Source organism: Glycine max, chromosome 17 (genome assembly GCF_000004515.6).
Source record: "Glycine max cultivar Williams 82 chromosome 17, Glycine_max_v4.0, whole genome shotgun sequence".
Lineage (NCBI taxonomy): Eukaryota > Viridiplantae > Streptophyta > Magnoliopsida > Fabales > Fabaceae > Glycine > Glycine max.
In genome coordinates, this window is record NC_038253.2 from 33,952,376 (window position 1) to 34,024,464 (window position 72,089).

A 72,089-nucleotide genomic window follows, 5' to 3' on the forward strand; every position below is an offset into this window, starting at 1 on the left:
CACCACCCTCTTAAGTTATTGAGGCCACTTGTCCAACACACACAACATCTCAATACACATGTATCTTACAATTCAACACATACTCAATTTATCACATACACCCAATCTCAATCACAATGTTATAATCCCAAAGCAACATGTTATCATACCTCATGAATCATATAAACATCACACAATATTAATATATACATGGCACAAACACAGACTTTACCAATGAACTATGCAATACACACAACTACTCAATTGTTTTCAAAATCATTTTAACTTGTCGCGTCTCAAAGTGATTCAACTCATCAAGTTTCCACAGTGGATCCCATCATAATACTCATCGCGCATTAACTCGTCGCCCTTAAAGGGTCTTATAATCGTGTGATTGTACATTTCATAGCTCACAACTCAATGTACAAACATCTCAATACATGGGTGATCTCACAATTTAACACATACTCAACTTGTCACTTATACATAGTTCATCACACTTCCATAATCCCAAGACAACACATTATCACGCCTCATGATAGGTGCTGAAAGACAAAGTACTCACTTCGAGGGTCAAAAAGCCTCCAATAAAAGGAAAATAAAAGATAAGATGAATGAAAATTGGCTTGTTTATTTCTTGCTGATTATTACATCATATATGTAGCAATTCATGCTAACGGAATTGCTTCATATTGTGATAGGAAAATACAAAAATCAGATTACGGTTAGCCTTGTCCCCTAGCATCCGTACACAGCAAGATTTTGCGCCAGCTCAACCACGATTTGCTCACCTACAGTTAATCCATCAGGTATGTGGGTTTTGTGATTCGTCTTTTCCCCCTGCTTTCTATCTGCACCTCCCTTGTGTCCCTGCTTGTCATTTGGTCTGTTTGGTTTGTTATCTGCACCCTTGTGTTCTTGCTTGGTATCTGGTTTATCATGCTTTGTGTTTTGCTATCACCCATCGCCCTTGCAGGACCACCTTGTCCTCAAGGTGGTAATCAGTACACAATGTTGACCAATCTTCCCATGATGTCTCATATGGGGAAATACCTTGCCATTGCACCAAAACTTCCCACCAAGAGTCCCCTGTGGTAGAAGTTTGTCGTTGATCAAGGATTGCTAGAGGAGTTATGATGGACTGGGCGTTGATGAAGTCAGGTGGTAACTGGGTTGTTTCCTCTAGTGGAAGTGGGCCTTTGAATGGCTTCAGCAGGGAACAATGGAAAACTGGGTGAATACGTGCCCCTTCCGGAAGAGATAAGCGATAAGCAACTGTTCCAACCTGGTCAAGGACCTGAAAAAGGTCCATAAAAACGTTTGGCAAGTTTTACGGCATGAGCCTGAGAGCCTCGGGCGGAGCTCTGTCTATGAGGTCGAAGTTTCAGCATAACCCAATCTCCTATCTGATAATAGGCCTCTCTATGCTTGGAGTCAGCCTGCTTTTTCATTGCCTCTTGAGCCTTAAGCAACTTCTTGCAAATGAAAGTGAATGTGAACTCTCTGTTAATTAATAGATCATTGGCGGCATCAATGGTAGAAGCTCCGGTAAGGTATTCTGGAAAATTGAAAGGCTTCCGGCCAAATGTTATTTCGTATGGGGTAGTCCCTGTTGCTGTATTCCAAGCTGAATTGTGGAACCACTCAACCCATGGAAGGAGTTTACCCCAAATCGTTGGTCGTTGATGAACAAAAACTCAAAGATATTGCTCCACTACCTTATTCAAGACTTCTGTTTGGCCATCACTTTGTGGGTGATAAGTCGAGCTCATTCGCAGCTGGGTACCACTTAGATGGAACAATTCTTGCCAAAAGTGACTAAGGAAAAGTGGGTCCCGGTTAGAAACTAAGCTCCGGGGTGGACCGTGTAACTTGGCGACGATATCCATGAACAACGAGGCAACCATATGGGCAGTGTGTGAGGAAGGAAGCATTCCCAGGAGGATGCCTTTGGAGAAGCGGTCCACCACAACCAGAATGATAGTGTGTCCACGGTACGGTGGCAGTCCGACAATAAAGTCCAATGAGAGGTCTTCCCACGGTCGATGAGGCACCGAAAGTGGGCATAATAATTCGGCAAGTCATTTTGTCTCATACTTGGTGTGCTGGCAATCAATGCAACTAGCAACGAACTGAGTGACATCAGTTCTCATTCCAGGCCAATGAAAATTCTTAGATAAACGAGCTATGGTCATCGCAACACCCATGTGACCCCTTGTCGGGGTGGAATGGTATTCGGTAAGCAGGGTTGGGATAATTGGAAATCCCTGAGGAAGCCAGATGCGTCCTTTGTGCAGAATGAGATTTGGAAGGAGTTTGAAGTTTTGATGGGAATCAGGATGATTCATTACTTCCTGATGTTGCTGGAGGTACTCTGGGTGGTCCACTAATTATCGTTGAAGCTCTTCCATGAAGGTCAAACAGGGAACCGACAATACCAGAAATGTAGAAGCATTGGATTCCGGTAATCGAGACAGAGCATCGGCAACCTTATTACTCGCACCGGAATGGTATTGTATTTGATAATCATAGCCCATCAGCCGCGCCAAGTACATATGCTATTCCGGCGTCTGAATCACCTAAGTTAGTAGTTCTTTAAGGCTTCAGTGATCGATGAGGATAGTGAACCGATGACCAAGCAAATAGTGGCGCCACTTCTTTACCGCCGCTGTTATGACGAATAATTCCCTAACATACGTCGATGCACGCAGGAGCTTTACGCTAAAAGGTTTCCTGAAGAAAGCTATAGGGTGACCGTTCTGAGACAACATCGTCCCTATCCCCACCCCCGAAGCATCGGTCTCCACCGTGAATGGGGCCTGGAAGTCCGGGAGGGCTAAGACCAGAGAGGTGACGAGGACTTGCTTGAGTTGGTCGAAGGCACCCTGTTCGTTGTCGGTCCACTGAAATGGCTCCTTGGTAGTGGCTTTGACGAGGGGAGCCGCGATGGTGGCATAGCCATGAATAAATCGGCGAGAAAAGCCGGTGAGGCCCAGGAAGCTTCGAAGGGACCTAGTGGATTGGGGTCTAAGCCATTGACTGATGGCGTTGACCTTGGCAGGAACTGGGGCGACTTGCCCGTGAGAGACAACATGGTCGAGATATTCTACCTGCAACTGAGCAAAGGAGCATTTGGATAGCTTAAGAACAAATTGGTTTTTAGAAAGTACCTGAAATGTCTTCTCCAAATGATGCAATTGATTTTCAAAGGAGTCATTGAAGATCAGTATATGGTCAAAGAAGACGATGATGAAGCGTCGGAGAAATGGCCAAAAAATCAAATTCATCGTGGCCTGGAACGATGAAGGCGCATTACATAACCCGAAGGGCATTACCTTGAATTCATAATGTTTGTAATGGGTTCGAAAAACTGTTTTGGCGATATTGGCGGAGTGCATCCTGATTTGATGATATCCCTGTAGAAGATCCAGCTTCGCGAACCACCAAGCGCCACCTAGCTCATCCAAAAGCTCATCTATGGTGGGAATCAGGAATCCGTCACTAACTGTGATGGCATTCAATGCACGATAATCCACACAGAACCTCCAAGAGCCATTGTGCTTCCTGACCAACAGCACCGGAGAAGAGAAGGGACTGGTGCTCGGTTGAATGAGTCCCTTCTGAAGCATGCTTTCGACCTAAAGTTCAATCTCGCGCTTCTGGTAATGCGGATATCTGTAGGGGCGCACGTTAACAGGGGCGGAGTGAGGAAGTAAATGGATGTGATGATCGGTGTCCCTTACAGGAGGTAGAGTGGAAGGAGGTTGAAACAGAGAGCTGAACTTGGCAATTAACTCGCGGACTTCAGGAAAATAGTCACCAGGATGATGGGCAATTGTATCCTTCGCGGTGATTGCAATATGAAAATAGAAGTTGGTGTCCTGTTTTTTGAATAATTTGTGAAATTGGGGTGGAGTCAACGAGCCCAGTGTAGACTTGTGGTCACCTTTAGCTCTACCAAATGCCCATTGTGGAAGAACTTCATGCAAAGGGAGTTATAATCAGTGAGGACAGGACCGAGGGATTTTAGCCATTGAACTCCCAAGACAATGTTCGCACCGGAGATAGGAAGCACGTAAAGGTCTACACTGAAGGTAGTGTTCTGTATCTCGAGAGGAAGTGCTTCACACCAACGTGTGCAGTGAATGTGTTCTGAATGAAGTTATGTGTGCTACCGCCATCCACGAGCACCACTACCTGGTGGCCGAAGAGAGAGCCAAGCAAGCGGAGTGTTTCCGGTGCCAGATGTCCTACCAAAGAATTAAAACTAATTTGGGCCTGGGGCAGGTCAACGGGTTCGAGCAGGTCAAGTCCTGGGTCAAAGCTGGCTATATTAGGAATTGGGGCTTCGTCTTCGTCCGCGACAAAGAGAAAAACCCTAGAGGCACAACGGTGGCCTCTATGGTATTTCTCGTCGCAACTAAAACAAAGGTCGCGTTCTCGGCGCGACGTGATCTCCTCCGGCGAAAGGCGTTTGAAGGATGGAGTTGGTGAGCGTGGTGGTGAAGGCAAAAGAGGCACCGAAGGTGAAGGTGCACGTAGAGGAGGAACCAGAGGTGGTAGCGAGGGTCGTGGCCACGGGGAAATCCTGGCGTCGAGGAACTTTTCCTCCTGCAGCTTGGCCAGGTCTGCTGCCTGCACCAGAGTCAGGGGTTGCAGGGCCTGAACCTCTCATATGATGTCGGGAGTGAGGCCCGAGACGAAACAACTGAGGAGAAAATGAGGAGGAAGATCGATGGTGCGGTTCGCCAAATCCTCGAATTCGAACAGGTATTGTGCCACTGAGCCTTTTCTGTGTAAGTTTAAACAAAGCCCTGGTAGGGTCCTCATATTGTGAGGGCGGGAACCAAGTTTGGAGTGCCTTGATGAACACTGGTCATGAAGTGAATTGACCATTACTGGTCATCCACTGAAACCAGGCGAGGGCCTTCCCTTCCATATAAAATGAAGCAATAGTGAGTCGTTCATGCTCTAGGGTAGCATGATACTCAAAAAATTGGTTGATCTTAAAGATCCAACCAAAAGGATCAGTACCATCAAATCTAAGAACGTCTAATTTCATTCGATGATTGGTTGCAGGTGGTGGTTGCAGAACCAGAGTGAGTGGTGGCAATGGAGAGTAGGCCGAGGGAACCTGTGGGAGGCGCTGGAGCAATGTATCGAATTTGAGGTTGAGGGACTGCACGGACTCCCCAAGTGAGAGCTAAAGATTGGTGAGACGGAGGATAGCCTCATCAAGCTTATCCAAAGCACCAATAGATTTTGAGTGCTCAGCCATGGTAGAAGAGCAACGAGAGCACCAATTGAATGGTGCTGAAAGACAAAGTACTGGCTTCGAGGGTCAGAAAGCCTCCAATAAAAGAAAAATAAAAGATAAGATGAGTGAAAATTGGCTTATTCATTTCTTGCTAATTATTACATCATATATATAGCAATTCATGCTAACGGAATTGCTTCATATTTGCTAGGAAAATGCAAAAATTAGATTACGGTTAGCCTTGTCCCCTAGCACCCCTACACAACAAGATTCTGGGCCAGCTCAGCCACGATTTGCTCACCTACACGTAATCCTTCAGGTATGTGGGTTTTGTGATTCTTCTTTTCCCCTTGCTTTCTATCTGTACCTCCCATTTGTCCTTGCTTGTCATTTGGTCTGTTTGGTTTGTTATCTGCACCCCTGTGTTCTTGCTTGGTATCTGGTTTATCATGCTTTGTGTTTTGCTATCACCTCAAGCATCATATACATGTCACATAGTAATAATATTAATATGTTATGTTCATATGATTAAACCCCTCAAACAATTTCACACAATCATATCAAAATCAAATGAATCAAAATCATAGGTAAAAAATACGAAAACACCAAGAGCACTCAATTTTATCAACCAATTTGCATCAGAGCATCAATTGGCCCATCAAACATAATAATCTCGTACTTATAATTGTAAAGGCATAATTATAATGCAGTGAACATCCTAAAATAAATCCCAAATTGATTCTCTAAGGATCCCTACACATGTTCATTCTAACCCCAATTGCAATAAAATCATCTCTTACCTCTAAGCAGGCTCACGTGTGTAGTCCGACAGTGATAGTGGCATCTCTAGTGGTTCACTAAGATTCCTCAAGCTTTTCTTCTAGTTGTTCTGCTAGGGTTTCCAAGCGTTAGAGAGAAGGAGAAGGGATTTGAGTCTCAATTTCACTATCTGTGTGAGGCGCATTTCTCTCTCTTTAGACATTATTTCGCAAATCTCAACAGTGGGATTGTTTGAAATTGATTTCCAAAGGGGGTGTCCAAATTTCACAATGATCCAATCGTTAACGAGTACGAGATCATAGTTTTACTAGGACAGATTTAGGTATATGCGGGAAAAAAAAGGATTTTGGGAGAGGAAGAACAGAAAACGAATTTGAGAGGAAGAGAGAGCGTAGAGATGTATTGTAAATGTAAAAATTAACATAATATGTCTCTATTTATATCTAGGATACTCCTAGCCTATTAATTACTCTATTTTTCTTTATTTTATTATTTTATAAAAAAAGAACTTTATTTTACTCTTTCATTGAATAAATAATCAATTAAAACATTCATTTATTTTCTAAAACATCATTTTACTCTATTTATTTTCTAATACTATGAAATCCTTATTTTAATTAACAAAACCTTTTTTGTCTCATTTATTTAATTTCTAAAAGCTTTATTAATTTTTAAATAAAACTCTTTTTATTTATTTTACGAAAAAACGTGGTGTTACAATTCTCCTTGTTGACTTTAGTGAGAGGTACCTCCGCCTAAGGTGGTGGTGGTTGTAGAGGTTAGCATGTCTGGCTTGGTTGCTTGTGTTATTCATATGGTTTTTGCACCTTGCAATCTCTAGTCAAATGACCATAATAGTCGCATGTAGCACATATGTGATGTAGACCTTCATATTTGACCTTGTACCAATGATCACGAAGCCAAACCCTTTCCACTATTGGTTTATTCAACTTAATATCAATGCAAACTCTAGCAAAGTGACCCCTTCTAACATCTGGGCTATTAGAGTCAACCTTCATTGGTCTTCCAATAGCAAAAGCTAGGGATAAGAGAATACTTTTATCATAAAAGAATAGATTCAAGCCAGGGAAATGAATTCATACAATTGTTTAGTCAATAATTGCTTTAGGGGATACAAGATCTGGTGACCAAGTTTGTATGGTTAAATAATGAAAATCATCGATGGGCCTTCCTCCATCACCTTCCTTATGTACTCATCTATATAAATCTTAACTATAAAATAATCATTGCCAAGATCCATCAAATCAAAGCCTGCTTTGAGATTCCACAACTTAGAAAGAATTTCCTTCATAATGATATAGCATATCCCCTTCCCAAGAAATTTTACCACCAATGCATCCTGCCACGATGCACATAGTCTCTCAAAGACAAAATCTACAACGAGGACGTGTTCTCATGTTCATAAACTATTTTGGTTGAATTACCTCTCAACAAATCAACCTTTTGTCTCATTGGAGGCTTTTCTTTGTTTTTCATCACCTTGTCTCGAAAAAATATATTAAACTATTCACTTTGAAGCCTAATGATTCTCATGCTCCAAGTCAACAAGTTACTCAAAACTAACATCAAAATCATAATAACATTTAAAACAACCATTAATACTATTATTATTTTTATATAAAATAATGATGTTAACTTTAAACTAATTAATGAATCATATTGATCCAACTTAAAATGATAAAGAATCAAATGAAACTTTTAATAGTTAAAGTACTAATAATGAATGTTACCAAAAAGAAATAAAAGTAAATAAAAAGGTATTTTAACATTAGTTTTTGAAAGAAATGAAAAATATTAATTATTAATAATTTGGCAATTTTTTTATTATAATTTTTTTTGGAAGTGGAGTAACAAACGACACGTCGTTCGCTGGTGGACGCAAAGAACGGAGTGCGGTGCAAAATAAGAAGCAGCACTTGTCCCTCTTCCTCAGCGATTGTTCGAGAAACTCTAACGAAAGAGCGAGAAAGCGAAGACAGCCATGGCGTCGTTTCTTCAATCGTTTCTGGATCCGAAGAAGAACTGGTTCGCCGCTCAGCACATGAAATCCCTCTCCAAACGCCTCCGCAAATATGGTTAGTTTCTCCTTTCTCTCTCTCTCTCTCTCTCTTCGTTCGAATTTCCAAAACCCTAGTTTTACTGATTCGTGAAAATCGTTATGGATTTTGTTAATTAGGGCTCCGATACGACGATTTGTACGATCCTTACTACGATCTGGATGTGAAGGAGGCGCTGAATCGGCTTCCGAAAGAGGTGGTGGACGCTCGCCACGCGCGTCTTAAACGCGCCATCGATCTTTCCATGAAGCACGAGTACCTCCCTGACAATCTGCAGGTTTTTATTTTTTTCCTTTTTTTCTTATTTTTTTTATGTCTATTTGATTGTTATTGTTGCTGGTATTGAGTTTTAGTTTACGAAGATGAGTGAAAGAAGGAAATACTTATGTGTTGGAATGCAAATATGTGACTGGGTCCAATTAATTAGGTTCTAAGAGATGATGGATGTGTGTGTGAATTTGTTGGTTACAACGAACTTGTTCTTGTTGCTTTTTACTGTGTTGTCAAGTTACAAGAAAGATGGATGAAAAAGAAAACCGTGTGTTAAAATGCTAAGATTCAGATGTGACTGGGTGCAATTAATGAGGGTTTAAGAGATATAACGGATGTTCATGAATATATTGCTTGCATCTTTGTCTTGGTTCTGGTTCATGCCCTTTGTCTTGGTTCTTTGTTCTCTGGTTCTGGTGTCGGGTTCTTTGTTCATGGGTATTGGTCTTGGTATTTTGTTCTTGCATCTTGTACTTGTTCCTGTCTCTGTTGTTGACTTTTTCGCTACAAGATGTTTGATAAAGAAAATCTTTCATGTTGACATTGTAAGATGTGACTGGGTACAAAGAATTAAGTTTTAAGGAATGATGGGCGTGTATGAATCAATTGATTTACAATGGTCTTGTTTTTAGTTTGGGTTCTTGGTTCTTTTTTTTTCTTGTTGCTTTTGTTGAGTTATAGTTACAAGCAAGATGAATGAAAAAGAAAATCTTTTTTGTTGAATTGCTATGATGTTATTGGGTCCAGTTTGTTAGGTTTAAGACATGATGGATGTGTATGAATCTATTACTTAATGCTTGCAATAGTCTGAATTTCAGAATATAGAAAAATCATACTTTTGTTTTAATATATCACTTGGGAATGGGAAATGCATTTGAGGGTTTGAAAAGTTTGGTCTTTGTAACACAACCATGATGTGAAACTAGTTCATAACATAGGACAATCCAATTTTTTGCAACCATGGTATCTCTGAATACATTCTAACTTGATATTTATGGTGTTTGTTTCTTAGAATGTATCCAAGAGGATTTGATGTCCATGTTTGGGGTATGTGCATGTATGAAGGGCATCACATCTTTGACTCTTTTGGGTATTATGCTAATTTTTTAATTCTCATATTTTCTGTTTTTGTCTTTATGACAGTCAATGCAAACACCATTCAGGGGCTACCTTCAGGATATGCTGACTCTTGTAAGTGCCAGTGACTAGTGATATATATATATATATATATATATATATATATATATATATATATATATATATATATAACTAAATGTGTGTGTTGGTGTGGGGGTGTTTCATTATAATGTTTGATGGGGGCTGATTTCTGTGTCTTTCCTCTGTAAAATCCCTGAAGACAAAACCTGACAATGTGAATAGTATTCTTACATACATTGCATGGATTGCTTGTGCTCTTGTTATGGACAGAACTCTATCATTTCAAGAAATGTATTAGCATATTTGATGATTCACTTGTATTCTATTTTTTAAGTAGGATAAATTTAAAACTTCCTGTGTTTTATATCATATCTGTAGGTCTTTTTGTGAGTGCCTATTTGCAGGAATAGATAGGGATTATGGATATTTTTTCATATTTGGGAATTTTTCTTTTGCTAAGAATAGTTTATCTCTCCATGCTTTGCAAACATTTTATTTGGTTTGTTTGGTTAAGGGTCCAAAAGTAAATTTTACTTTCAGAATTATATTTGGGTAAAAGTAATGCAAAAACTACTTTTACAACAAACTGTTTTCAGCACAATGGTAAAACATAGAAAAGAAGAAATGATAAGATTTTTTTTATAATTTTTTTGGAGGTGGGACACGGGGGGATATAAAGTTACATACGGCTCTTGATTTGTGATAGAGTTCGTTACTATTATGAAGCATGGATTTGTGAGCTGTATGCTTACTGGGTATGTACTGGTCATTTGGTGATTGCTATGTTGTGACTTATAAGCTACTTGTAGTGTATAACGTAAGAGTAATGCACAAAACAAGCTAGATTTTATTAAACGTATTATAAAATCAATCTATTACTAATCCAACTTACATGTTATGTTTTGATTGGATAATTATTACTATCAGAATACATTAGAATTTTCCTTTTAGTAAACACTTGTGATAATTTTATGTACATGTGAAGAAAGTGTTGATCCTTAAATTTAAACAATCACCAACCAAATAACTGTTAAGATTGTCACTAAATGCTTTGCTACCCATGATTTGCAGGTGAAGAGAGAGAGAGCAGAACGTGAAGCATTGGGAGGTTTGCCCCTATATCAACGATCCATTCCTTGAGTGCATCAAGTATTTCATGAAGGTATTTTGATTGAAGTGGGAGGTTTAAATTGTATTGATCTTGTGGTAGAATGTTTTCTTATAAGAAAAAAATATGGACAGCTTTGTTGGTATAAACTTATATGGAATGCATTTTTTAATGGTATAAACTTGCCTCGGGCATTTTCTAATAAATGGCAACAACAGACTTTTTTTGCCTTGAAATTTATAGCTTCCATGTTCTTTTACTTCTGTTCTTATCTTTGCTTCTATTGAAATCATTGCTGGTTTGTTGTATGTTTTCTTGAAGCTCATCTCTCTGTCTTGTCTACATCGGCTTTTGTTTCCAAGAGCAACAATATTTGCTTCAATTCAATATTTTGGTGAACTAATTGTTGCAAAAAACAAACACTACCATGGACAAATATTAGTGATATTAAAAAATAATGGTTTTTGGTAGAGAAACTCCTTGGAGTACGCCTATTGGGCTAGTGAGGGACCTGCAATTTTGCATGAGATCATAAATTTAAATTCCATCACTGAAAAAGGAAACTACTGAGTTGCACAGATTTCACATAACTATTGACTTGAATTGTTTTGATGAAAGGTTTACTCCAAATCGTGTACTCTATGAAAGAAATGTTTGTCAACTAAGTTTTATGGAAATAAACTGAATAATTTGGATTGCTTTTCATAAATACTAGTAATCAAAGAAAATAAGAAAAATAAAGTATTTCTGTTTCATAATTTTAAATTTTGTGTATAAATTAATTTGTAGAAATTTTTTCATTTTATTTTTTTTGGCTGAAATGCTTTCCATCCCTTTAAAATTGAGTAGTTTTTCGTTCTCGCAAAATTAAAATCTGTTATTGTTTTGGCTTGAAGTAAGGTTGGATAACCAAACTTACTTGTGTGTTGACTGTCCAATGCTGCACCCAAGAACCATCGTCACTGTTTGCCCCCAACTGCAAATGATCATCGATAACCATCACCATTAACCCGCTCACAACCACTGTGCTGCCATAGATCTGTGACCACTCATATCACTTCTCTCTCCCCTTTGCAAACTTTGCCCCATAAAAGAAACCCATTGAAGGAGCAACTTTCTTCAACTAGCAGCAATAACACTACCCATTATCCAAGCTTCAGGAAAAATGGAGTTTGTTATGTGGAGAACCCTTCTGACACTGTCACGGAAAAAGTGGAGCTTGTGCTGCTCAGTGGTGTCTGTGTGGGGGAGAGGAGATTCAAACGAGAGAAATGAAGGAGAACGAAATGGGCAAATGAAGAAATGACACTGTAAGCATCATGTTGTTAGGGTGCAAATGAAGAAATGACACTGTTAGCATCATGTTGTTAGGGTAGTCATCTAGGTAAGGTAGTCAATTGAGTTTTACTTTGAGCCAAAAAATAGTAGATTTTAATTTTGCGAGGTCGAATAAATTACTCATTTTTATCGGGACGAAAACCTTTTCATATTTATAGGGATAAAAAACATTTTATTCTAATTTTTAAGTTGATTTTTATTTATGTCTATGTCAATAATGTTCATGTCTAGTTTAGTTTATAATTTTTTTGACAGAATGATTCATAATTTTATTATTCAAAGAGATATCTAAAACCAAATGGAAGTACACTTAAAATACCCGAATAATTCACGAATCCTAATTTGCTTGTTCCATTCAAAATCTCTACACGATTGAAAAATTCTTTGACCCTTAAGAGACATAGGAGCTCCGATGATGATCTTAATGCAGTATTATCAGAGGTGGAGCTTGTGGGAAGAACCAATTTGGAGAAGGAAAGAGAACGTTGGGAGAATGGAAGGCAATTGTTTGCATGCGTGTTTAGATTGGAACCGATATAGAAGTTACCAATTGTAGCTGCATTTTTATTTCAGATTTGGCATAATTTTACAGAGATTCACACCTCAACGTGGTTTTCAATTTCTTGTTAGAGGAAGTTGGCAAGGAATTCGATGTAGCAAAAAGTGAAGTAGTTTTTTTTTGAGTTGGATGAAAAAAAAGATGATTTCCTGGTCTTGGAGAATCCAAATTTTGAGTACTGGTATATCGACGAGTTTTATGGTGGCTGTTAATGACCTAACACAACCATCCTCCGAATTGATAAGTCATGTAGCCTACCATAATATATGATATACTTTAATAAAAATCAGATTAAAACATTCATAATTTATGATATTCTCAATAAATAAAATATTTAAATAAATAACAGCACATCAACACATTTAAATAAATATAACAGACATAATTTAGTAATTTCCATAATAACAAATTTAACTCCAAAAAACACTTCTGCAGTGATATCAGCAGCTGTCCTTGTATACAGTTGATGGTTTCCAATCAATTTTATTTATTTTATTATGAATTTGTTTTTGAAAGATTAAGATTTGGGCCAATAATTTTTGGTTGCTTTTTTCCATCCTATTTATTTGAGTACAACTTATTAGCACCAGTTGATCCATTTTTCCCTCTTCTTTTCAGTTTTCAGTCCGTGGATGTCCCAAATTCAAAATTATTATTATTAGGATAAATTACTCATTTGGTTCAGTCCCTATAGTTTCATGATTCTTATATTTTTAGTTCTTATAGTTTGAAAGTGATTTTTTTAGTCCTTATAGTTTAAATTTTAATTTTTTTTAGTCCATGTAATTTGAAAGTGATTTTTTTAGTCTTTGTATTTTAATTTTTTTTTAGTCCCTATAGTTTAAAAGTGGTTTTTTTAGTCTCAATACTTTATATTTTAATTCCTTTTTAGTCTTTACCATCAAAATATGAGTAATATTATCAATTACAATTAACTACAAAAATATTAACAAATAATTTGTGACTAATTTATCGGAAGATAATTTATAATAAAAAATTGATAATTTATAACTAATTTGTAGTTAATTATTTTATAATTTTTTTTATAGTATAGACTAAAAGATAATTAAAATACAAATTATAGAAACTAAAAAAAATCACTTTCAAAGTATAGAGACTAAAAGAGAATTAGAGTACAAATGATACAAACTAAAAAAAATACTTTTAAACTATAGAGATTAGAAGAAAATTAAAATGTAAATTATAAGAACTAAAAAAATCACTTTCAAACTATAAGAACTGAAAAAATAAGAATCGAGAAACTATAGGAACCAAATAAATAATTTAATCTTCTTATTATTATTTATATTATTATTATTAAATAAAATGGGACAAAATTAAGCACATGACCTTTAAAATCTTTCAATGTAGTTCGGTCCCTCTTATCCCTGGAGTCATATCTAGAACATTATGTCATTATACATAAACTCGTGACCACGTGCAAATGTTGGTAGCTGCCTAGTTGGACCATAAACTAATGGAAAGAAGTTACTCCATTTATTTTGCCAATCCTTCTCACTAATTGGTTGGATCTATGAACATCCCATTTTCTCTAATGACCCAAACATTTATCTTGTTTCTGAAATATGAGATTTTAATAGGGTGATAATGAAATTACTTGGCAATAATATTTTAATACTTTGTAGATATTTTACTTTGTTTAATAACTATATATATATATATATATATATATATATATATATATATATATATATATATATATATATATAATATTTTAATGTTCTTTCAATAATGATAGTAAGTATCCAATAATTTTATAACTTTTAAAACATTGTATAGTTAATCTATTCAATAGGAGCTTTTGACTTAACGATTGAATTAGGATGGATAGTAATTCAGCAAAATAATAATAATAATAAAAAGGATGGATAGTAACTTTGTTTCACTTGTCTGGTTGAATGAAAATCTGCCCTCTACCCAGTGGCCGAACTTGATAAAAAAAATTGGAGTGTCAAAATAATTAAACTTATCATATATATATAAATTAAATGTAATATATAATTATTTTAGAATGCATAATCTTTTTTCTATTACATTGTACTTTAAATGTAAAAGTATTATACTTATTTTTTTCAATATTTTTTATTTATTTTTAATCACTTATATAAGTTTTTAGCATTGGTGTTCACAAAATTATTAAAAATTAATATATATTAATTTGATAATTAAATCATGAAAGGTGATATTAAAATGAGGTTTTTATACAACAAATCTCAAAAATACCTTTGATGGAGTACTTGATTTTGAGAAACAAGATCAATACAATAGGTTATTATTTTGATATGAGTATTATATTCGGTGTATAATAACACCCACTACGTTATGTTTATCTATTTGATTTTCTGGTAGAATTAATTATACTAAATGAAGAAATAAAGAACTAATTATAAGTAGGGATATCATATTATGTTAAATATGTTTAGGGTGAAAAGGAAACCAACTTGAGTTTGGAAAACCAAAATATATATGGGAAGAGTATATATAGTATCCAATTTGACTAGCATAGTGTGAGTTGTATCTCGAATTGAGAGATGCAAGTATCATAATATCTGTATTCATTCATGGGTATTCATTACCAAATAAATGATCTGTTTGGTGTTCGTTCTTTTTGGATATGACTCTTTAATTCACTAGTTATTATTGTTGAGATGCATTTTAATAGTAGGAATTAGGTCTAGACATTCAAAATCACACCATACATGGTATCCTTCTTATTTCTTTGATTTTTTTTGTTTTTACAATACAAATTCTGATTTCTTTCACTAAAGACATGTAATCTTCACATACAAAATCTGAAAATAGTATAATTTTATTTTCAAATTTTATAACAAATAAAAAATTTGTTTGATAAGTTGTCTTCTAAAAGAATCACCTTTTTTTTTTAATTTGAAGTATCCATAGATAATTAATGGATACCCACATGAATAAAAACATGCAATTTGTGAATAATTTTTAAATGGATACCCAACAGGTAACAAGCGGGTAGCCAAAAGTCACTACCCATGCCTGACCCAACCCGTTGCCATCTCTATTTTGTGTTTGTAACTAGAGATAGATATGCAACAAATTTATGGCTTGGAGACAAAAGTTTATGGTAAAAGTTTCAAATGAGAGATCGGAATCTAAACAAATGCACAATATTTGGATTTTGTAGTAATGAGATTTCATAAATTTTACATAATAAGAAGGACATATGATGAATATTATTATGATTGTGATATCATATAAAATTTTAGATATTTAAGAAAAAAAGAAATGCATGAATATTATCCATATGATAATATTAATTACGTTAACTACGTTATGTTAGGGATTTTTCGTGTGGTCAAGCGAAACGACAAGTTTCAAAATAGTAATAGGACTTTCATCCAAGTCATCTCTCAAAGGACTAGTATTTATCGACGCAATTCTAATTAAACAACTAAGGTTTTATAAAAGTATTTTCTCAAAGGATTGTTTGGAACAATTTCAAGACCAATGAACACTAAAATAAATAAATACAACAACTACAATAATAATAATAAATTGAAATGAAGTAGTAGAATCGATCACATTGTTGTTGTGAGACTTGAGAGGTATGAACAACCGGGGTTGAACTTGATTTCTCTTATTTCAATGTAATAACCACAATTAATCTAATCATTCTTGCAATTTTATTCCCAATTCACAAATATATTCTAACCCTAATATCTTAGGTGAAAGAGTCTAAATTCTTTAGATTAATTCCCAATGTCTTGGTAAATTAATCTAAATATTTAGCATTATCGATTAAGAATTAATGAAGCCTAATTGGTATTGACATATGTCTAGCAAAAATCTCGATTAGGTACTCTTCTTAGTTTTAGGAACCAAACGAGTGTTTGTCAACTAAACTAACGATTTCTATGATCAAGCAATAAGTAATCAATCCAGAACAAACATTAAGAATAGAATATGAATAATAAATGCATAAACAATCATATTAAAAGGAAGAATACATGAAATTAGGTCAGTCATTCCAACCCTGACAGATAAGGAGATTAGCTGCTCATAACTTGATTACAATCCTCAAGAGAATTCATACAAAGTGTAATAAATAACAAGCTAAAAGCCTAAGAATGATGTACTCTCTCTCATGGAACAACTGCTCCAATTCATACTCTGATGCTTCTTCCTTTGTGCACCAAGTTTTTATAAACTACAGTTGGCTTGGGCCTGACATGACTCCCTCGCTTAAGCATGGGTAACGCCTTGCTTAAGCGAGACTCCTTCTTTCAAATTTGGTTGCCCACAGTCTTTGCTCCTTTAAGCACCTAGATTGGCTCACTTAAGTGAGGCCTTCATTTGTATTTTGGCTTGTTTATCCTTACTTAAGCTTCTTGGTGTGGGCTTAAGCGAGGGTCTTTAGTGATCTCAACTTAGCTCTCTGTTTGAGCTCACTTAAACGCTCAGAATGTCATGCTTAAGCAAGTATGGCTGCTTAATATGTTTAAATTCCCTTGCTTAATCACCCATATTGGCTCACTTATGTGAGGCATGTCAATAGATTCTTCCTTGAATTTGTTTTGGCTGGCTTAAGCGCACAACAAGCCACGCTTAAGCAAGCAAAGGTCCACTTGTGATTTCTAACTAGTTACCTGCAAAACTCCACAAAACATCAAGAAATCCTAACTAATTAACATCCTAAGGTATCTAAGTGTAATTCCTTATTTAATCCTAACTTTGTGTTGAAACAAGGCTCAATGTATCAAGAATGCTATATAATCTCCTCAAATAAAGTGTAAATTTTAAGCATATTTGGCGATTATCAACTAACAAATGTGATATACTTCCTCTGTTCTTTCTTATTTGTCTTTTAAGGTTATTATGCAGAAATGAAAAAATGCATTAAGATTTCTTGATTTTAATAAAATAGTTGTGGGGTTTCTTATTTTGTTCATGTGTAAATTAATTAAAGATTAAGATACAAGCAAGGGTATATTTTATAAAAGAATAACTAATGTGATCTTGAACGTTGCAAATGATAAATAAATAGAACAAAAGTTCTTAAAAAATCTAACAGTTAATAAGAAACGGAGAAAGTATTACCTCCTTCCCATATCTTTTGATATTTAAGGTTATTGCACAAATATTAAGAAATATTGAATGGAAGTAAAAATTGTTACATTTAGACTAAAATGTTCATAGTTAATACCTTAATATTTGATACACTACTACAGAAAAGGTATTCAAAGATGGTTATTTAATACTTTCCACGACGGTTATTAATTGTCTTTGAATTCACCATCGTGGAAAGTGTTAACTTTCCACGACAGTTTTTAAATCGTCTTAGAATCTTGTTTTCTACATCGATTTTCTAAGAAATTGTCTTAGAATGTGTTATTTTTTATTTTAAAAATGTTAAAAAATTGATGATTTAAAAATGATTTTCTAAAAAACCGTCTTAGATTGTCTACTTTCTAAGACAGGTTTTTTTTGAAACTGCCTTAGAATGTATATTTTTTAAGATGATTTTCTGAAGGATTGTTTTAGAATATACACTTTCTTATACGATTTTTTGAATAACCGTCTTAGAATGTATTATTTTTTGGTTAAAAAATGTTTAGCACACCTTTTATCATAATAATCAGTAGATTCTTAGGCAAGTTCAAATTGAAAAATATGCACATATATAAAATATATTACTACGTATTTATGGTCTCAATTAGTCACTATGTGTGTAACTATATTTTTCAATTTTAAATAAAAGCATAAATAAAATTCAGAAAAATTTCATGTACAAAAGGTTGAACATCTCATTAGGATTTGCAATAAAGAGAGGACCAAGGATAGTGTTACATACAAAAAGGAATTATAAAAAGTAGAAATTGCTCCAATTTTCAATATTACTTGCTCCTACGTAGATGCTTTGTGTTTCTTGAGATTACATCAAACTAATTATCATGCGTTTCCTGCTACTAAAAGTTGTATTGATCCGTATAACCATGAAATATTTTTTCCTTATAGTTGATTCAACCGTCTCTGACTTCCCTAATCGAACCCTTTTGTTGGTTGTACATGACAATAACTCCCAGACTCCTAGTAGGGTTAATGCTAGTTCTTTTTATTGGGATGGTTGCCAAGTGAACCATGAACACAACAATGCAAATTGGAAGTGGTGCCAAAACCATCAAGTAAAGAACAAAAGCACAATAAGAAACTCATGCCAAGTGGTTGAATTAAAACAAAAATTGTAGATACGAATTTATTCCTAACATAAAACCATGTGAGGTGCATGGTTTCCTATCTTTATTGATTTAGGGAATCTAAGAAAGTGTTTGGAGGAACCTAAACCTGATAATGACAAATGAGGAGGATGCCGAAAACTCTCACGAGATTTGCCAACTTTGAGAAAATGGCATTTAGCATGAATGACACTATTCCATATCAACAAAGATACATTTTACTTCTAAGGCAAAAAGATGTAGAGGAAAAATCCTGAAGAATCCACTTTTCTCAAAAGAAGAAAGAAATTAGATAAGATTTGCGTGATAAGGTTGTGAAAATCAAATACCACCATGGAATCATGTATGGTAATTGTCCTAGGACTTTAGTGAGCATAGTATGTTCCCTCAAAGGAGATAAAAACAAATAAGAGGTATATGAATGATGGTGAGGACATCGAGATGAAATTTATAAGGGATTCTAAAACATAAAATATAACAAACCAAATTAGAGTTCATAGTACAAAAATACACAAACCTGGGCAATCTCAGCTACTATATCAGGAAGCTCCATTGGAGTAACATCATTTAAGGCAGGAAGTGAGTTTGCAACCAAAACTACCTTGAAGAACACATACATTTTTATTGTAGTAACGGTATAAACTTAAAGGGACCAGCCAAAGTAACTATATAGCAGCCAAACTAACAAAGATCAATCAAAATTTTACTTAAAATATGAAATCATGAACTTCATAAAGAAGAAACCATTTTGAGTAAGTAGGCATATTTCAAATTTAAGATTGAGCTACCAATACATCATAATATTATCTATGAACGGGGAATTCAACTATTGGCAGAACATTTTTAGTAAACCAAAAACATTTATTATTAGTAGTAATAATTGAAATTCAAATCAAATTCTAAATTTTTTGAAAGAAAAAAAGCTTATGCTAAATAAAGTCAATGAATTTTAAAAATATGTTAAACATAACAAATACAACAAAAAATATTGCTACAAAACTGAATTGAAAGGACCCTCAAAAGCTTTATGTTTCAATGTATATACAACAACCTGCATTTCAAAAGAGATTTAAAACCCTAGTCCTAGTTCTTGGTCGACTCATTTTGTGCTTCATTTGAATACTTATTTAATGGAAGTTCACACAAATTTCATTGCTTCATTTGAGCAATTGTTTTCTATTATCCTATGGTATTCATGAACTAGCAAGAGAGACTACAAAAGAGACATCCTTAAATCTTTTTGATTCTAGAAATTTAGTTTAGGGATTGAAATTGAGGGAAAGTGTCTTCATCATTATGTTCTAGTGAGGAAAAACACAATTGGTGGAGTGATTCAAGCTCGTGGGAGTTTGTTGTGTACTTATAACAACATTAGGAGATATAGTTTTCAAATCTCAAGCTTGGCTTAGATCGCAGATGTAAATCACAAGTTGTCACCAAAACACCATGAATTTGGTTTGCACTCTCATTTATACCTATTTTCTTTAACTTGAAACGTTTGATTAGCAATGTCTTGTGTTGGAGATTTGGATTTAACTTGACATGAAATTTTCATACAATAGATTACTTTCATAGAATATTGTGTTAAGAACCAACATCCCTCACCTCTTGGTTCCCATTTTTCAATCCAATGCAATTTCTCTAACTTATCATCAAGCACACATAGGCCTTTCTCTTCACATGCTTTCAAAGGAGAAAAAGTTATGTACTACAAATGAGGGACAAAGTAGGAGATCAAAGTACCCAAAGTTGTGATAGCAAATTTGGCATGATCTGTGGAGTATATATCCCAGGTAAAAGCAAGTCAATTGCATCCAAAAGTAGAGTCATGGTTCTCAGAAACATAAGTTGCTTATCATACTTTCTTTTTTGTTATTATAAGTCTCAAAACCATGAAATATGCTTAAAGAGCACTTGAACCATAATGAATCTTCAAAACTAATTCAACTTGTTAAAGAGCAAGAACACAAAAATAAATTATATGATGATTTCATTAGCAAATCATAGTTGGCCCTGAAAATATATAACTTATTAATCTAATCAAGGTAAACATAACACGAACTCAAGGGGCACATAAATTGATGTAACTAGAAGAATTTATACAAGAACATTATACACAATTTCCCACCTTGATCACCACATTGTAGCAACCTCTAGTTTCACCACAAAATAGACTTGAATACTTTTACATGTTTGTGGAAAATAAACTAGCACAATTTCACTGATATGATTGAGCAGAAAATCTACTACCGTTTAATAAATGGTTCATGAGAAGTAATAAAATGATATTTTTTTCCTTTTTCTCTTTCTTTGAACAAAAAGAATGAGAAGTCTACTGAATTGTGCATATATACAACTTATAATTAAACAAGAGATTTGAATAAATGGTTCATGAGCAGAAAATCCATTAAAATCATAGGGAAAAAAGGCACAAAAAAAACTAACAATGAGTAATAGAATGATATTTTTTCCCTTTTTCTCTTTCTTTGAACATAAAGAATGAGAAGTCTATTGAATTGTGCATATATACAACTTATAATTAAACAAGAGATTTGAATAAAAGGTTCATGAGCAGAAAATCCATTAAAATCATAGGGAAAAAAGGCACAAAAAAAAAACTAACAACGAGTAATAGAATGATATTTTTTTCCCTTTTTCTCTTTCTTTGAACAAAAAGAATGAGAAGTCTACTGAATTGTGCATATATACAACTTATAATTAAACAAGAGATTTGAATAAAAATAGTATAAAGGAGCTAAAAAAAAAGGGGAAAAAACATGTTTGATTCAAGAAGTCATGGTAGCCAACTAACTGGAGATTAGCATCCCATTAAGTATACAAGCATAATTTATCTAACCATGGACTGTCCTTATTCTTCATAGCTATATTTCAACAAAGACATAGAACTAGCAATTTCCCACTTGTTTAATTTGAACCCCAAAAATGATTATAATTCTATGACCATACTCTAAATCCATTTTAGATGAAGTGAAACACTTTGTTTTATGACTAACAAGATCCAGGATATTCAAAGATGTCACTTTCAAAAAAAAAAATCAACAAGTATTACAAAGAATATTAGAAGAATCTCCAAAACCAAAATATAAATGGACAATCTCTACTAATACTAAATTTTTGCTTCAATACCTAAGGTGCCTAGGCACACCATCAAGCACAAAGTTCATTTTACAACAAAAGGACTCGTAACTTGATTACTGATGATTACTTATTCAATATTAATCACATGCTAATGTTTTGAAGAGCCCATACTCCTACAAAACAAGCAAAACAATCCGTAACAAAATCATATATTATGAGAAACCGGTTGCATTGGAATGTAACTATGTATTTACTTTGATAGGCATGCCAAAATAATATAGATATGTAAATGATACCTCTACTTCTAAGTTTTAACATGAAAGTAGAAATCAATTTCACATGTATTGAACCATAGATCAAACATGCACGCTAAAACAATTCAATAGTTCTATATTAATTTTCAATCTTAAACAAGTAATTGAAAAAATCAACTTCCTTCGCTTCAAAAAAATTACTATTACTGTAAAAATTCCACTATTCTAACCTAAAATCCACCAAATCGTGCATGCATTAGATTCTCTCCCACGCGTGCGAATAATATACACAAAATTAGTTAAATTGTAAACAGATCTACATCACAAAATAAAAATCCAAAAAATCGAAAGAAAAAAAGAAAAAGCAAATTTGAGCAGCTTTGTAGGTAGAGAGCGGGCTCTCGACGGCCTCCTTGCGGTTGGCATCGATCTTGAACTCAGTGAAGTACCTGTGGTAGGCTCCCTTCATCTTGAGGTAGAAGACCTTCGAGTCACCAGAGGTGAGGGAGGGGACTAGGTGCGTGTCGAGGAGTTTGAGGATTTTGTCGTAGATGTTGGAGAGCTCGACCTTGATCTTGGAGCGGTAGTTGCGGATGACGACAAGGTGGTCCTCCTTCTACTCAGTCGAGGAAATGATGTGCCAAGAGGTGTGGTGTGCGCCGATCATGTTCTTGTAGGCGACGGAGAGGAGGTTGCGCTCGTCCACGGTTAGCTCCTCGCTCTCGGTAGAGGCAAAGACCTTCTCCATGAACTCCACCATCTCCTCATAATGCTTGACTTGTTCCACTAGCTTCGCCATGTACACAAACTCTTCGCATGGAGTGGGAGCACTAGCCATTTCTGCAAGATCTAGATGAGAGAGAAAGAAAGTGTGAGAGAGAGAGATAGAAAGAGGGATTCGCTTGTATCAAGCAACAAATAGTGGGTTAAATAATTTCAAAGTTGAATTGGTAATCAGCATACCACGACGATTATCTAATTAATCGTCGTTGAACGTGACTTTATAAGAGGGTCTTTATAAAACCGTCATCGTCGAAGTTGTCCATATTACAAAATTGTCACCGCAAAGATATTCTAAGACGGTTTTTCAGAACCATCATCATTTCACCATCATAAAATGCAATTTTTTAGCAGTGATACTTGTATAGTAGTAGGTATTAAAAAAAGATATATTCGAGAAAAATGCATTGATTAGATTTTAAAATCCTAAAACATTAATTGTTTTGGAAAAAAATAAAAAGCTAAAACATCAAAAGATATGAGAAGGAGGTAGTAATTAATTTGATAGAACTTGTTTATGGAGAGTTAGATTGTGGTCACTTTTAAAACTTTATGTACTAAACAAACGTCAACTTTTCTGAAAAGCCAAATTAATTTTATGTCTTTGGGGTAGGGGTGTGGGGGCACTAAAGTGGATGCTTCCTAAATTCACAAACCAATAATGAACCAACTTAGATCCTCTTATTACTCATATCATTAAGATACTAAAACACACAAACACATGTCTTTTTAGGGTTTTTCTTTTTTTTTTAAAATAATATTTAAAGTCTTGGATCCTTTTGTCGTTTTTAGGTTATTAGTATATGGACTTAAATTTTTCATTTATTATTGAGTAAGGAAAACTAATTTAAGAAAAAAAGTTTAGATATTTAAAAAAAAAAGCATTAATACAAGGATAACATGTGTCTTTTCTAAGGTAAAAATTAGATGTGTTTGTTACATTTCATTTCATAAGTTCAAGCTTATGATTGAAAATGAAATTATATATGTCAAATTAAAAGGCTCAAGTGTCATAATGGAACTAAGTATACATGAGGGAAATTAAAAAAAAAATGTGAACAAATTAGATTCTAACATGAATTGAGTCTTCCTTAAACTCCTCATCAAAATGGAGTGAAAGAAAGAAAGAATATCAAAATGATGAAATGTCGGATGTTTACTTTTTGAGAAAGGTCTTCCTAAGACTTTTTGCATTGAGGCTATAAACACCTTAATATATTTGATGAATTTATTGCCTACCAATTTGAAAGGAAAAAAAACCCTTTGAAGCATGTGTGAACAAAACAAACTTCAGAGGAACATTTGAAGGTATTTGATAAATTAAGATGACAATTTATAAGAGAAAATTCTAAATTAAGATGACAGAGAAAGTTATGAGCTGATAAAAAATAGAGAAAGTTATGACAGTGACATTAATTTTTCAATCCAAACCTTGGAAGTTATTTATTCTATATCTAGTATAGCTACATTAGATTCTATATCTAGTATAGCTACATTAGAAAGCCTATAAGATATGCTAAAGCGGCTGAAATTGGAAGTTAGAGAGAGCTATTCTTTAGGAGGAGTTAAAAATGATATAGAAAAATAAAACGTGTCAACTTGTTGCTAGAGTAAGTAATAAAAAGGAAATGTGTTAAGTGGGCGTACAAAACTAAACTCAATCCTAATGGTCTTGGAAACAAACTTAAGGTCAAATTGGTGGTAAAGGGTTATTCTCATGGTGTTGATTTTTGAGATATTTTTGCATGATATAAGAATATTAGTTTGTTTAAACTTAAAAAAAAATTAAATAGTGTTTTAGAAAAATATTTTTAAAAAAACATATTAGATTTGGTTCTTAAAAAATATGAAAAGTGTTTTTTCTTAAAATAAAAAATAACTTAGATAAACACATCAAAGTAGTAGAAAATTGTTTATTTTTTTTTTTTAAAAAACAATAAGTATAAACAAATAGACCTTACAATTCTTGATTGTAGAATTTCAAGCCAAAAGATAAGGTGCATGCACATTGGAAATTGAATTTTTATCACTAAGGTTTAAGTGACTTAAATGCAAAGTGGAAGATTGTATTTTACTAGATGAACCTTAGTTGAATCGATGCATTGAAAGTTATTTTTGTTTCAACTTCCAAGAGAGCTTATTTATTATAGTTGGTGGCAATATTCACTATAAATAGAGAAGAGAATTAGTGAAGAAACACAACACATGAAGAGAAAGTGTGTGTGAGAAGACAGATTGTGAAACAAAGTCACTTTGTTGAGAGAAAAGTGTCTTTGTGTGAGAATGTTATCATTTCTTGTAACCATTGAGTGAGGTACTCGGGTTTATAATTTTGGGTGGGTTACAATCTTGTAATCATTTTTGTGATAGTGAAATACTTTTTGAGTCGGTTCCGTGGACATAGGCAAAAGGTGTCGAACCACATTAAATTCTTGTGTTTGTTATTATTTTTCCTACGATATAATCTTTGTGTGTTCTCAAGATCCTTTGTGGATGTAGGTAATTTTATTTGTGGGAGCGTTGATTTCCCAATAGTGGTATCAGAGCGTTAATTTCCTAACAGTGGTGTCAGAGCTATGGCCGGGAGCACACAAAGGTTCGAGATATCGCTGTTTGACGGAAAAATAAATTTTATGATTTGGCAGAGTACTATTCAAGACCTTTTGGTGCAGCAAGGTCTTGATCAAGCGTTAGAAGATGAAAGATTGAATTCTTTAAATGAAACCGAGTGGACTAAGATCCAAAAGAGGGTTATGAGCACGACTCGGTTAGCCCTTGCTCCCGATATAAAACACAACTTGTTGAAGGAGACAACACCGAAGGCCTTGTGGGAGAAGCTCGAGAATATCTATGCATCAAAATCGCTAACCAATTGCCTTTGCTTGAAGATGGAGTTGTATCGACTCAAAATGGAGATGAGAGGAGATCTCCATGACCACATCAACAAGTTCAATCAGCTAGTAAGTCAACTGTTGAATGCAAATGATAAATTCTCTGATGAAGAATAGACATTGTTGTTGTTGGCCTCACTACCAAGGTCCTTCAAAGCTTTGGCTCAAATGTTGCTTGTGGGAAGATCAACTTTGAATTTGGATGAGGTGATTGCCGCTCTTTGAGAAAATGAGAGAATTATGAGAGATAAAAATGTTGATGATGAACACAATGCAATAACTATGGTGGAGTTTGAGCGAGGGATGAATTATTCAAGGAGACATGATGGTCCAAGAGGAAGATCAAAATCGCAATCGCGTCCACAACGAGATACGAGTAACATTCAATGTTACTATTGAGGTGCAAACAAATGAAGGAGGACTTCAAGAAATTAAGAGATATGAACAAAAATGGCGCCAACTCCCAAGCTAATGTAGTAAAAAGTGTTGAAGATAAAGATGATGTGTTTTTCGCAAAAAATGATGAGGTTGCTAAAACAAAATGGGTGATGGATTCTGCTGCTTCAAAGCACATTTGCAGAGATCGAGAGATGTTTGATACTTTGAAAACTGATGGAGAATTCGACCATTTCAAGTTAGGGAATGGTGGAAAAATGAAGGTTGAAGGCATAGGGAGCACAAGGATGAAGCTCCATGATGGTATTATTCGAACTTTCTTAAATGTGAGGTTTGTATCTTCTGTTGTTGTCAATGTGATTTCTATGGGGGAGATGACATCACAAGGGTACAAATATGCTAGTTTAAAGTGGGGATGCAAAGTGTACAAGGGGAGACACTTGGTGTTGCGAGGACAGAAAAATAAAGGTAACCTTTGCTATTTGGATGGTTAGGTCTTGAAGAGGAACCATGATATAGCAAAGTGAAGAAGAAAGTGAAGTTTTCTAATATTGTGGAAGTGTTGGGAGATACTTCCGTTGGAAGTGGAGTTAGTTCACTCTCAAATTAATTGAAAGATATTTCTCTTTTGGCTTGAGGGGGGGAATTATAGAGTTTCAAGCCAAAAGATAAGGTGTATGCACACTGGGAATTGAATTTTTATCACTAAGGTTTAGATGGCTTAAATGCAGAGTGGAAGATTGTATTTTACTAGATGAACCTTAGTTGAATTGATGCATTGAAAGTTGTTTTTGTTTCAACTTCCAATAGAGTTTGTTTATTATAGTTGGTGACAATCTTCACTATAAATAGATAAGAGAATTAGTGGAGAAACACAACACATGAAGAGAAAGTGTGTGTGAGAAGAGAGATTGTGAAACAAAGTCACTTTGTTGAGAGAAAAATGTCTTTGTGTGAGAGTGTTATCATTTCTTGTAACCATTGAGTAGGGTACTCGGGTTTATAGAGTGATACACTATTTGGGGTGGGTTACAATCTTGTAATCATTTTTGTGATAGTGAAATACTTTTTGAGTCAGTTTCGTGAACGTAGGCAAGAGGTGTCGAACCACATTACATTCTTGTGTTTGTTATTATTTTTCCTACGGTGTAATCTTTGTGTGTGTTTTCAAAATCCTTTGTGGGTGTGAGCAATTTTATTTGTGGGAGCATTGATTTCACAACAGTAGTATCAGAATGTTGATTTCCCAACATTGATTTCCGTCGAAACAAAACTTGTTGGCTGAAAATTTTACTATTTTGATGTAAAATCAACATTCTTAAGTTGATGAATTTGAAGGTTTTTAAGTTTTAGGAAATGAAGATAAAGTTTGCAACCTATGATTAATTGTGCAAAATTAAAATTATAAGTTGATTTTAGATTATGATGAAACTAAAGAAATTTTATCTTCTTACTTAAAAAAAATATTATAGAAGAATTTATGCAAACAAGATTTCAATTAAAGTATGATATATATTTAAAGTATTTTTTACTATTCCAACGTCGAGAGTGATCCAAAGCTACCAATCCACGTTGGACAAATAAATATGCTCAACGGCCTCTAATCCTATGCCCACATGTATAGTGTGTTGGGAATTGTTTTGATAGTGTGTGTACATCATTAAAATTAAAATCACATTAGATTGATATAGAAAGCTAGAAACACAAATGTTATTGTGAGTAGCTCATGTAAAACTTCACCTCTTGGATTTAGTTCTAGTCATTTAAATAAATACCAGCATTAGAATTCTTCAAGATGATCCCACCTGACTATCGAAAACTTGACAAAAGATTACAACAGAAATGCTAGACATTTTTCTAACCCTTTTCTTTTATATTATACTAGTCTGCAGCCCGTGCACATGCACGGGTTGTTTGATAGGCGAGTTTGCAAACGTTGATTAACAACAAAATAGAGTTAAAGTCAAATACACAAAAATGAAAACCTATAGCCACAGAAGTAGGAATAATGGCACCAGAAATGACATTGTTTCCATAAAATAGAGATCGAGAAACAAGCTCACGAATAGCATCAATATCTATTGGAGGAGCAGCAAACAAAAACTACAAAACAAATCCCCCATAGCAGTACCCACATCTTCGTCTGAAGTAAAGAGATAAGCTACTTTTTTCTCTTAAAAATAAAAAAAGAACAAATAAGATAAACCCAATTGCAAATGATGTAAGCATTGTCACAACTATAGAGAACTTTCTGCTAGTGAGCTTCCTCCTCCAAGTTCATTTGCCACTCTAACACTGCAAATTTAGAAATATAAAACCAAACCGAACAACGCAGCAAACCTAAACTGTGAAACAAACCCAACTCAGCCAAAAGCAAAGTAGCAAAGTTAGCAAAGAACCCAAAAGAAAGCTGGAAAATAGCACAAAAAAGGCAGTAAAACAGATACAGGCGCGGCAAAAACAGCCATGCAAATTCATAACATAAAAAAAAGTCATACCTTAAAATGCAGAAGCAATAGAACTGGAAAAGGAAGTAAAAGGAAGCAAATGAAAACGATACAAAGCACCACCCGAAAACCACAATCACAAAATGATACAAAACAGCAAGCCAAAACCATAAAACCACATGGCTCAACAAAAGAGTGACAAACTCACCATACCAAGCAAGTGGCACAAAACAAAGCAACAGGTGACACAAAACCAAGCCAAAGCTGGAGGGCTATAAAATGACAAAAGGCCAAGAAAATGGACACGTGTCAAATTCTTAGGTAGGGGCACAACAATAATTTTCCTGGTGCTCTCACTCACTGAGGGTGGATATGATCCTGCATTTGTAACAAAGAAAAAGAGCAGGCATCATTTAATGAGCATCACAGTTCACAAATTCCACATTAAGCCTACCCTGCCCTTCTTTGATTCTAACATGTGTCAAAAGGATAACAATGGGCCTAGCATCTTCAAAGTCATTCAAGTAATTTAAGAACTGCAAGCAGTAATTTTCCCAAAGAGTGCAAGATAGCACTTGGCCACTATCAGAAACAAACAACAATAAATGTATCAGTATATCAGCTTATAATGTTCACAAAATACAAATAACAATTACACAGATTTAAAAAAGTCAAATTGTAGAGCATAACCTCAAGTCCTTGATTTGGAAAACTACCCTGGTATTTTTTGAGGAGACATGCCGGAACACCACTTCATCAACCACACCAATAATATCTTAAGGAAGCAAAAAGCAAAGACATGTCATTCTTAAAGCCATACATTTGCCGATCAAAATAAATGCCCAAATTGCAGGTGAACCTACCAACCAACAGGCCAGTTTGAAAATCACTAGCAATGACATTAGAAAAATCAGCAAATTTAAATTTCCTAAAAGGAAGGGAATTCAAATCAGATTGCCTAACAACAGTAACTCTAGTAAAAGCTAATTTATATCGATGATCACAGACTCTGAATTCACCATCATTCTTCAGCACTTTAAAATTATGCATGACATAAGTAGAATTTTCCTTCAAATCAGCCTTCCAAGACTTTAGCTGATCTTGTTTACAAACAACATGGATTTCATCTCCCTATAACATACAAACCATATGAATAGCTGATTGAATGGTCAATAATATAGCAATGCAAAGAGCCGGCAAAACCATACATCAGAATAAACAATAACCATTTCAGCCTGTTAGGACTTGCTGGGGATCCCAATGAACCAAAGATTAGTGATCCTTACAGCAAGTTTCAGAGTTTCTTTTGATCCATCAATCGACTTAATCTTATCAGGAGCACGTGCCATAACTCTACATAAAATTGGTTGCTCCTAAATCTATGATGTAGTCAATGGAAAAACCTGAGCAATAGTGGTTATAAAAACAGATGATAAGATAAGGTCTCAACATACAGGTGAACCAATAAAAGTGCCCCTGAGACACTTCCTAAACCCAAAAGCAACAAAAAATTTAAAGCCCGGTCATCTCAACAAACACTAACAGACGAAAAGCAAACATGCACAGACATCCAGGCGTGCTACTGCAAAAATAATATCTTACTCTTGTTATAGCCAAATGCAACACTTGACAAAACGCAAACTGAAAGACAAACGAAACCCAGCAAAGTCAGCAAAGAAACAAAAAACAAACATGAAAAACCAGCCGAATGAAGAAACACACGGGGAAAGCCAAACTGGAAAAAGCAACCGATGAATCAACCTTAAGTCTGGCAACAACCAGTAAGGAGTCAAAAGCAAGCATGCATAAACATACAACAAATTTGCTGAAAAACTATTACCTTCACTTCCCGCAACCAAACCGAACAACAGGGGAAAGCCAAACTGGAAAACAAGACTAACTCAGTCAGAAACAAACCACGAAAGTTACCAACAAACCAAAAAGAAAGATAAAAAATTACACAAAAAAGGCAAAAAAACAGATGCGATCGCCGCAAAAATAGCCATACAGAACATACAAAAAAACTCACAGATTAAAATGCAGGATCAACCAAAAGGCAACAAACTTTGTAAACCCAAAAGCGACAAAAAACTTCATAATAAAGAAGAAGATAAAAGTCACACATGAATATCAGCTAGGACAAATTAAAGCTCTGCTGTGCCAACAAACAGGAACAGAGGAAAAGCAAGCATGCGTAAATATCCAACACCATCACTGGAAAAGGATTATTTTACTCTTGACACAACCAAATGGAACACCTGACAAAAAGCAAACTGAAAGACAAACTGAACTCAACAAAGTCACCAAAGAAGCAAAAACAAATTGGGAAAACAACTAAAAAGAGGCACACTCAACAATAACAGAACATGAATCAACCTTAAGTCTCCGAACAACAAATATAAGAAGTGAAACGCAAGCATGCATAAACAAACAACAACGTTGCTGCAAAAGTATTACCTTCACTTCACCCAACCAAACCGAACAACACAGCAAACCCAAACTGTGAAACAAACCCAACTCAGCCAAAAACAAAGTAGGAAAGTTAGCAAAAAACCCAAAAGAAAGATGGAAAATAACACAAAAAAGGCAATAAAACAGATACAGGCGCCGCAAAAACAACCATGCAAATGCAAAACATAAAAAAAAAAGTCATACCTTAAAATGCAGAAGCAATAGAACTGGAAAAGGAAGTAAAAGGAAGCAAACGAAAAATGATACAAAGCACCACCCGAAAACCACAATCATAGAATGATACAAACCAACAACCCAAAACCATAATAACCGAAAAGCTTTAATCATAAAACCACGTGGCTCAACAAGAGTGACAAACTCACCACACCAAGCAGGTGACACAAAACCAAGCCAAAAACCAAACCAAAGCTGGAGGGTTATAAAATGACCAAAAAGTCAAGAAAATAGACACGTGTCAAATTCTTAAGTAGAGACACAACAGTAATTTTCCTGGTGCTCTCTTTTAATATATAGTATATAGATTATTCGTGGTCGATTAAAATTTATTAAAGTTATTATTTTTTTTAGATCTCATATCTTTTTAATGATTATCTCATGAATTAAATATTAGACCTACCAAAATTAATTTCTAATATTAATTTCAATTAATCATAAAGAAAATATTAAAAAGATAAAATTAAAGAGAATATTACTAATATTTCTCGTGACAACAATGTTAGCACTATAATATTATATGATTCTCATGCCTTTGGGCTCATAAAGAAGTAAAGATGAACTCATAACGTTAATTAATTTATTTTATAATATCATTGATTAAAAATTAATGATTAATATTATAATAAAGAAAAATATATTAAATTTCAATGTTTTATAATTTATTATACATGCATATATTTCAATGGAGTTATCTGAAGATTAATTATAGTCTAATAGATTGAAGTTTAACGCTTTATTTGGAGAACATGTGAAATTCTATCCACTAGCTACGTGTACTAGACATTTCCATGTGAATTCATGAGAAGGTTGTTCCTACTCTAATAAAACCATCCGAGTCACATATGTCAATTAATTAAGCAATTAATAGATATATTCCTAAATTTCATTTCAGCATTTCTGGTAGTTATAGTTGTACATCCGCTAGAGGTATATAGCCAGATCATGAACAGGAAAGGGATGCCCCATAAATTAGTGCCTATGCGTTTCATAGGCACATGAAACGTTAAATCTTAGGCCTAATACGGACGGTGGAGTACAAATGAAAGCAATTCAATGAATAACTAGCAACTTAAAATATTTAAAAAACTAGCGTGAGAGATGTGACTTTTAGAGTGTGTTAGGATGAGTGAATTTAAAATTCTGAGAAATTTTAAATTTTAAGAATTTCAAATACTTTAATTGAAATTCTTTTATTTTCAAAATTTTTTGTTTTGATAAAAAAAATTAAAATTGTGAGGGTGAAAGAAAATGAATGCAAAGAGAAGAGAATATATGATTGATATGCTTCCAAAGAGAATAACATTGATGCGGCATGGGGAGTCGCAGGGGAACCGTGACATGGCGATGTACACCATCATACCCGACCACAACATTCAATCAATGGCGCAAGGCATAGCCCAGGTCTTTCGTGTCGGCGAGCACCTCCACCGCGTGATAGGCAGCGACACCTACTCCCCTGACTGGCGGGTGCAGTTCTACGTGTCCCCCTACACCCGCACCCGATCGACGTTCTACGAGCTCAGACGATATTTCTTAAAGAAGATGATCATCGACGTGACGGAAAAGTCGCAAGTTCGAGAATGAAATTTCGGAAACTTTCGGGTGGAATAGAGGATGAAGGTTATAAAGGAAATACACAAACATTATGGAAGGTTCTTCTATCAAGAAGAGAATTTCAATTTCTCACCTTTTAGAAGGAAATTAAAATTCCACATTTTTAGTTGTTTAAAATTCTATTTTAAAATTCCAAAAAATTAAATTCTTCATAAAAAAACATCCAAACAATGAATTTTAGATTAAAGAAATTTAAATTCTCTGATAAATTACTTTCCTCAGTTAAAATTCTCTATCCAAACACACTCTTAAGGAGTTCTTGTTCTAGATTTCGTATTTATTTTTGTTTATGAGCACATCCATGGGAATTTGCTAGTAACACAATCATTCATAAGATGTGAGGTTATGTACAATAATAGATTAAATTCTATTAAGTAATAATGATCTATGATATACAGGCATAAAAAACTTTATCAATTAAGGAAGGGGGTAACTCATAGTTAGATTTCACTTATGCAGCTACCAGTCTCTCTCTCTTTCTCTCTCTATAAAAGATATTTCAAGTGAGAAGAATTTTTAAACGAGAAATGAGAAATAACAATTATGACTGTTAGATGAAAATTAAAAAAAATTAACAGCTAAGATTAAAACACTTAAAACAAGTAAGTCATGTTGTTCTCTCTCTCTCTCTCTCTTTCAAGCAACACAAAACATGTATGAAAGGGTAACTACTAGTATGAGGACTCCAAGAAATGAAACTACGAACTTTCCTATTGGGATATGATTACGTCAAGACTCAACTTTATTTAACCTAATCTTAAATGAGTTTATCAAGGACATATAAATGATTATTACTAATTGCATATTTTTTGCGGATGATATAGTCTTGATTGAACAATCAGGGGAAGCAATTAACAATAAGCTTAAACTTTGGAGGCAGACTTTGGAAACAAAGGATTTACGCTTAAGTAGGAGTAAGATGGAATATATGCACTACAATTTTAGCAAGAGACAAGAGGATTTTGGTTGGAAAGTAAACTTGGGAGAAGATGTCATACCACAGGCTTCTGAGTTTAAATATCTTGGATTAATCATACAAGATGATGATGAAATTAATGAGGATGACACATATAGGATACAAGTGGGATGACTTAAATAGAGAAAAACATTCAGAGTTATTTGTGATCACATACAACAAACTTGGTCAATAAATTAATTAATGGCACTAGGAAACATAGGTCGTTTTTGGCAATGTGTCTTGTTATTTTTTACATTGTACCTAAATGAAGCTAATTTTCCTATTCATATGGTATAGTTGATTAATTTTCTTTCCAATTTTGGTTATGTCATTTTTGACTCAGGTTGTTGTCAGTCCAAGTGCATGAAACTGGATTTAGGTCAATAAATGAGATTCAGAAGTTGGTGAGTATGGCTTTAGTATTTATATTTCATATATTCTTCTTTGCTTGATAATAGAACGACATTGCAACACTGCCAATAATTCCTATATTCTTATTGTTTTTGTGTGCTAACCACTGTTTCAATGGTTTTCACGCGCCAGAAAATTCTCTAAGTCTTCTAAGTTGCTGCACGAAGCAAAACCAACCCACATCATCTCTCTCTGTCTCTCATTTTGATTAAGGTAATAAAAAATGTATGTTACTGAAACAGGTCACATGATTATATATTTCATTATTATTGAATAGTGAAAAAAAGGAATATATGGCTTTAATTGGTTCTTTGCATATAAGTATGCTTTTGTTTTATTTTAACTTTTAACTATTACCATTATTAGTTGAACACACACACACAAACATGTTCATAGATTGGCTTTATTGTAGTTTCACTACTACAAAAAAGACAAACAACGACGGTGGAAAAACAACATACAAAGACGATTTCGCACTGTCTTTGAAGCTAACATCGTTGAAAGCTAAGACTTTCGACAACGGTTCTATAAAACCCGTCTTAGAAAAATGTTGTTTTCTAAGACAGTGGTTAGCTAAGCACTGTTTTAGAAAAGTACATTTCTAAGACGGTCGTTAGCTAAGCAACGTCTTAGAAAATTAGAAAGGTAACTTTCTAAGATGGTCATTAGCTAACGATCATCTTAGAATGTTATTTTGAAGAAAAAAAATAATTAATTTAAAATAATAAAAGCATTATTATGAAATGACCAAAACAACATTAAAATAATAAAAACAATTTTGTTAGTTAGCTGAAGTTTTGTCTATAAATACATTAAAATAATAAAAACAAGCATTATTATAAAAATAGTTTTCTATTTCACCACCTAAAACAAAATAAAAAAGGTAGAAATCCAAAAGTATCTACCTACAAAGAGAATAACAACTTCCACCAAAAAACTCTCGATTTCCTTGAAAACCATTTCGATCAAGCTGTTTTACAACAACTACTTGCAAAGAAAATGATTTCATTATTAAAAATTAACTATGAGGCAGAGTTATAGTAACAGAGCAATAATCAACAGGAAAATTGAGAGGAGACATATAACTTTTCTAAGCTAAAATGCAAAGTGAAAGTTGATGAAGCCTATAATTATCAAAAATTAAACTCAGTACATGGGATGGAATTCTACCTTAGTTTCCGAATTACAGTTCCAAGGCTCAGTAAAAAATTAAACAAAAAAAAGACATACAGTAAGTACTTTCTTCTCAAAAGAAGAAAAAATAGATTTGATTCGAGCGGATTGATATGCATAAAAAGATTTTCTATGTGCATTGTAACGACCCGCCTCGTCGCTATGATATCACCACTCTAAACCGCTAGAAATTTCAATTTTTTTGTGAAAACTCCGTTAATTTGCTTATGAAAAATGGAAGTAATTTTTTTCTCGATATACATTCACCAAACAACGCACCATTACATAAGTAAATGAATATATATATATATATATATATATATATATATATATATATATATATATATACATACATATATGTGTGTGTGTGTGTGTGCTCATGCTCAATATGATGCATGCACCTGACCTCAACTCTCATATGCAATGTGGTACCATCCCCAAGGAAATAGCCTAAGCGTGTCTGCACGACACTCTCACTTAGGAAAACTAGGCAGTAAGTGTCGAGGTCACTCTGTCGTGCACAGGCAACTCCCCCCCCCCCCCTCCATGGTGCACGGTGATCAGCCTGAGTCTCAAGGGAGTTCTAAACCGAGTGACATGCCCCCTAGTACAGGTATTCCTCCTCACGAGAAACTACAAGTACTTACTGACAAAGTTTATACTATTTCCATGTTATATGAAGTATGAAACATGGGCACCATCAAATGCACTGACCGTGGATAACTAAAGATTCTAAGCCATCCCCCTCCAGAGATGCTTAAAACTCTTTAACCACTCTATTAAGGTCACTGCACCCCCCCCCCCCCCGGAACATACACAACATACAACGTATGAAACATGGGCACTATCAAATGCACTGACCGTGGATAATTAAAGATTCTAAGTCATCCCCCTCCAGAGATGCTTAAAACTCTTTAACCACTCTATTTCCCCCACCAGGGACATCCAACAAGGTTACTGCACCCCCCATGAACATACACATCACACAACGTATGAAACATGGGCACCATCAATGCACTGGCCGTGAATAATTAAAGATTCTAAGTCATCCCCCTCCAGAGATGCTTAAAACTCTTCAACCACTATATTTCCCCCACCAGGGACATCCAACAAGGTCAATGCACCCCCCATGTACATACACAACATACATCATCATAGTGTATTTTCAACATCATCAACATTTCATCTCAATATCACTCTCAACATCAACATCATCTCATCTCAATGACATTATCAACAACAACAACATCATCTCATATTAACATAATCATAAATAGCAACATCAACTCATATTGACATAATCATCAATAACAACATCATTTCATATCAATATCATCATAAACATCAACCTCACCTCATATCAACTAATGTCATCAATAGCAACATCAACAGTAAGTCACATTCCGCATATACATACATCTATAGTTCATGCCTGAGACCACACAAGTCTAATAGTAATGTTATTAATCAATAATAGATATATCACATTCCATTAGTCAAAAACATTGTTTTCTTGAAAACCATCATGCAATAGGGACAGGCATACATCCCCATAGTTAGGTTCCCTGACCCCAACTATGGCGCTAAAAGCTGTAAACTATAATAAACTCCCCTCACCTATTATGAGCTCTCCTTCAGTTCCTCTTTGCTTTTCTCAAAGGTCTCTCTCATTCATGCTCGTCAGTCCAAACGCAAGGTTCTATATGCCAAATTGAAGGAAATTTAATATAGATTTTAGAAACAAGGTAATGACAACATTCGGAGTTTAATACCCCTGTCAAACATAAAGGGTTGAGGGGTGTTTTGGATTCTACTAAAAGGAGACATCATTTTAAAATTCTGATCACACCAATGTGACTGGGGTTCAATGAAGGTCACAAAAATAACATCAATGTTATAAAAAGATAACTTTTACAATGTCTCATTATCTAGGATTTTTCAAAGGAAGTGTAAAAACACCCTATTACAGTACCCAACACACAAGAAACACTAAGAGGAACTCAAACTAACTAGGAGAAGGGCTTAGAAGTCAAGATTACCTCAGAGAAGTTATGAAATGGAGGATTGAGGGAATTTTCTTCAACGAATCCTTGAGGAGGATTCTGAGGATTCACCTCTGATTAAAGTGTTCCTCTTCGTGTGGGGGTTCGACGGCAAGCAACAGCGGCCACCGATGGTCATGGGTGATGGAAAATGAGGTGTTAGGGTTTGGGTGGCGTTTTGGAGAAGAGGAGAGTGAAAAATCAAGTTTTTCACGCTGAGGAACGTATTTATAATCTGCAAATCTCACTTAGCGAGCTCATCTCACTAAGTGGGAGTCCACTTTTCTCACTCAGCATGCAAATTCTTGCTCAGTGCAACTTCCTCTGCACTATGGCTCGCTTAGCGGGCCAATTCTCGCTCAGCGCAATTCCCTCTCAGGTTGGAATTGCGCTTAGCGCGCCCTTCGCGCTTAGCAAGACATCAAAAGTTGTTATTTTCAAAATCCTAATGCTCAAACTGTGGAGAAATGTCTTAGGAAGCTCCAGACAAAATTTGAAGATGATCCAACGGTTAACGAATCTGGGATCACGATTTTACTGGAATAGGTTTAGGTAAAATTTAAAATCTCATAATTTCAACTTAGCTCAACAAAACTCCACATAAATCAACATCCACATCAAGAAATTCACACATGACTAATTCAAGTCATACCTCCACTCATTCAAGTCAACCATATAGTCAAATAACACGATAAATACAATTAAACATCGATTTATAACTAGTAATATTTCAGGGTGTTACATGCATAAATAATCTGCATTTAAGCATGCCATAAGCATGAATCAGTTTAACAATAAATTAGGCAGATGGTTTGCCTGAAAGTATTATCCAAAGGATGAGATTTTAAATAGCAAGAGGCTCAATATCCAGAAGAGTTAACAAAAAATCTTATACAGCAAAACAACCACATAATACTAGCAATAAGCACATTGACCAGCATTTAACCAAATGGTAATGAAGAAAAATAGCTACCTTTAGTCTTAAATTTAACAGTGGTTTTTACCCATATAGATGTCAGAAAATAATTGCTAACCCCCCACCCCCATTTCATTTCTTATGTACATTATTGGAAGAATTCTTTTCAACCATGTCAGTACCTCTACCTAATTCTTAAATATTTTACAGAAGAGTAGTAGCCATGATAGTAGTAGCCATATAAGTTAAATAAATCAAATAATAAAATATACAAAAGAGTTCTTATATTTTATTATAAGTTGAGGGTAAAAATAAGAAATCATTTTGTATATTTTATTATTTGATTTATTTAACTTTTTTTCCTAATTTCCTGAAACTATGTTTATGAAATTAAGATATCAAACTCAGCTATGTCGAACATTTCCTTAAGCAATGCAGAATTTCTTCCCCGTGTCATGTATATATATTAACAAACAACATATGACTCAGATATCTTATGGGTAATGAAACCCCAATATTGACTTTAGTAATGACTAAAGACCTTAGTTTATTCAAGTCTTTCAATGAGCATGCGGGGTAGTGCAGTTGTATCAAAGCCATCATCAGTCTGTGTGTTTGACCAAGAATAATTATAGAGTTGATTATCCAGTAAAGTGGTTAAGAGGTTAAATGTTCCAAAATTGGGAATATCTTGACCCAAAATTGTGTGTTTGAAAATTTCCTAGAAATTAACAACAAAAAGGAATTCAAAATAGTAAACCTTGATAACAATTTGTAGAACCTACTAATACAATCTACAACTTGCAAGAAAAAATTGTTGTTATGCTCCCTTCTTAAGAATTATTTTTTATACTTGCACTTGATATACTTAAGAGTCTTGTTTTGACTATTTCCCTAAGGTTTTCTGCACATATTAATAGCTCAAGCTCAAATCAATTTCTGCTACATCATTAAATTAAAATTCTGGAATGGAATCAAGGAATCAAAATACCTTGGCTTTTGTTGGAGTACTATGCTTAACTGTAGTTGTGCTCCCAAAGCCAAACTTATTAGGCTTTCTATTTTATACAGGCTTCAATATTTGAAAAAAGCACACAAGTGTCTCATCAACAATCATCACAGCACCAACATTGTCAAACTCTCCACAATACTTAGGTACCGAGAAGATGTGTACAAGTTGCATGTTAACAAAGAATTCATATCCGTCTTCCACGACCTGTAACATGGAATATAATCAGCACATCATACATTTTTTATTCCTAGCCATTACAATCACATATTTAAAAGGAATATGAAACCTGATGGGCCCTACAAATCAAATCAAATCAAGATCATGCTTCTGAAGGAATTCCCTCACCCTATCAGCACCAAAAGTATAGGAAACTCTGCGTTCGTACTCTCCCCAACCCTGAATGTCATACTAGGATCAAATCATAGGAGGTCACATAGTAGACCAATTTCAGGAACTTCAATAGGACGCCGCAAACTCTTTATTTGATTTAGATTGTGTAACTCATGAGAGAGTCCACCATGCATACAACGCATGTTTTCATCAATTAGAGCTGCCACTGGCAAGCAGTTCAAATATTTTGTGAACACTTTCCAAAGCCTCACATTGTACCTTCGTTTACACTCATCATAAAATCCTTAGAAGCACATTGACTCAAGTGCAAGCATAAATTTATGACCCTGCAATAGGTTTATGTATCATAAAAATCACCATATCAATGTGCATCGTTGTAACATATTCATAAAATGGAGCTGCTTGCTGGTCTACAACTTAAGTTGTCTTAACTCTTATCAAGAAGTTTATGAATCCAATAGAATTTTGTGAATATAACTAGCAGCAATTAAGATAACATTTAACATACATGTAAAAAATATACATAAAATGCATATCATGTATATCATACTTGTTTTCTAGTTGAGGCTGCATGGGAAACATTCAGATCAACAATTTATTGATATGGCATGGGTAAAGCATACTCTGTAATAAATTATATACCAGCTTCCACTAAAAAAAATACCAACAGAAATGGCTTGTCAATCATAGTATATTAAGGTAAAAATATGTTACTATTTCTCGACCCATGGCTGAGAGCTCTGCAGGATTGGCGCCATCAATTCTCATGCACTATGAAAAAAAAGGAAATAAAAAGTTTAAAACAACATATATCAAGGTAGTAACATATTAGGCAATGATGCATAAAAATAGCAACATAAATAACTACTAGAAAGATGCATATCATAATATATGAAGATGAGAAATGCTAATGCTAGATTCATAATAGTTAAAATCTTCATTTGGTGAGAACTTAAACCAGACCCAATTCTAAGGAACCTGTTGCTAAGCCTACCTAATAGTAAACTTGTAAGTTGTTTGTAAACTGTAACCAAAATGGAAGTAGTAGAATATGGATACATAAGATTTAATTATTATTTCAGTCCTTTAATTTCAATCATATTTAATTCTAAATTATAACAATTACTATTATATTTAAAATTTAAATTAATTTGTTTAGTGTTTTGGGTTTCTTAAGATGATATAGGAGTCACTTATATGCAAAGGAGTCATAAAAGAAAAATGTTATATGCTCGTTGCTATAGTTTTTTATATGAAAAAAATATTAATAGATAATATTAATCTTGCTGGTATATAAAAGATGAACATATATATTAGTATATCAATGGAAAGGAGTGGGGGATTCACACATGCTATAACTAGTTAGAAATTACCAAATTCATGAAGCAACCCTTACTTGTTTCAACATTCCATCATCATCAATTTGTATCGAAACTACAAAATAGGTGATAAACTTAAAACTCTAATGCATTGAATCTCATATATTACTAATTATATTGTACTGTCAAATGGGGAAAATTATTTTGAACGAACATGGTAATGATTTAGAATTATAATGTATGAGGCAGTGAAATTACTGTCAAATGTTGTACACATACCTGGTCCTTTCTCACTACTATTTCCATTTTAACTTTGGCAATAAAATTTTCTTCAGAAAATTCAGAGCCTATGAAGAATACATTATTGTCTATTAGGCGTTGATGTTGAACAAAATTGTGCTAATTTGTAATGAAATTTATACTTACTATGTTCCAACAATTCTTTTTTGTTTTCAATTCTACTACTTCTGAATCCAATATTACTGCCATGCCAAAATCACTAATTTTTGGGTTCATTTCATTATCAAGTAATATGTTACTTGCCTTCAAATCGCCGTGAATCACTTTTAATCTTGAAAAATGATGGAGATAAATCAACCCATGAGTTATACCTTCAATGATGTTGAATCTTTTTTCCCAAACTATTTTTTCCCTTCTTTTAGAATCTGTTTCAGAGTAAGCATTACTTATCAAGCCACATAGCAAACAAAACATAAACCAAAGTAAGTATTAAAATAAATATTTACAAGATTTTCTTGCACATGAAGATCACATACCAAAGAGATGAAAGTCTAAAATTTTGTTGGGCAAGTACTCATAGATTAATATGTTTTCTTCATTTTGTATGCAGAGCCCCAAAAGCTTTACAAAATTAGTATGCTGCAATTTTGCTACAAGTTGAGCCTCGTTCTTAAACTCCACCAACCCTTGCCCCGATCTACTAGAAAGTATCTTTATTGCTATTTCTTGTCCATCAGGAAGTACCCCCTGAGAATGTACACTCATTAGCTTTCACAATATCTAGCATCTTCTTAATTTATATCCTGGATAAACTTTACCTTGTAAACTGGTCCAAAACCACCCTGTCCTAACTTGTTTGCAACTGAAAAGTTACCTATTGTAGCAACAATGATTGGAAAGCTAAATATCTGCATTTCATAATTGACCTTGCCACATTTTGTCTCTTTTTGTTTTATGATATACAATGCAAGCCATAGAACTTACTCCAATTTCTAATAGTAGTTCTTTCTGCTTCTTTTTTCTGTCAACTACTTGTCATACACAAAAAACAAAATATTTATAGCAAATCTTCAACAAAATCATCACAAGAACCCAATAAAAGATACCTTTTATTTTGCATTTTCTTCGGATGATGCAGCATAAGTAGCTGAATATAAGTACAACAAAAACTCTTGCTATCACAATAAGCTATGCCCACCTTCTGCTTTCTACATTCATGGTAAAAAGCTGAAATGTAAAAAAGGGGAAAAAGTGTGCAGGGCTTTAAAAAGAGTAAATCACCATTTTTCATTCCTAGAAGATCTTTTCTATAATAATATCACATTATTCCCATGCCAAGGGTCCCTCAATGATTCTTTATCATTCAAGTTCATCCTCACAAGTCATTCAAATGCACATTTGGTATTTTAAAATTTCACTTTGCACTTATATCAGTTGCTAACTTATCACACTCTCAAGTCTCATCCCTCATTTCCCCATCCTCTCTTTGTCATACACATCAAAGCTAGCCTTTCTCTTGGCAAAATTTGCCAAATTTATCCCTTATCCTGCTCTTGAAATTTGCACATCACTCTTGTCATCGTACACAAACATGTTAACAATAGAGATTTATTCGCATGTGGGTGCTGTTGTTGACACTTCACAGAAACAGGAAAAGACCATTTGCATAATTTTCTTGCAATAACAATAATAAAATATAATATTTACAAGTATCAAACAATCACTGTACAAAATAGAAGAGACAATCAAATCTCTTGACAAATTTATTTTATTCTTTTCTTATTTAAGCCTGGCTACCTCTGATTATGCACTCTAAATAAGGAAAAAAATCATAATCCATAAATTTTTCTTTCCTTCCATTTCTAGGTTTTCTTTTCCATAATACCAAATCAAATAATTATCAAAATGATAACATAATCAAATCAAATAATAATAACAATCAAGAATAGGCAGTTTCGCAAGAAAGTTCTAAATGTAAGTTAGGCAGAGCAAAATAAGAAGAAGAAGAAGAAGAAGAAGAAGAAGAAGAAGAAGAAGAAGAAGAAGAATATGACATGACATCATCTATCATGCAGCTATGAAAACAAGAAAGCAACGCAAAATAAACGCTAGGGTTCAAAATCCAAAAATAAAAGAAAAGGAGAACAAAATATAAACTGGAGAAAAGAAATAGTAGAAGAAAGAAGAAATGGGGATGAAAGAGAAGGGGTGTTGCTTGCCTGATGAATGATGTGAATTTCGGAGAGTGATGGCAAACAAACCCAAACAACGAAGGAAGATGTATAGACAACAAAAAACTTTGTATCACCCTATCCACTTCTCTCTGTGTGCAACATAGTGGAACATGGAGGAAAGGACCAGACATGAGGGGGTGACATGGAGGGAGGGGAGGGAAGGGGTTTGGGTTGAGGTATATGGAGGGAAAGGAATGAGCACAAAATTAAAAGTCAAAAATAAAAAATATTGAGAAGAGGAACAGACGTGAGGAAAAAGAGGAAAACAGCCGGGTAATTTTTATCCACGGGTTTTTTTAAAAATGACGTTGAAATCTAATTTCAAAGACGGTCTTGACAACACCCGTCATTGAAAAGTTCCAATTAATTACAAAAACACCATTGCTACTTAACAAGGACGGTGTTTTGATAACCGCTTTTAAATACATGTCGTAAAAAAACATTTTTTAGTAGTGTTTATAGTATATACTAGTCATTGCAAAATAGATTGGCTTTATTACATTTTTACTGTAATAGGGGAATATATGTGTTGTAATTACCAATGAATACATATGTGTTGTAATTACTTAATTGATATGCATTTTTGTATAAAATATTAACCTATTGAAGGAACACATTCAAAGACTGTTATTAGCAAATAATCGTCGTTAAATGGTATCATTTCTATAACAATGTATACTTAAAAACTATCTTAGAATTGTCTCATTCAAAGACGGTTTTTACATAAACACCGTCGTAGAAATGATACCATTCAAAGTCGGGTTTTATGACAAACACCGTCGTTGAATGGTACTATATTAAGACGGTGTTTACCATAAAACTGTCATAGAAATGATATCATTCAAAGTCGGGTTTTATGAGAAATACTGTCGTTGAATGGTACCATATTACGACAATGTTTATCACAGAACCGACTTAGAATGGTCAACAAACAAAGACGGGTTTATCATAACCATCATCGTTGAATGGTACCATTCAACGACGATGTTTACGTAAAAACCGTCTTTGAATGGTTACTTGCAAAGACGGTGTTGAAGTAAAAACGTCTTTGTAACATTGACTCTTCCAAGACGGTGGTTTACGATCGTCATCGAAAGTCTTTGCTTTCAATGACGGCGACTTCGAAGGTGGTGTAAAACCGACATAGAATGTGGCTTATAACCGATGTAAAAGGCGTTTTCTGCACTAGTGAGTGTTGTGTAATTCATATAGTCAACCTTACCTAATTAATACTCCCTCCCATTCTTTTACAAGAAACAAATAGTCACTTGTTTTGGTACTAATTATAAGAAAACTCACTTTAAGATGGAGTGCTTGCTGATTTTTTTTTATACCCTCAATTTATTATGAAAGATGCTCATTCATTCTCTATGTAAGTTGATGCTTTTATTGACCTATTTACAATATAAACACGTTCGTTGGTGGAGAAATCACCAACCCTTGAATTATGTGTAGTGTCATTGAATATTACCACTATTTTTTATGGGTATTTGGGAGTAATATTTAAATTTTGTATATTATTAATTAAATCAATTAACTTACATACTTTTATTGTTTTAATGAATTAGTTATTTGTTTTTTATAAAAAAGAGCAGAGGGAGTATTTTAGTATATGCATATTAAACAAAATAAATGTTTATTTTATGTTTATTTTGTACCACTAAAAATTATAATTTATAATAAAAAATTAGTGATAGTACTATCAAATCATTACTAGATGTTGCATCCCATTCATAGAGCACATGAGCATTAAAAAAAATGAGTTAGAAAGACGTATGGATGATGATGTTAAGGATGATTATATAGTGGATTTGACATTTTGAGGCGATGAAGAAGATAATGAACAAAGTGTTAAATTGGCATGCAATTCTTTTTTCTTTTTTTTGATAAAGCAGCTCTTTTATCTACAATATCATCAAAGGAAACATTTAGCACTGGACAATTGAGGCTTTGATTTTCTCCCAAAACTAGTTTAGGCCCTCTAAAATCAGTTTAGTTGTAGGTTGTAGCTAGCATATGGAGTGGTAGAAATGGAAACAAGTATAGAAGTCCATTCATATTTCTTGGTTTTGATTTTTTTCTTTCATGTTACATCTTTTATAGGCAAAGAAGTTGTATATTAAAAACACAGTCACAACCAAGAAATGTCATAAGAAATTCCCTCTCTTGAAGAACTGCAAATACAGAGTACACAAAAAAATCATTTGTCGGCTACAAAAAGAACCACAGCAAACAAAACCCACCACATTTACACAGCTACAACTAGTTTAGAAAGCTAATTAACCACTTTGCTGTTAAGCCTCTCTATACCACATACACTACAACAGGACTACTATTTTTAAATTTCTTTTATCGTACATATGTGGCTTATAAACATTACTTTGTTTACCAACGGATCATTGATTTAAGTGGTACTGGATTCAATCCATTTAAGTAAGATCTTGGATTTGAGTATTGTAAATGAAAAAAAATATGTTTGAGAGGTTTTCTGACAGAGATTAGTCATCGACAAAACCAATGAATACGTCATACCAATAACATGGTAATGAAAAAAAAACATTTCTTTGTTTCCTTAATTTTTAAATATTTTTTAAAAAATTGAAGTTTTGGAAGTACTTCTAAAAAAACCCTAACCCTAATGCTTCAATTTCAAAAAATGGGATAAGCTCTTTTTTTTCTTTGGTTCTCGTTGCAGTGTGTGTGTGAGTAAGGTTAAGTGTGAATCTCAATGTGGGTTTTATGCGTGTCACGAGTAACAAGGTTCGGGATATCTGAACTTGATGCTCCGGTGAGTGTAAGAGGACCAAAGAGTGGGTGAGGGAGGCCACCACAGACAGTGGGTGATGGAGGCCTAGCGCACGAGGTGAGGGAGGGAAGAGCTGATCGAGGGCACCAACGATAGGGTGAAAGGGAAAGGTCACACGGTGTAAATAGAGTGAAGGAAAACGACAATGATTTTTCTGAAAACCGTTGTCGTTTTGAGGTTTCAACGACAGTTTGACAAAAATCATCTTTAAGATGTTAGTAGTATTTACAAAATTATCACCGCACTTCAAACGACGATGATTTTTCGACAACCAACTTTAAATATGTGTTGTAAAAAATTCTTTTTTTAGTATCTAGTTAAAGTTTGACAGTGTATTTTAATCAAACTATTGCATCTTATTCATTTTTAAGTTATTTTCTTATTCCCTACTTTTGAGTTCTCTTTATTTAAACTTTAAATTAGGTTTGTATGTTTAACAAAAATTATAGAAATAGTTTACATATTTGAGCTTGACAAGTGGAGGATTTTAGTGGGCATATTTGCATGTTAGAGTTTTGCATAATATTGACTGTTGTAGTGTTGGATTATTTATTTCAACTTGTGTTATTTGACTTGTTAATTAAGGGAATAAAAGTTTTTAACTTTTACTGTTGCCTTGTGTACTTTTGTACAATAGTTTTTTTTATGTTGTGTAATTCTATAATTGTAACTTAAAAAATAGAACAACGTTCTTTTCTTATTGTATGATTTTCATTTTTTTCCTTATCATTTTTTTCCTTTTCATTTTTATTTTAAATATGAATGGGTTGGCTTTGTTCATTGTGTTAAAAAAATTAGAAAAATCAAACCAACTCAAATTGATTAAAATCGATCTATTTTGATCTAAAAATCTCCTTTGGTTTGATGTATGTCCACTCCAACCATAGTGTTATGGTATAACATTTTACATTGTTGAATTTATATTAAAATTTTAAAAATATTGTTTCGTTATTAACAACTTAACTATAATTGAACTATTAATATTAACCTAACAAGTTCAATGATCCATCCAATCTTCAAAATATTGGGGAAACCATTATATGTATTCAAAGTTGTATTTATATTTACATTATGCAAAAAAATTGTCATATATACTAAAATAATTAAATATAATTTTTAAAATCTGAATATTTGTATGTATCACCGTTGTTCTGCTTTCAAATAGGCTTCAACCCCTTTTTCCTTCTCCAATGTCTGCAAACACCGAATTTTCAAGTCCTTAATTTGTGCCTCCTTTGGAAATTTACCATCAATTTTTGCCTTCTCACATATGGCACCATTCTCATTAATTTAATTTTTCATCAATACAATAAAGAAAATTGACTCCTTAAAATTTTTGCCAGATATTCCGCCGGTGATCGAAAAGAACTGTCATCCGAAAACCACCCTTCATTGCTATCATTAATAGATGAAATATCTTCTGTATGATACCCATAATTAAATTGGAAAATATCTTCCACGAATTTTCCTTGTTAAATTCTAATGGAGTAGACAAAACTATTATCTTAATTCTAATTTCTTTTAGTTGCCAAAACAAATTCTGATTTCTTTTGAGATGACTTGGGATTGGGAAGTCAATGAAAACTCTCCCCACGTCCAACCTTTTACTTTTCATCATACAAGAGCATGAACCCGTTTGATGCATGAGAAAATTCTGAGATTAAGGTAGAGTAATTTTTTTATATATATAAAAGTATATTAAATACTTTATATATGCTGGAAAATATTTGTTATAACTTTAATTGACTTTAAAAATGCATATTAAAATTTTCTCTTATAAAATTATATATATATATATATATATATATATATATATATATATATATATATATATATATATATATATAAAGGGACATGCATATAAACACTTAAAAAATATTTCATATCTAAAAATAAATAATATAAAATAAGATAATTACTATCTTCAAATCGGCACATATAAACAATTAAAATGATGAAGAAAATTTATATTTTTTATATATAAAGAACACCTAATAACAATTGACTAAACACTTTAAATAGCTCATATTAAATATATCAAAGTGTTTCCCATTTATACTTTTTGTAAATATTTTCCTATTGTTAGCGAGATAAATATGATTCAATTTTTATGATAAAATTATATTCACCAACTTGTTAGCAATAAATAAAATTATATTTAAATTAATTTCAGAATTAAATAATTAAATATCATGTAAATTGAATTAGCCTGGCAGTATATAAATTTAAGTCATGATGAATGCTTAATTAATACCTCTCTCTCTCTCTCTCTCTCTCTCTCTCTCTCTCTCTCTCTCTCTCTCTCTCTATATATATATATATATATATATATATATATATATATATATATATATATATATAAAGTATCATGAAACTCTTATTTGATTATATTAAATGACCAAAGTCACCGAACCAGACGCCACCCCATATGGCTACCATATGGCTATGCACTATATGCATGCATAGCACGGGGTTACTTTTTATAATCATGTAAAAATTTGTGCAGCCCGATAAATTTGAATAATAGAAGGGATCATAAACTATTTGCTTAATCGACAGGTTTTTCTTAAAACTGTACACAAGTCAGATTACATGCTTGTGGTGCAGTAGTTTTATTCAGTAGCTGCACTCTATTCGGTAGAATATTACACTTATTCAGAATCGGTGTCCAAGTTGCTTCTCTCCTTGAGTTAATTTCTCCTGCAAAATACCCAAATAAACAAATAGGATGGACATAATTCTGCAATTTAATAGTGAAGCAAATCAATTTGTACAACCCTCCATTGTATAGTATAGGAGTGATGGCACACACTTTGTATTAGATCAAGAAGTTCCTATGGTTTATTTTCTCTTTATTTTACTAACATATTCTCAGACTTCTGCTATGTGCAAAGGTATGAAGAAGAGTTATTGTATTCTACCTTATCTTTACATATATAAAGAGATTGTTTTTGAATTTGAATTTATGATCAATTCGTCTGTATTTTTTCCAATTTATTATATTAATTTCTCCACTATACATAATTTTAATAATCACAATATAACTACAAATACAATTCAAAATTATGGTTAAATCTACTTTTGCCATTTCCAAATCAAACTATGCCAAAAGTTTTTTTCATCCTGTAATCCAAAAAAACTATATATGCCAAATAGAGGTTGTAGTTATTATTTTAGTTATTTGGCTGCAAACGAATTTAAATGATTGGGGTATCCAAAATAATGAAAATATGGATCTGGGAATGTCCCATCTAAAGAACTACAAAGTACAAAACTACATGGGGAGTGATAAAAAATAAGAATCTACAGTGTGAGAAGTGGTCAAGTGGGGGCATTCCTGGCGTAGTTGAGCTTTATATTTGATAGAGACGTTGCATCACAGTCTTTTGCTGCATAAAATCGAAGGCCATTCACATGTCCACGTACCATACATGCATTTAAGGAAGCTGTCTCCTGCTTCTAAGATAAGATGCAGAAAACATGCATATGCAATCTTTTGGGCCTAAAAATGTTATTCGCTTCTAATAATAAAAAAATGATATAAAAACTGGATCAATTATTGCATGCATCACTAAAACACAAGTTTAGAAATTTGAAACCCGCGTAATTTTTGTAAAAAAAAATCATGTTAATTTAGCCGTTGTGGAAAATTAATTAAACCTAAAGTTTTTTATTTTTCTTTTTATATACTTCTTTCGGTTTCACCATTAAGCAAAAAATTGATAAATTTGATTTTCACTTATTAAGAAAATTAATTAAGTTGATTAAATTGTGTGAATCTCAATTAAGAAAATGATTTTTTTTCTTAAATTACTTTTTAATACAACTTGTTATCAATCATAAACCTCCTAATATTTTAAAAATAATTATATTAAATAGAATAAAAGTATTTAAGATTTATTTATATTTGAAATCAAGATAAAAAAATATTATTTTTTTTATAATTGAGACCAGAGCAAGTACATCTTTTGTAGAAGACAATCATACTCTCATGAGACATTACACATATATAAGTGGCTCTCCTAATAAAAATCGAACTATAGTTAACTTTTTTTTTTTAAAATATTAACCTTCTACTAAACTCAATTCTCATTGGTAATTAAGCTTAATTTTTAAGTTTTTTCTTTATAATATACTTGATGTAGGGGAGACAATTAATTTATGCTATTTTTATTGTAAAATTATTTTTAAAATAAAACTTTAAAGCTTAAATTACTAAATTTTATTTTTAAATATAATAAAAATGTTATATGGTATGTTTGGTTGGAAGGAAACAAAATAGAGAAGAAAATAAAAATGAATAATAATTTCATTTTAGAGATGTAATATAAATGTAACAATTTATACAATATTATGTATATCTCTCTATCATTATGACATGTAATAAATGATGTGTAAGAGAAAGATATATATAAAAATTATATCTTTATATTAAAGTTGTTAAGTCACTAATGAAGTTTTTTTGCTGTTGAAAATAAAGGTTGCGGTGAAATTTAAAGGGCAAAAGTTGAAAGGATAGACACTTTAATAGGTTTCAATAAATTAAAAATTATATAATTGACTTGGTGATGAAGAAAGAAAGGAGAGAAGAGGTTGTGAGTTTGAATCTTTCTTACTAATGAAAAAAACTCAATTAAAATTAACATTTGATAAAAGAAATGTTACATTAAATTCTCCACGGTCGTAGAATTGAAGAGTTACAAAGGTTAAATTTTTTTAGTCACTAAAGATTTTTTATTTTCGTTCATTTCAGGGTACTTTACTTTTGGAATTACAATAACATTGAATAAGTGGGTTGAGCATTGAAAATAAAGGTTCCAACTAGTGAAGTTTAAAAGGTATAAGTTGAAAGGGTAAACACATTTTAATAGGTTGAATTGAATTTTAATTAAACAACTATTCTTTCTTTGAAGCCTCTAGAGGCTTCTACAAACAGTATTCACCTAGAAATGGAATATTTTGCTTCATAAGTGTTTTGGGACTTCGTACAAGCCTTCACTCTCATGACAATCTTCAACACTTTCTTTCTTGCATTTACTAAATTTCTCTTTTTCATAACACCCTCTAGGTGTATCATATTTATTCGGATATGGGGAGTGTTTGTGCTTTCTCTTGGAACTTCCTTTATAAGTTATCTCAATTTTTTTTATTTGTCCTCCCTTCTAGTGATGAGACTTTTGCCTATTCATTTTGGGGATATTTCACTATTAGCTTGATCTTTCTTAACATATAATTTTAACCATCATTGTTGAAGAAGTTCTTCATTGACATCCCTAACTAAATGCATCCATTAGTGATGTGATCATAGTCACTAGAGATCATAATATTTCTTCATCTTACTTGAGTTCTTTCTCAAAGTTGGTGGATGTTAGACTTGGGAAAACTCTATGATGTATACCTCTTTATTAAAGATTTCAACTTGTTTCATTCATTGCAAAAGGAGAATAGTTGTGAAACCTTCCCTTGAACTATTTTCTAGGTATTTCTCGGGTCTTTCACTTGTCTTTCACAATTATTTGACTTTGCACAAGCTTGAAACTTTATAAAACTCTTACAATTGACTCAATTGTGCTTACAACTTCAAAAGTACTGGTCTATTCTAAGCACCTCTAATTAGGTGTTTATAGTTCATTTTTCATGACAACAATTAAATGGGAGAACCCAATTAAAAAAAGGTCAAAGATCTAAATGAAAATTTAATAAAAGTATGGGGACCCACAGAATAATTAAACCTATATTTTAAAAAGGTATTGGTACCTTTTCATTATAAACCAATAAATTAGGTTGTACATTAAATTACATCTTAATTGGGTTGTAATTTAATTTTAATAATGGTGTTTTAAATTTTATGATTGCAAAATAAAAACTATTGTTGTTCATTTCAATTTTTTAAAATTCAATATTAAACTTGAAAAAAAAATGTAATTGTAAATGAATTGGGCAACAAAAGTACTCCTATAAGTCATTTAACAAATTCCTTTTAAAAAAAAGTCATTTAACAATTCAAACATAACAAATCTTAACATATTATTCATAAAGTGAATATTATAATTGCATTAGTTTATAATTTATTGGTCTAATAGAAAAAAAATGTTTATATCCTTTCAAATATGAAGTCACATTTACATAAGAATTTGCCCCTCTTAATTGTCCATACTTAAGAACTTCGTTTTCAACAACCTTCATCCTAATTTTATCGTTTTATTATTTTCTATAAATGACTATTCGCATGACTCTTTGAGAAAGCTTAACTTTGTCATTATCATGCTAATGACATCCATTCCCGGTATGATCAAATGTTATAATTCCAAAATCCAAATGATATTATACGTTGTCCTTTCTTTACATTTGTCACCAACTTTTTCGAAAGGTCTTTCTTTCCAAATCTAAAATGACATATTTAATTAATTAGTAGCCTAAACAAACGGAATGTCATCTTTGCCTTTCCTCTCGTTCATCTCGGTTTTAATTTTAGCACAGGAAGTACGTGAAAATTAGTTAACGAACACTGAACATGACTTGTCGGCATCCCAAATTATGAAACTGTTTTAAAAAAGTAAAAAAAAAAAATAGGCAAAATATTTCGCTTTATATGTGCTTTTACATGTCCCCTCTATTCATGCCACAGAAATAAACCAAAAATACTGATTGACTAAAATGACCACAAAATTATTAAAATAAAGTGAAGCAGAAAAAGATCAGTTGAGACATTTTCATTCAGCAATGGAAGTGCTAACACTTGTCAGACATTTGAAAATTAATTAAGAGTAAATTACAAATGTGATTTGTTTTTATTGTACTGGATATTCCTATTTTTGAATCCTACAAAAACAATTTAATTATTGGTTTTTCATTTCAATAATCACCCTTTGATTTTTTTAATTAATTATAATGATCATACATGTGATTTGCTTTTATTACACGTATCATTCTTCTCTTTGTTGGTATTATTTTTAGAGTAAATTAATTATAATGATCACCCATGTAATTTTCTTTTATTACATTGAGTATCTCTACTTTTTTTAACCCTACAAAAAATTTTATAATTATTGATTTTTTTTTTTCAATAACCATCCTTAGTTTGATTTTTTTGTGAAAATCATCCTTTGATATCTTAGACATGAAAAACTTTAGTTTAAGACTATCATATGAGAAACACATGATTTTTAATGAATCTTCTTTATCTAAAATGTCCTTATTCGTTCCTTTTAACTTAGTAACTGCTCCACATTAAAATGGTTGCCGAGAAATATATGTGTAAAATGGTTCACAATAAATTTCAACAAGTAAATCCAAAAAATTACATGTAATTAAGTATTAAAATGATTGTCAACAAAATTCTTTATGTCACTATTTAAACATCATTCTCTTTTTTCCTTTTTTTTCTTTTATAAATGAATGTTTTTTTTCTTTTTATTAAATTTATTAACAGAGGTTTGTCGGAATTAACATATGACGTTAAAAGTAATGTAAAAAAATGAAAGAATAACAAGTGTAATAAAAACAAATTACAAGAATAATGATTATAACTAAAAAAAGTCAAAAGATAATTAGTGAAACAATTTTAATATTTTTTTAGGGTTGAAAAGAGTAAAATGTCCAGTGTAATAAAAGAAAACAACAACATGATGAGTAATCATTATAATTTACTCATTAACTATAGATATATAGTTCACTTAATATGATTTTTTGTGTGCTCCTATTTGTTTTTTTTTTTTTGGATGTTAGATTTCTCATCTTATTATTTTTTTTTTCCTGAAAGTTATGATCTCACTTAAATGTTCGTTCATTTGTAATTATTATTTATTAGTAGATAAGATTTACTTACCATTTAAGAATGTGAATTTGAATGTCTGAAATTACTTATCACTTAATATGTCCCTTGTTAAATTAAGACAATTTCTTTCATGGGTTGTAAAATTCAATCAACAGCTCTTTTACCGATTTCACTCTTATCTTACGATAAACTTCTTTATTCAGCTTCCAAAATAAATTCTTGTAGTACAATATTTCAAAAACTCAACTGAAAATGTAAATTAAAATCTATTCATGAGTGTCATCGAAATGGCCCAGGTAGTTATGATGCCAAATATAAATTTGGGAGTGTATAAGTTTGATTCTTCCTAACGTATCCATTGCTATATCATTTTTTTATCCTCTTTCCCTCTTTTTTCCTGTAAGGTCTATTGTTAATTTATGATCTTTTCCTTAAATTAAAAAATAGCTCATAATTTACGATCGACAAATTCCTTCAAACAATCAAATTAAAATAATATTATTCCTGTACAATAAAAATGTCTCATATGATTTAAGAATGAAGACTTAATAGTTTATAAATACTCTGATCTTTAACCCATAGATTGATGTAATGATTAGGCATTATAAACTCTCATATTACCAGAATGATTTATTAAACAAATAATTTTATATTTAATTTTTGTCATGTGGAAAAAAAATTTGGACAAGTAACAATCACATTATTGTGACTAAATTAATGTCTAACGCAGTACGAAATACATGTGATAGGACAAAAAGTTACTCATTTTTTTAACTCATTCATTCAGTCACTTTTTTAAGATAAAATCATAATACTCAAATTCAAAGATAAAACGTATAATACGGATACTCTGACAAAATAGTAGACTCAAGTACTTGAGAGCGGAGCAAATATAAATTCATTTCCAATGGCAAATGCATGTCGGTAGTTTATTATTATACATTTATATATTTAGATTTGTATTTTCAAGTCTCTCTGTGTTCAAAATAAATTAATAATTTTGAATGAATGATGAGGATGAAAGCTTGAGAATTGATATGGATCTCATCCCCACGCATGAGGGTGAGAGTGAAAGCATAACCACTTTTCTTATTAGAAAAGGCCCACATATTATCAAAGAATATCAATGAAGGCCCATAAACAAACCAGTGTGTGCATTTTCCCAATTATAGGGCGGTGATTATATATTTTCCAGCAATCCCATCATCAAACAGTGCCTTATGGCTTATACAGTCCACCTAGCTCCTTTTTGTGGCTGTCTCTCTCTTCCTGTCTTCACCATCGATCTCACCCCACCCTCCCACCTTCCTCGTGATATGTTCTTTTTTTAGACTCTAATAACATGCAAATGTTTCATCTTTGAACACACCATTAATGATTTCGGCTGTAAGTATCTTTGTTCTTTCATTCATTGAGTTTAAGCCTTCAACCCCCATCCGCGGTTGTTTGATGATGGATCTATAAAACATGTCATCTTCATCAATTAAACTATTTCTATAAAAAAAATATATCAATGCTATGATGAGTATTTATTTTTTTCTAGGATTAGACCAACAATGTACAGATAAAAAAAAAATATCAATGCTATTGGTCATTTATTCTTGCATTTACATTTTGAATAATTGAGAATACAGATAAAAAAAATAGCCATGCTTATATCAAAGATTTTATTAATTGACACTTATACTTTCAATTTGTAATATATAGAAGAGTTGTGGCATTATATATATATATATATATATATATATATATATATATATATATATATATATATATATATATATAAAGAAAGAATTAAATAATTTTTTAAAAGGTGGACCAGGATCTATGGTATGTTTCTTTTTCAAAATCTTAGGGAGTAATAATACATTATCCTTGTTATCTGTTAATGTCAGACGAAAAAATAGATAAATTATGTAAGCGCTGTCTTTGAACATGCACATTGTACGTAACTACATATCTCATAACTCTATTTTTCAATATTAAGTTAATTTTTTTACTGCATATATAGTAAGTTAATTTAATAAGACAAATTTCATATACTTTTTTATTCGAACTTGTGATCAACACCACAAATTTCATATACCTTAAGAAATGTTTTAGTTTGATTAACTCTAAAAAAAGTTAAAATATTTCTATTATATGATGAAATAAGATTCAATTATTGTTTTTATCTTTTATATAAGCCTCTTTATATTTTTTTTAAAAATGTTATTAACTTGCATGTTCTTTGAAGTTTGAATTATATAAAGTCTAATCAAATTTTAATTTATAATGAATTTTAAAATATTTAAAGAATAAAGTGACGATACAATATTTTTAAACAAAAAAAGTCATGCTTGAGCAAGCTTCTATACATACAAAATTAAAAGCATATGTCTTGGACTTATCTTTGTTATAATTTTTAAATAAATAATTTTATTTATAAAAGGACATTTTTTACAGTATGAAGAAGTAAAATTAGGTTAATGGCTTGCCTAAAAATAAATAGAGATTCTTTATCAGGACTAAAACACGATAATGGATACAAGAGACTACATAGCACATTTAAGATTTTAGCAAATAAGCAAATTATATATGGTTATTCTCTTGAGGTCAAATGAAGAATTTTTTTTTCTTATCTGTCTTATGTTGTTTTAGTAGATATATCTTTTATAATTTATTTTATTTTCTTGCGATCCATTTTTAGTATTTGCTTGGGGCCTTAATCTTATTATTTACAAAATAAAAAAACACATTGAAGTCTAGCAACTAAGAATTTTTATTTTATTTTCTATTAATTATTATTGTATATGCATTTTAGTTTACTAGTCAACTTTTTAGGGCTAATTATAATATCTTTTTTAAGTAATAATTTTATGTCATCAAAGCAGGCTAGTGAAAGGCTTTTATATTTGTAATAAAAAAAAAGGCTTTTATAAGTAAGCTCAAAAAATTATTATAGAATTATATAATAAAAAAGTACATCATAAGTAAGCATGTGATATCTTAATTAAATTTCTTCTTCTTTTTAATTGTTATCCCCTGCTTTCTTTTCTTTTTTTTTTTCCTCAAAGGAGTCGGATTCGCTTCATATTACAATGCCCCCAAAAAGCAGGGTCAAATAGGTCAAACCATCAACCTAATGATCGTGAAGATAAACATTCAATGGCATATTCGATATTTTACGTCAAATTTAAGTCTCATATGGTAACAAAGCATGCATATAAGGCCAAGCCCCTCTGTGCGCTGCTCCACTATGCTTTTTTCTTTCTCCTTTCTTCCATCTTCTTCCCTTTTCACGTCATTATCCTAAAAACTTGCAGATTTTCACATCCCAAACAACATGAAGGGAAGGTTCATGTTTCTGTCGGTGCTCCTTTGTGCCACTTTTCATGTCTCCTTCTCTATTATCGACGGTAAGAAGCTACAAATTCAATATTCATATATAATGCATATATACACATACATGTACATAGTAGCAAGTATTTGTGTAATTTATACGAAGTTTTAGGTTTAAATTTTGTTGTCGTCATTGTATATAAGCACTTAAGGGTACTCTAATTATTCAAAAAATACTACCCATCTAATTTGATACACTCCAACCGTTAAGTTCAATGTTCATAATCTTTCCCATTTAGCTAGCAAACGAAAAACTCTCTTTTGTTAATATTTTTAATTTTTTACGCGTATAATTGCAAATTAATATTTTGATTGGCCATCGAGATTTTAAAATTTCTCCAAAAAATTTGCTGTCACTCAAAGTTGGACTGTCTCTTACCAACTATGATTTCTCTCTTTTGTTAATATTCATTTGCATAATTGAGTTCTAAATTAAGTTTTCAGACCAAACTATAAACACTGACCAATATTGTGTCATGTGCGTCACACCATATGAGTTGTAATAATCAATCAAAAGGTTGAAACTAAAATTTGGGTATTACAAAATCCGAAGGGGTGAATTTATTAATTCGTTGATGTGGACATAATTTATGAACAAGATATGCGCCCCTCAATAATCTTTCTAGCAATATATCCCTTCTTCTCTTCCTTGACATTCAATTATGCTGGGGTTAACTACTAGCCCTATATGACGGTGACCTTTGAGAGTCGCACGGCTCTCATAAATTCCTTAATTTATTTCGTTCTGGGGCCTACATTTTAGGCTAAGCACGATGCATGCATGTTGCTCTGAAAACTCACATGGCCATGTGTGTTACTAGGGACGTTAGTGAACAACCACATAGGTGGTGGTGGACTGCACCACCACATGGCTTCAGAGATATATTTCTCAATTCACTGTACTATAACTAGCAATTGGAGGATTTTGGGACAGAGTTGGTAGTAATTGGATTGGACTTAGCTGGGTTCTAAAATATCTTTCTTGTTGATTTAATTACAAAAGTGGTCCTGTGAAAAAAAATGGTATCCATTATCTTAGCATAAGATGAAATATATAATTAAAAAGAAAAAAGAAAAATGCGAACACTTAGATATTAGATTTGCTTCTGATATTATTAATTCATTTAACGATTATTATTATAAATATTATGAATTATATATTAACATTGTTTTGTTGGTATAAATGTTCTATATATTATTTAATACATTACATCATGTAACATTAGAGATCAGTAACACATTCTTTGACCGTGTGTTTAATTAGCTTCACGTTTTATATGTTGGATCGATGTGCATTGACTGAGAAGCAACAATTTGATGCTTTTGCCTTTTTATATTCTTGGATGTGAATTTACATGCTAATTGTGTATCCAATATAATTGCAAACATATATTCCAATACTCTTTTTCGAGAAATTACTACATGATCCTATAACTATATATATGATTTTGACTAATTTTTATTTGTTTAAATTGCTATAATTGTGTCACATAGATACATAATTTTGAACCATATAATAATTTCTATTTTCAACACACTTTTTTTAATTGAAAATTATGTGAGTGTCACTGATATTTAAGAATGGAATCCACCAAATGAGAAAGAAAGAGGGAGTAAAAAAATTATATTACTAATATTTCTTCTTTAATATAATATATCTTATTGTTAAAGTAGACTTTTAATCAATAATTTAATTTCTATTAGATAAAGTTACTTAAAGTCAATCCTAATGTGCATTTTTTCTATCAATTAATAATTTTGATTCCGTAAATAATTTATGTATTGATATTATATTTTTGTTTACATTAACATCTAATTATCACGTTGTCATATATGATAAAGTTATTAATTTTTAAATTACGTTTATCATGATTCTAATTAGTTCATAATACTATAGGTTTAGTTGCCAACGGCAACTTTGAGTTGGGTCCAAAGCCCTCCGCCCTAAAAGGAACAGTGGTGGTGGGCGGGAGCCACTCGATCCCAGAATGGGAGATCTCCGGCTTTGTGGAGTACATAAAATCCGGCCAAAAGCAAGGGGACATGTTGCTCGTCGTCCCAGAGGGTGCCTACGCGGTGCGCCTAGGGAACGAGGCCTCCATCAAGCAGAGAATCAAGGTGATCAAGGGCATGTACTACTCCATCACCTTCATGGTGGCTCGCACGTGTGCACAAGAGGAGAGGCTCAACATTTCCGTCACTCCTGATTGGGGTGTGATTCCTATTCAGACTTTGTACACGAGCAGTGGTTGGGATCCCATTGCGTTCGGGTTTAAGGCAGAGAGTGAAACGGTGGAGATGCTGATTCATAACCCTGGAAAAGAGGAGGATCCCGCGTGTGGCCCGCTTGTTGATTCCGTTGCTCTCAGGACTCTCTACCCTCCCAAAGCTACTAACCGTAAGTTTAGTTATTCTCTTCTTTACTTATTATTTTTACTGTTTAGTAAGTTTAATCAATCCTGCTTGTCTTGATATTTGTAAATAGTTTAACTGTGTATAATTAAGGATTATATGATGAGTTCTGCTTATATATAGATATTAGGGTGGAGTTATGAGGTTGATGGATGGTAAAAGGAGTAGAGAAGAAGAAAAAATGTCGATGGTTTAATTTCACCTTTAACAAGAGAGTAATAATTAATGATTAATATTTATGGAAAACAAAATATAGATATTAGGGATGCCTATGTGATGAAATGAGTTGGAACTTAGATGTTTTATTTTACAGTGACAAAGTCCACAATTTTTTTTTTTTTTTGGAAAGAGACAGTGGCAAAACTTAGATATGTAGTTTTTAAAATTAAATTTATATGTTAGATATATATATTTTTATTAGACAAAGTCACGAAACTTATGTGCTAGTTTCCTAGTTTGTTTATTTTTTTGGATGATTTTCTAATTAAAATTTGACTTATATGTTCAAATAATAATTTTTTTACATGAATTACATAAGTGAAACTCCAATTTTAAAATATTGTTAAAAGAACTTAAAAAATTACGGTATTACGGTAAGGTGTTCGTAATTTAATTTTGATTGAAAAATATTACTAAAAGAATTTTAAAAAATTACGGCTAATTTTATTATTATTATTTAATTGCATCATGTTTTGAGTTCAAATCTGACAAGCTTGGAAATCAAGATAATGTTGATATTAATTAATCACGCGTTATTATGTAACATTATTTTATAACGTTTTAGAAGTAGTTAAAATTATCTATAAAAAAAAGCAATAAAAATTATAAATTTTTTTACAATATGTAATTTAAATTAATTTATACTAATAAAAAATTTTGTTTTGAAATATATATTAATTTAAGTTTAGAATTCTATTGATTTAAGTTTTGAAATATGTACAACAATAATATTTTAAAGCAATAATTGACTTTGTGATATATAGAGTGGGTATTAATCGATCAAATTTGATCTAAAATTATCTTGCAGTGTTTTTCTTTTAGTTAAAAGTTACTTTAATATTAAAGTTCAAAATAAGAATTTTAAAAATAAAACTGAAGATGTTTTGTCCTTATATGGTAAGAGTTTTTGTTTCATATAGTCCCGTAATAATTGACTTATGTCATTTATTTAAGATCAGATGGAGACTGGAGAGTGGAGAGGGAGGTCAATTTTTTGTTTTTTTTCAAAAAAATACGTTTGTTAAATTTAAAAAAAAAACTGTAAAAAGTAATATTATTACTTTTTTAAGATTTTTTTTCTTCTAAAAATATCTAGTTAAACTTATTCTTTTAAGGGAAGAAAAGACAAACAAAAAAGCTGGACAACACTACCTTAGCTCAATTTATATACAGAACCCGAACCCAGTCCAAATAGGTCGAGACGAAGTTTGAGAAAATGATGGGTCTAGAAATCCCTACTAAAATAATAAAAGGACAATTATAAAACGAATTTAAGAAATTTTAGTTAGACACTTAAATGCTAGTATAACTTTTTCATACGTTGCCAAATAGTCATGAACACATTACACATGCACACAGACTGTTTGATCTGATGCTATATTCCTCGTGATTATTGCTAACATGGCTGTTAATTGGAATGCTTAATCAAAGAAATCATATAAGAACAAACATTAATAGCTCAAGAGAAAGAAAATGGATTAATACCTATGAAGGCAATAAGTTAAATATTGTATTAGCATGTTTATGCAAAGATATGAGACAACTAAGAACCGTTGGCTGTGGTCCTACATTCATAGTTCGCCATATTATCTAGGTAGGTAGGATGTTATGATCATATTTATGAAATGCAATTATGCATCCTATCCCTCTAAAGCTTCTATTGGAGCTAGTACAAAAGGCAGCATAAATTCAAATTCAGAATTTGTCTGACACTAGAATAATATATAACAGCTGTTTTTCTTATTACTTGTCTTCATTGCATGTGTGATATGGAATCAGATAACTATTCATTACTTACCTTGGTGAAGAAAAGCGTTCGGATTTCACAGAACATTGCTCCGCTAAAAATGGAACAAAATAATGCTAGAGAAAATTAAATGAGTGTGTCTATATATATATGTGTGTGTGTGAGAGAGAAATTATATGGGACCTCGACTAGCAATGAATACTATCCACTTTATTTCTTCAGTTAGGTGACTATTAATTTATGCACAATGTAGTACCACTTATAACTTGCTTTTAACAATTCAGAATTTCTTAGCGAGTTCACTACATTAAATTGACGAGTAAATAATTTGGAAGGTAGAGAATCAACTATATAAGTGTATGAATGTTAGAAATTATGCTTATTAATGTTCTTGAATGTGAAATTTATTTCGTCAGATTAGGTTCCTACATCTTAAATTTTGGAACTAATTTGACTGATAAATTACACATTCAGTATGTATTTGTTTCAAGTAATCTTGACAGATTTCTGAGAATATATAACTAGAAATGTGTATTCTCGTGTGATACAAGATTAAAAAAATCAAGGCAAAATATTTTCCCAAAAAAATAATTTTCATATATATTCTCATGTTTTCATTCTCAATGGAAAGGGTGGATAGTTTTTCTTTATCAGTAAAGGGGTGGATAAGTTGATCCCTATTGGGCAATAATAACATTATTCTATATAAAACTTTCATTTTTATCCTTTTAATTTTTCTTTTGCTCACCACTTTCGTAAAGATATTTCAACAAATTTTAGTTGTTAACCGAACATTTTTTAAAATACTCATGAATATCATTTTATACTTATGTTCTCAAAAATGTTATTTTCAAGAATGAAAGCGGATAACTTCATACATCATGTAAAATAAAAAAAACTTGATACATGTGTCCTCACTTCTCATTGACTAAATGAAAATAAAATAAATATTTATTAGAGAACATAATCATGAATGTGATTTGTATATGACTTATCTTGTATCTTTTAAACACTACTTGGACCCTCAAATCTAGCTTGAAGATATAAGATTTGAATATCCCGCTAATAAAAATTAATAATATTAGCAATTAACATTTGTTGATTGAAATAAAAAAATGAAATCTAACTTAATTGACAATTAAGTAAAATATGTTAATTATTGTAAACTTTATTAATATCTGTTTTTGATTCCAAAAGATAAATAAAAACTGGACCATATTTACTCATTGAATCTTCAAATTAGTGATTTTTCTTCTATGTACATCTCTTAACTAATTAACATATCTCACACTCCACAGAGAATATACTAAAGAATGGTGGATTTGAAGAAGGACCCTATGTGTTTCCCAACTCATCTTGGGGAGTGATCATCCCCCCAAACATTGAGGATGACCACTCTCCCCTCCCAGGGTGGATGGTTGAGTCCCTAAAGGCAGTGAAGTACATAGACTCAGACCACTTCTCAGTCCCTCAAGGCAAGAGAGCAGTGGAGCTAATAGCAGGCAAAGAGAGTGCCATTGCTCAAGTTGCCAGAACCATCCCTGGCAAAACCTATGTTCTCTCATTCTCTGTTGGGGATGCTAGCAACTCCTGTGAAGGGTCCATGATTGTGGAAGCCTTTGCAGGCAAAGACACCATCAAGGTGCCCTATGAGTCCAAAGGCAATGGAGGGTTCAAGCGTGCTGCACTCAAGTTTGTGGCGGTTACCCCTAGAACAAGAGTCATGTTCCTTAGCACATTCTACACCATGAGAAGTGATGACTTCTCTTCACTCTGTGGGCCTGTGATTGATGATGTCAAGTTGGTGAGCCTGCGTAAACCATGATGCTAACTAGGGTGTGAGGCTAATCAATCGAAGTATTATATATATATATATATATATATATATATATATATATATATATATATATATATATATATATATATATATATATATATATGGGTTCAGAGCTAGCCTTTGATTTTATATAGTTAGGAGAATAATTAAGAATGTTTCTTAATAATTTCTGTCTTTTTTTCTCAAGAGGCCTGAGAGGTAATGAGTTTGATTTTCATTTTAATATGAGAAAAAAAAAAGTGTGTATAACAAGTATCATCTATATATAGACGTATAGTATATATACGCTGGCGTGTTTCTATAAATCCTTTCATGTACTTTGAATAAATGATGCGAAAGAAATATAGATTATTCACAACCTTGCTTTAATTTTATGCTATAAACAATGTTTTACTTTAATTAATTATCAATTTGTCTTCGTCCTTGTTGTTGGTTGATGTTAAATTTTAATGTGGATTCCTTTTAACTAGAGTTAAGTTTGCCAATTAGCTTAATTAATTCAAAATTTTATGAAAAGTTTTTACATTTCTTCTTTTTGTCTCTCCAAGTGATGGAACCCAGAGATAAACATTTGTTTGAGTACAATTTAGATGCACTTGTACAAAACGACAGAGATTATATTTGCAAAATTGGGTTGTGTCCAAATTCATGTAAAATATGGAATCTAAGTACTCAATGACGCATCCTCGCAGAAAAAGAGTATTAGATTATCTCAATAGTTCAGAATCTCAAAACCAACAGTTGCTGAAAAAGCTTAGATTAGTGGAAACTGAAGTTGCCGAAACAACATAGTAACTAATTTTACTTGCATTACTGCTTACTGGAAACTGATTTATGTTTTCTAGTCAAGTTTAGTTTTAGATATATAACTATACATCCCTCTGAATCAGCGGTTATTGTTCCATATTTAACTATACATTCCTTTGTATCCTGAAATCTTTGGTTTTTGTTTACAGTCTCGACCTTTATCATTATCAATATTTCATTTAAAATTAATGACAAAATAAATATTAAGGGGTAAATATGTTTTTTATTCTTATAAATATCTAAGTTTTACGTTTGTTTTATAATAAATTTTTATTTTATGTTAAATTTTTAATAAAATAATTTTATTTTTAATCTTTTAATATTTTGTTTTATTTCTGACAAATAACAAATGAAATAAATGTGTCGGATCAAAATTTATTAATTTATCGGAGACTAAAAAAGAATTATTATTTTATTAAGAATTTAATGTAAAACAAAAATTTATTAAAGAAAAAAAATTAAATATTTATTAAAAATAAAACATATTTAACCAAAAAGATTAATTTTGTATTTCAATAAGCTGTTACTTGTTACTGCTCATTGGTCCTTTACTTCTCTAGGTTGAACCATAAGATGCCAACAACAGAGTAATTATTCCTTGATTCAACGCTGTCGTGCAAACACAGCATTGCTGAGACAGCCTTAATTATAATAATGTATAATATTCTTTGATGCTTCAAAAGGCAAGTAATACGAACTCATTCTTATATATAGCATGTCTTCATTTTTTTTATGCACACGTCTTCATTTAGGCAGATAAACATTGGTCAAGGCGAGCACTTCAAATTACAGGAAATAATGCATTGGATCAATAACTCCCAATCATTGACCATCATTTGCAATACCAAGGTGAATTTACTAAGAAGGCAAGCCCAACTTCATGGACCGAAAAATCCAACTAGCTAAGATGTGGTGGTCACTTGGTTGGTGCAAAATTGTTTGGAATTTATGACTACAGTAGTCGACTGAGAGATGCCATAATTTTTTAAGGACACTCTTTTGATAGTGAACAATCGTGGCATAGTTAATTCTAGTTTGATTTCTTTTGTTTAATTTTAAATTGAGCATGTGTTTGAAAAATTATTCTTCCTCAACTTAATCATATGGATCTCAATTATGGATGACAATGAATTGGGTCGGGCATGAGTAGCACCTTTGTGTTATCCGACCTGTGAATATATGTATACATGATTTTGATGATATCAAAGAAGAATCAAACAAGGCTGTTTCAAAGGATAAACATTACTTCAACATTAATACAAGATTGTTTCAACAAACAAAGTCTTGTTTCAAGATTTCTTTAAGATCAAGTCTTGCCTCAAAACAAAGTGTTTCCAAGACACGCAAGGCTCTGATAATCGATTACCAGGTAGTGTAATCGATTACCAGAAGACAAGTTTGAAAAATAACTTTTAAAAAAGGTTTTGAATTTGAATTTTGAACCTGTAATCGATTACCAAATGTTTGTAATCAATTACCAGCAACGAAACTCTTAAAATTCAAGTTCAAAAGTCATGACCCTTCACAATATAACTAGATAATCGATTACCAGAAATCTGTAATCAATTACCAGTGAAAAAATTCAGAAAAAACTTTTTGAAAAGACATATCTCTTCAAACCATTTTGAAAAGGCACGAAGGGCCTATATATATGTGTATCTGATTTAAAAAAGCAAGAGAGAAATTTTCCAAGAGAACTTCATTGTCAAATGCTCTTTCAACAACTCTTGGACAAACATTTGCAAATCCATTAAGAGTTCATCTATGAACTTCAATTGTAATATCCTTCTCTTAAATAGAGAATTCTTCTTCTTCTTCTTATTCAAAGAGATTGATTAAGGGACCGAGGGTCTCTTAAGTTGTAAGGATTCATGAACACAAGGGATGGGTTGTCCCTATGTAGTTCAGACTTTGTAAAAGGATTTTTACAAAGAGAGTGAAAAATCTCAAGTGGGTTGCTTGAGGACTGGACGTAGACACAGGAAGTGGTCGAACCAGTATAAACCGAGTTTGCATTTCTCTCTTCCCTTATCTCATTTATTTTATTGCAATCAATTTTGTCTTGCATGTTTAAAGAACATTATTAAATTGGCTGTTGCTTCTTTTTCTGCATTCTGAGCCTATCATTTAGAAGGGGGTTAAAAGTTTGTTAGCGGGAAATTAATTCACCCCTTCTTAAGATAACTGAGGCCATTTGCCCAACAAGTGGTATCAGAGCAAGATTCTTGTCTAAAGTTTAAAAACTTCAAGAATAATTATGGCTTCATCTAACTTTCCATTTCCTGTGGGAAATTCTATTAATAGGCTTCTTATGTTCAATGGTGATGATTATCACTATTGGAAAACTTGAATGCATATCTTTATTGAAGCCATAGATTTAAATATATGGGAAGCCATTGAATTTGATCCCTTTATTCCTACAATGGTAGAGAGAAATGCAACTATTAAAAAAAACTAGAGAAGAAGAAGATGATGATTTCAGATTTTGTGAAAAGATTCAATAAGTTTCTAAGAAACAAAAGAAATCAAACATCGATCCAAAGAAGAAAGAAGAAGATTCCTCCTTAGCCCTAAAATGCTATGAATGCGATCTACCTGGGCATATGAGATTCAATTGTCCTGTCTTTAAAAGAAGAATGAAAAAATCCGATAAGAGGAATTTCAAAGAAAAGAAAGAAAAGAAAGCATACATCACTTGGGAAGATAATGACATAAATTCTTCAAGTGATTCAGAAAATAAAATCATAAATTTGGATCTCATGTTGAAAGACTATGAAAGCAGAGAAGAGCAAAGTTGATACATTGATAGCAGTTGCTCCAAACACATGGCGAGAGATGCATAAAAGTTTATTCATATTTCTCCCATAGATAGTGAATATGTGATCTATGGAGACAACAAACAAAGGTCACTTAATCAACAAGCCCAACAAGTGATATCAAATGATACCAACAGGTCACTTGTCTTTGATTGATTACTTTTGATTATTTTTGCTTATGATTGTTAACTTTTGATTGAGATTTGATTGTCTTTGATGATTTTTTTAATGATTATTTCTACTTAAGTTTTTTATTGTCTTTGAAGAGGTAATGTCTTTTAACTATGAGATGACTTATCTATTTCTTTTGATGAACTTCAAGATGCATTTAATGACTTACATAAAGAATCTATTAAACTTTTCAAATTAGTTTCATATTTTAAGAAAACTATTTCAAATTTAGAAAATGAAATTTTGAATTTGAAATTAAAATTTGGAAGTTGGAAAGTGAAAGTTATTAGAAGTTGAAAGTTGAAAATGGAAGTTGGAAGTTGGAAGTGGAAGTTACTGGAAGTTGAAGTTGGAAGTTGGAATTTGAAATTTGAATTGTTTTTGGAATAGAAATTATTGTGCATAGTTAGTTGATTGTTAATTTAATTAATTTGATTTGAAATGTTTAATGATTGATTTTATTTGATTGTGTTTGATTGATGTGTTATTATGATTGACTTTACTTGATTGATATTCAATGTTTGTTAGTATGATTGATTGATAGCATTAGATGATGTTTATAGGAATAGAAATAGGTCATTTTTAGGAGAAAAGGCTAGTTTAGTGTTCTAGTAATCGATTACCAATACATGTAATCGATTACACTAGAACAGGTGGCTTGTAATCGATTACAATAGCCCTGTAATCGATTCCCAATAGGCTGACTCATCCTATAATCGATTACCAATCATTGTAATCGATTTCAAGGCATCCTGGACTATAAAAATCGCGTTTTCTAGGCTCTTGTGCAGACCTTATCTTCTCCTCTTCGTAGTGACGACACACCACCATTCCCAAACTTTCAAACCTTCATATCTCCTTCATTTCTTCACCAAATCATGTCCCACAAAGTCCAAACTTCATCTTTTTCATTCCTTTTTTGATTACACCGATTGAGATCTGCAAAAACTTTGTCAAATGGCTAAATCAACAAAAAAGAGAAAGGGTTCTTCCTCCATCACCGCCGTTGCTGGCCATCGCTGCCACGGACCAACTGAAGCATCCACAACACCGGTTCCTCTTCCGTGTCATCCCCATGATCATCTACTTTATTTTCTTCAGATGATCAACGTCTAAGGTACTCTTCCCAATTTTCTTCTAGGATCATTCTAGATCCTAAGTACCTTGATCTTGAATTCTTTGATGGAGAAATATTTGATTGTTATCAAGTGTTTCAAAATTCTGGTTTGATTGATTTTATGTCTCTGAAACTGCCTTACTTTCCTGAACTAGTTTTTCTATTCTAATTTGAAAATTCAAAATGATATTCTTTACTCTGAGATGCAAAATATACCCATTGTTATTAATCAATCTTTATTCTTCTCATTGACTAAATTACCCAGTCAAGGTGTTCCTTTTGAGGACACTATTCTTGATGACTGGAAGTTTGATTACTCAAGTCATGATGCTCACCGTATGGTCTGTAATGACTAGGCTGATATGATCGGCAGATTGCTTGCTGGGTCATTAACCTTTGACTGTCGCATCATGCACTACATCATTGTTTGCATTTTGTTACCCCATTTGTCTAATCTTGCTCAAGCCTATGAAGAGGACTTGATTCTCATGTAGGATTTTCTTATCGGTCGTCAGATTGACTGGGCCCACTTGGTTAGGTACCGTATGCATAAGGCATTACGGATCAATGCACCTCTTTTGTATCCTCATCTTGTCACCCTTTTTTTTTCGTCATTTCCAAATTCCTTTGGATGATGAACCCTTTGTTCAAGTAAAACAATCTTTTTCTATTGGTGCTGGTGTGGTTACCTCCTTTGGTTACCGAAAGGATGTTGATGGTCAATGGATTCATAAACAAGACTTGCATCTGCCTATTCCTGACGAATGTACCCCATCTCCTCCACTACAAAGGGTTGATTCCTCTTCTCTTCTAACCGAAGTCCTCACAGAACTTCGTGGTCTTCGAGCTTTTGTAGGTGAATGATTTGATGCGATGGATACTCGCCTTGATGCAATGGATGCACGCTTTGATGAGATGGATACACGAGGATCAATAGTCTCAAAGATGATATGAGCTTCATTAGGCGTTGCTTCGATCCCCCGGCTGACTCTTAACTTGATTATGCTTTATTTCCTTAGTTTTATGGTTATTTCTTAGCCTTGTATTTTGGCTTTTAATCCTTAGTACTTTGGTTACATTTTATTGTGTTCTTACTTGTCTTGGATATGGTTTCTTTGTGGTTGGATCTTTTAGCCTTTGTTTTGCTTTTGTCTTGGTTTGATTAGACTTGCTTGAATTATGTTATGGATTAAATCAGTTGGATTATGCTATGGTTATTTTTGTCTAGATGTATTAAGCTCCTAATTTAATTCTTTTCTCCGACCGTTTTTGGCTTTTTGATGTTGCCAAAGGGGGAGAGAACTTAAGGGTAGAGTTTATCATGAACTTAGGCATAAATTTAGGGGGGGTAAGGGTTGTGAGCACGCATTATAAATTGCATATCATTTATCTTGATTTCAGATTATTGTCATCATCAAAAGGGGGAGAGATAGATAAAAGATAAGAGAGTAAGGAAAATTATCTATTCTTTATGAGACAACTTTTTATATATGAAATCTATGAAATCTTCAACTGTCTCATAAGCAATCATTACTAAACCAAGGGGAAGAAACTATATACAAATAGATATTTTTTGTTGCTCCTAACCTATAGGCGATTGTCATCATCAAAAAGGGGAAGAATATAAATCATGCAGGTTTTGATGATGTCAAAAAGAATTTGCTTGATATCATCAAAAAAGAAGAGAATGTGAATCATGCATGTTTTGATGATGTCGAAAAGAAATCACTTGATAATGATTGTCATCATCAAAAGGGGGAGAATGTGAATGTATGTATACATGATTTTGATGATGCCAAAGAAGAATCAAACAAGGCTGCTTCAAAGGATAAGCATTGCTTCAAGATTAATACAAGATTGCTTCAACAAACAAAGCCTTGCTTCAAGCTTTCTTTAAGATCAAGTTTTGCCTCAAAACAAAGTTTTTCCAAGACATGCAAGGCTCTGGTAATCGATTACCAGACAGTGTAATCGACTACTAGAAGACAAAGTTTGAAAAAAGTTGTTAAAAAGGGTTTTGAATTTGAATTTTGAACCTGTAATCGATTACCGGATGTTTGTAATCGATTACCAGCAATGGAACTCTTGAAATTCAAGTTCAAAAGTCATGACCCTTCAAAATATAATTGTGTAATCGATTACCAGAAACCTGTAATCGATTACCAGTGAAAAAATTCAAAAAAAAAGCTTTTTGAAAAGACACATCTCTTCAAACCATTTTGAAAAGGCACAAAGGGCCTATATATATGTGTGTGTCTGATTTCAAAAAGCAAGAGAGAGATTTTCCAAGAGAACTTCATTTCCAAATGCTCTCTCAATAACTCTTAGGCAAACACTTGCAAATCCATTAAGAGTTCATCCATGAACTTCAATTGTAATATCCTTCTCTTAAAGAGAGAATTTTTCTTCATCTTCTTATTCAAAGAGATTGATTAAGGGACCGAGGGTCTCTTAAGTTGTAAGGATTCCTGAACACAAGGGATGGGTTGTCCCTGTGTGGTTCAAACTTTGTAAAAGGATTTTTACAAAGAGAGAGGAAAATCTCAAGTGGGTTGCTTAAGGACTGGACCTAGGCACGGGAAGTGGTTGAACCAGTGTAAATCGAGTTTGCATTTCTCTCTTCCCTTATCTCATTTATTTTATTGCAATCAATTTTGTCTTGTATGTTTAAAGAACATTATTAAATTGATGGTTGTTTCTTCTTCTGCATTCTGAGTCTACCATTTAGAAGGGGGTTAAATGTTTTAGTGGGAAATTAATTCACCCATTCTTAAGATAATTGAGGCCATTTGTCCAACACGACCCGCTAAGGCAAATTTGTGTTTCATAGCTGCCTAATACTTATCAAGTATTCATTTGGACACTACTAGAAAAATGGGCTTTTATGACGCACATTTCACATCAATCCTTTGAAACCGTCTTAGAAGAATAGACAATGACATTTTTGTAATTATGATGTGTGTAAACGATGACAATTTTATAAAATCTGTTTTCAAATGAAGCATACAACGACAGGTCGTATTGTAACCGTCATAGAAATGAGAAATCTATGGCATTTTTGGAAAAAAATCATGGTATGCGCTGTCAATTAAGTCACTCACCCTTGTGCCTGAAGTGACTCACTCTCCTGCCCTCATTCTGACCTTACTTTTTTCCCTAGGAACAGGAATCCCACGCCACTTGTAATTCCATCTTGGTGTTCGATTCTCTACTACATCCTTTCATTCCTTTTCCAAATCGTTTGATCGATCCATCTCTTGCTTCCAATGGAAACCCCTACCGACAACAATAACAACCCTGCATAGGAAAACCCTAACAAAACTCTAGACCCCATCGAACCAGATCCAATCCATGCCATTGAGGATGATGTCGTTGTTGGATCGAGTGGCCTCAGAATAATTAAGAAGGGGGGGGTTGAATTAA

General features: G+C 32.6%; 2 protein-coding genes and 2 pseudogenes across 4 annotated transcripts; 2 read left to right on the plus strand and 2 right to left on the minus strand.

Moving 5' to 3' along the window:
* Nucleotides 1–7,860: 7,860 nt before the first annotated feature.
* Nucleotides 7,861–10,866, plus strand: LOC100527652 (uncharacterized). Of its 2 annotated transcripts, none has more exons than XM_006600091.4 (4): nucleotides 7,861–8,112; nucleotides 8,214–8,371; nucleotides 9,508–9,555; nucleotides 10,594–10,866. In XM_006600091.4, exons 1-4 carry the CDS (start codon nucleotides 8,019–8,021, stop codon nucleotides 10,660–10,662), a joined length of 369 nt encoding a protein of 122 aa, XP_006600154.1. In that variant the 5' UTR covers nucleotides 7,861–8,018; the 3' UTR covers nucleotides 10,663–10,866.
* Nucleotides 10,867–22,094: 11,228 nt separating this feature from the next.
* On the minus strand, nucleotides 22,095–22,942 carry LOC100811029 (14-3-3-like protein; annotated as a pseudogene).
* A 16,541-nt stretch (nucleotides 22,943–39,483) lies between these two features.
* On the minus strand, nucleotides 39,484–42,256 carry LOC100812096 (serine/threonine-protein phosphatase PP1-like; annotated as a pseudogene).
* Nucleotides 42,257–57,387: 15,131 nt separating this feature from the next.
* LOC100813910 (uncharacterized) lies at nucleotides 57,388–64,110 on the plus strand. 2 transcript variants are annotated; one of them, XM_026126472.2, is made up of 4 exons: nucleotides 57,388–57,557; nucleotides 59,438–59,938; nucleotides 63,217–63,780; nucleotides 63,837–64,110. In XM_026126472.2, exons 1-3 carry the CDS (start codon nucleotides 57,485–57,487, stop codon nucleotides 63,741–63,743), a joined length of 1,101 nt encoding a protein of 366 aa, XP_025982257.1. In that variant the 5' UTR covers nucleotides 57,388–57,484; the 3' UTR covers nucleotides 63,744–63,780; nucleotides 63,837–64,110. The 2 variants fall into 2 exon arrangements, with proteins under 2 accessions (XP_025982257.1, XP_040866923.1); XM_041010989.1 differs by having other exon boundaries at nucleotides 63,841–64,110.
* Nucleotides 64,111–72,089: the final 7,979 nt, after the last annotated feature.

Excerpts from the sequence above, each read along its gene's own strand:
- LOC100527652 (XM_006600091.4), top strand. The coding sequence starts at position 8,019 with ATGGCGTCGTTTCTTCAATCGTTTCTGGATCCGAAGAAGAACTGGTTC. Across the intron at positions 8,113-8,213 it reads CAAACGCCTCCGCAAATATG|GGCTCCGATACGACGATTTG; the intron begins GTTAGTTTCTCC and ends TTTGTTAATTAG. Across the intron at positions 9,556-10,593 it reads TTCAGGATATGCTGACTCTT|GTGAAGAGAGAGAGAGCAGA; the intron begins GTAAGTGCCAGT and ends CATGATTTGCAG.
- LOC100813910 (XM_026126472.2), top strand. The coding sequence starts at position 57,485 with ATGAAGGGAAGGTTCATGTTTCTGTCGGTGCTCCTTTGTGCCACTTTT. Across the intron at positions 57,558-59,437 it reads CTCCTTCTCTATTATCGACG|GTTTAGTTGCCAACGGCAAC; the intron begins GTAAGAAGCTAC and ends ATAATACTATAG. Across the intron at positions 59,939-63,216 it reads CCCTCCCAAAGCTACTAACC|AGAATATACTAAAGAATGGT; the intron begins GTAAGTTTAGTT and ends CACACTCCACAG.